This window comes from Cannabis sativa, chromosome 5 (genome assembly GCF_029168945.1).
Source record: "Cannabis sativa cultivar Pink pepper isolate KNU-18-1 chromosome 5, ASM2916894v1, whole genome shotgun sequence".
Lineage (NCBI taxonomy): Eukaryota > Viridiplantae > Streptophyta > Magnoliopsida > Rosales > Cannabaceae > Cannabis > Cannabis sativa.
In genome coordinates, this window is record NC_083605.1 from 17,906,717 (window position 1) to 17,978,805 (window position 72,089).

Below are 72,089 nucleotides of genomic sequence, written 5' to 3' on the forward strand. Positions count from 1 at the left end.
AATTTATTTTACCAGGATCTTAGATCTACTCACAAGTATGTTTATTAACACCCTAAATATGAACTTTCTAAAACGATGAAATAAAAACATTTAAAGTTTAGGAAACCTTACATTGGGTGCAGCGGAATAATATGACTCCTTCCGTTCAGATATCTAGCCCTTGATTCCTTTCTGTAGCAGAGCATTATCAATATCTGAACCTGGATCTCTTTCTCTGAATCTTCGATGCTGAAACCTCCTTCTTGCTGAAAGTCTTTCTTCACGATCTTCCTCACTATGATTGAAGTATCACTTGCTGTGTGTGGGCACTACTCTCACACTAGGATTTTCGAAATTGAAGGAACAAGAAAGAGAAAGTGGGTTCGGCCAAAGATAGGGGGAGAGAGAGGCTAAGTTTTTTCTGAATCAGAAGTGTCAGAAGAAAAGTGTAATTTTCCTAAAGCCTTCACTATCTATTTATAGCATTCCACTAGGGTTAGGTTTGAATTATTTAGCATTAAAATAATGAAAATATCAGAGGGAAAAACCCTACAAAAGTGGCCGGCCCTATACAAGTGGATTTGAGCCTCACTTTTTGCAATTTTGCAGTTTTATCTTTTCTGCATCTTATTTTCTCAAAAACGCCAATTTTCTAATTCAACCATTTAAATGCCAATTCTAACTATTTAATAACTATAAATAATTATTAAATAATATTGTCATTTATCATATTTATTAATTGAACCATACAAAGTATCATAATTAACAAATATGCCCCTATAAACTCTTTCTTTACAATTTCGCCCTTACTTAGTGAAAATTTCACAAATAGACATAGTCTAATTTGAGAATTATAATTGATTAATTAAAACCAATTACATGAGTCTTACAAGCAATATTATCTCAACTAGTGCGGGGACCATGGGTCTATATAACCGAGCTTCCAATAAGTAGATCAAGAAATTATTACAAAAATTCACTAACTTATTAATTCTTCGTTGAATCCACGCATAGAACTTAGAATTGCACTCTCAGTATATAGAATGCTCTATATGCCCCACCATATTGACACATCATTAGTTATCCATTGTTATAATCCTAATGTGATCAATGATCCTCTATATGAATGATCTACACTGTAAAGGGATTAGATTACCGTTACACCCTACAATGTATTTATTCCTTAAAACACTTGACCCCGTATAAATGATATTTCATCTTATGTGAAATGAGTACTCCACAATTTATGTTCGTTTGGTCAAGCTCGAAGGAGATCATCCTTTGCTTACTATTCGCCAGATAGAAGCTATAGATTCCATGTTTATGATAGCGCTCCCACTCAATTGCACTACCGTGTTCCCAAAATGTACATATCACCCTGACCTAAAAGTAGGCTTAACTAACAAATCAAAGAACACGAATAGCCTTTCAAGATTGAGCCTAATCATAACAGGATTAAGATCATTTGATCTAGGATCAACTAGGCGATATTGACTTGAATAGATATTAGGTAAGTTTAATAAATCTAAGTCAAAGTTCAATATCGGTCCCTTCCGATGCATAGTCCATGCATCCAACCTGAGCTTTACTTTAACCAATGCTCTAGAAAGAACATAGCACTTCTCCAAATGCAAGTAAACTCTGTTGTAGATTATCATATCAGTAAAACCCTATGTCTGATAAATCTAGGAAACTTTATTCACATAGTCATGTTTACTTTCCAATGTGTTGACGGCACAATAAACTGGATCAAGTATGTGAAAAGGGTTTCAGATGAATTTATACATTATGTACATATAATCATGAAATAAATCATGTGAACCATGCAACATTAAATGTTATTTCTGATCTATATTAATAATTAAATCTGATTATATTGAAATGAGTTTTATTTAGGGCATAAAACCCAACAATCAAGGGCTAGAGATCTGAATGGAAGGAGTCATTATATTTCGCTGCAACCAATGTAAGGTTTTCTTAAACCCTTATGTGTTTATTTCATTGTTTTAGAATTCATATTAGGATGTTAATGAAACATACATGGTAGTAAATCTAGATCTTGGTAAAATATTTCCAACAGTAATGTTACTGTGGTGCTTTAGGGTTATTCTCGTAGTCATATTGATGTTATGGTGTTCTTGTTGGGTTTTATGCCCTAAATAAAACTCATTACAATCTGATTAGTTATCAATTTAGAAGTGAATTATGATTACATGTATGTTACATGTTTATGGTTTAATACATATACTTAATATATGCACAAAATCAGTTAAATCCAGAACATATAGTTATTCACAATTACAGTATCGTCAATACAGTGGAATGTGATTGTGATTATATGACACAAAAGATTTGGTCCCTGTTCATCAGTGTTTTGGATTTACACTGATGTGATAATCAGCGATGAAGTATACTTACACTTGGTGTAAGTGTTATGTTCTTTCCAGAACATTGGCAAAGTATACTGGTTTCGAATGCATGGAGTATGCATTGGACTGGACCGATATTGAACTTGGTTAAAGATATTGTAAACTTACCGTTGTATCTTTCCAAGTCAATGTCAGAAGTTGATCTTAGATTAAGAGAATCTAAATCCTGATATGCTTAGGCTCAATCTCAGGAGTGCTATTCTTGTTCTTTGATTTATTAGTTAAAGCCTGCTTTGAGTCAGGATAATACATATATTTTGGGAACATGATAGCATAACTGAATGGGAGTGCTAAACATAAATATGGAAATCTATAGCTTCTACTGGTGTATAGAAGTAAAGTGATGATTCCTTTTGAGCTTAGTTAAATAGAAGTAAATGGATGAGCTCTTGTTTCAGTGACTATATATTAGATCACTAAAACATCATTTACAGTTAACTAAGTGTTCAAATGGGCAAAATACATTGAGGGGTGTAAACGGTAAATTGGTCCCGTCTCGATGTAAATCATCTATATAGAGGATCTCTAAATCACATTAAGATTATAACAATGGTTAAATGAGATAGCATATTGATATCGTGAAACATATGATATGCTCTATATAAGTCTGAGAGTGCAATTCCAAGTTCTAAGAGTGGATTCAACGAGGAATTAATAAGTTAAGGATTTACTTGGTAAATCGGTTCAACTTATTGGAAGCTCAGAATATAGATCCATGGTCCCCATTGTAGTTGAGACTATACTGTTTGTAAGACTCTATAATTGATTTATGATTAATCAATTATAATTCTAAAAGTTAGACTATGTCTAATTTGTGAATTCTCACAGTTTAGGGATGAAATTGTAAATAAGAGGGTTTCTAGGTTTAATTATTAATTATGAGACTTTGCATGTCTGAATTAATAATTAATTTTAAATGGCAATATTATTTAATAATCTATTTTAGTTATTAAATAATTAGTTTTGGCATTTAAATGATTAGAATTGGAAAAATGGCATTTTTGGAGAAATAGAAATAAAATTGAGGAAACTGCAAAATCCATGTGAGGCCCATTCACACCATGGCCGGCCACATCATTGCTTTTTCCCAATTATTATTTTCAATTTAATTTGTCATTTAATTGCTAATCAAAGCCTAGCCTAAATAGGAAAGTGGTGAATCACACTAAATAAGGCAGTTATTCAATTAAACAGTAAAAGAGGAAACTGTTTATTTGGAAAGTTGTGATCTTCCCTTTTCCTATTTATAGCAGCCCCCTCTCCTCTCTTTGTATGCATGTGCTAGCTTGAGAAAACTTTGCTTTGCAAAGTGTGTCACACGAAATCAAGAGAGAAAAACAAGAGAGAAATTTCGAAATCCCTAGTGAGAGAGAAGTGCCCACACACATCATTCAGTTTCTCATCATAGTTTGGAAGACTGTGAAGGATCACATCCAACTGAAAGAAATTTCGGGCTCAGATCTTGATTATACTCTGCTACAGACAGGAATCAAGGGTTAGAGATCTGAGTGGAAGGAGACATTAATTCCGCTGCAATCACTGTAAGTTATTCTTAACTTTTTATGTGTTTAGTTCATCGTTTTAGAAGTTCAATATTAGGTTGTTAAATCAACATACTTGCAAATAGATCTAAGATCCTGGATAAATATAATACCAACAACTGGTATGAGAGCCATGGTAATTGATTTCCTTGCAAGAAATTTGGACTTAAAACGATTTGTTTGTGATTTGGATGGTTTCATGATGTGTCATATTGATGTTTGATTGATGTTTGTGAATTCTGGGAAAAATAATTGATTGTCTGTATCTGGAATTATTTTTATTGGATAGTTTGGAAAATTCTAAGCACTTTACTTTTTTACAGAACTCGATTTCGATTTAATTTGAATTAGTTATGAATTTTTGAAAATCGGGAAAAACCTAGGTGGTGAGCACCTTCCCTACGCGCGCGGAAATCATGCGCAGGGGTGCTTGCGCCCAGATTTCTGGGCTGTGTCTCCCCTCCCACGCGCGCGGACAGCATGCTTCCGTACCACCTGCTATTTTCTTCGTTTTCTTCGATTTTTCATGCTATTTCATGGAATTAAATTCCGATTTTTTGTGTAGTTTTGTATGTTGATTTTTGTTTTTCAAATTTCAAATCTAATTATCAGAAATAAATTAATTTTAATTTTAAAATTAATTTTAGATATTAGTGCAATTTGATTTTGAAAATAGAAAAAAAATCATGTTTTGCTTACCCTTTTCTTATTTCCTTTAAAATTTGATTATTTTATTTTTTTTAAGGTCAGATATTAATTTTTTTTGGTAACTTGACCTTAATTAAAATAAGATCATAATAATCATGATAATTTTAAAAGAGGAAATAAGGTATTTTTGTTAACTTTTAAATTTTGTTATTTTTCAATTAAATTAAATTGTAAAATAAGAAAAGGGTATGTATTTACCATTTTTTATTTTATTATTTGATTTATTAAATAGCATGAAATTTAAAAGGAAAGTTAGCAATTTATTTTTGAAATGACATTTAGGTTACCCAAAACCTAATTTTTCAAAATGGTAGGTTTAATTTTAATTTTATTTTTCGAAATACAGATTTAAAATTAAATAAATCATACATCCAACTATCCAGATCTAACCTTGTTGCAGGAGTATGTGTTTTAGATTGTTTGTAAGTTTTTCTAAAACCTATTATTACTTGATCTAAATTGCCAGGGTTAACTTGTTGACAGATCAAATGATCTGATTTTAACCCATGGTTCAATTGATGATAGATCAAGTAGATAATTTGTAACAGGTAAATTTTACAAACTTCTTTCATCTGTGTATGACCTAGTAACATGATAGGATCCATCCAAATCTGTGTGCCTGTGTGAGCCTATATGTTTAATTTCTATTATAGATACATATAGGTTGTTGTTGCTAAATAAAATGTCATAGCCTGATAGATTTTATTTAGGCTCATTTAGTTAATGGGCCTATTCAATTAATAACAGTTGTTCATTTTAAGGTTAAATTCCTCTCTTTTGGGCCTTGTGTGAGAGTTGGGAGCCTTAGAAGTGGGTGCGACATACTGGACCCAGCCCCCCCTCACATGAACAACCCCAATTGTGAAGGCCCATTTGCTTGATTTGGATAACTGTGCTAGGTTAATTATATTAGTTTGACCTAATAAAATTGAATAGCAACATAATTAATTTCTTCGAAATTAATTTAAGAAAAACATAGTTTAATGAATTTCATTTCTAGATAAACTATTTGTATTTTTCTTGTATTTAATTAAATAAAGAATTTTAACTAACTAGATTCTTTCTGAAACTTACTTTTATTATTTCATTAAATATTCTTATTTAAGTTATGAATTAGTAATTACTAATTTTTATAATAACTTAAATTTGAATATATTTTGATAATAATATTAAGCTGAGGAATTCTAGGAATTAGTTATTGAAGATTCTTAGAAGATATTATTTTAAGTTGGTTTTAAACTTAAAAAGGGAATATCTTTAAATTAGGTAGTTACCACCTAATTTTGATATTTAATTAAATGATGTTTGGAAAATTTTAAGTTTGTAAATTATAGATTCTTTCTATAATAACTTAAATCAGATATTTTCCAGATCTTGAAAAGATACTTAGTAGAATTGAGATATTTTCTAGATAGTTATTTCCATACTAATTATTATTTCTAATCTAGGAAAATATCATTGATTGTGAAATTAATTGGTTAATAATTAATTTTGGTACAATTCAATTAAGGATATTTTTCCTTGTATTAAATTGGAAATTAATGATTAAGCCTTCTCTATACTTAATTATTTGTTTCCTGAATTTAATACATTTAATTAAATTGAAAATTAAATGTCTAAGTTGATTTTCATAATGATACTTAGATATTGTTATTTTCATGATATTTAATTAAATAAGAAAATTATTTTAAGTTGGGTATTTCCATAACAACTTAAATTTGAATAATTTTCATAATATATTCTATTTATTTTATTAATCATTTTTCAAAATAGCATTTAATTATGCAAGATGATTTTGAATTTATCTTGAAAGATAGATTGAAGTTGTAAATTAATTATTTTAATTAATTTTGAATCAACTTAAATCAATGATCTTTTCATTTAATGATTAATTTAAAATAAAGGAACTGAAATATATTATTAGAAATTGGATTAATTAGTCAAGAAAATCTAGATAGATAATATTTTTGCTTGAGGTATTTTTTCTAAGTAAAGTTTGATTTATTTTAAATGTATTTCAAAAATTGTGTATTTTTGGAAATACAATATATATATTTGTAGAAATTTTAATTTGAGTTGCAAATTAATTTAAATTAATACAACTTAAATTAAGTAATTTTCTTAATATTTGTTGGAAAATTAACACTAAGATGGAAATAATTCATTTTATTTTCTTAACCATCTAAGTTTAATTTTACAAATATTAAATTAAATTTTATTTAAATTCTATTCTAAATTTAAAATTTAATAAATATATATATAGATTTAAAATAAATAAATAATAGAAGAAAATACAATTTAAATAATGAGCTTTATTATTTTGAGATATTCGATCTCCATTGTTGGTTTTACATAGCTATTGTTTTAGTGAGTAATCCTCCCTAATGGAGGAACGTTCATTAGCAAGTTAGCGCCGTTTAATCTCGAAAGATAAGTATGTTTGTAAGTGTTTTATATTGGTATTAATCACCCTAATGGTGGGTACTGTATAAGACTTACAAACATATGAAACAATGGTAGAAGCTCATGAAATAAGAATGACCTTGACTCTCGCCTAAACGGGACAACGTCGGATTCTCTTTTCGATCGAATAAAAGGTTGCTAGAATGTTTGCTATTCTAGATGAGCTGACAACTCTATTCAATGAATGATAGCTTTGACTCTCGCCTAAACGGGACACTGATATCAGTTTGTTGAAAACCTTGGAAATTATTTAGGTTTGAATTTTTTTTGTATTTTCTCTAGTCATTCCTACTTGCTGTATGCTGATAATTTCTAAATGAGATTTTGTGATAAACCATAACTGATATCTATGTATTATCTTGTAGTATCCTGAATTGAAATGTCAAATCCCATGTTGTCACTCTTAACTGAAAATAAGCTAAATGGGTCTAACTTCCCAAAGTGGAGAGAGAACATTCATATTGCTCTCATAGGTGAAAGTGCCTCGTTTGTGTTGACTGAGCCGTCCCCTGAGCAGCCAAGTGACAATGCAACCAAAGCTGTAAAAGAGAAGTTCGAGCGTTGGCATAATGCTAACAATAAAGCTCGTTACTTCATGCTTTCCAGCATGGTTGACACCTTGAAAACAAGGTTTGCAAACACTGTCACGGCTGCAGAAATCATGACGCAGTTAACTGAGCTATTCGGTATGGCATCTATTCAGTCTCGTTTTGACGCGACTAAGAAATTCATCAACACACGGATGGAACCCCATCAGAATGTGCGTGATCACCTTCTCCAGATGGCTAGTTATTTCCAGGAAGCCCAGAATCATGGTGCTGAAATGGATCAGACTACTCAAGTGAGTCTCATCTTGAATAGCCTGACTCCAGATTTTCTGCCCTACACATCAAATTATGTCATGAATAAGAAGGAACAAGACTTTCATACTTTAGTCAATGACCTTCAGACATATGAAAATTTGATTGGAGGTCCCAAGAAAAGAGGGAATAAACCTCAGAATTCTGGAAATGGTACTAAGACAAGAAGTCCTGAAGCACTTGTTGCTTCTACTTCCAAATCCAATCATAAGAAGAAGTGGAAAAATGCCAAGAAGCGAGCTCAAGCTGCGAATGCAGCTAGGAACAAAAATGCTGGAGCTTCTGGCAATACACAAAAAGGAAAATGTTTCTACTGCAATGAGAAAGGCCATTGGAAATCCCAATGTCCTAAGTATCTCGCAAAGAAACAAGGTATTTTCTTTATAAACTGATGTGTTTTTAGTGAATTATTATCCTTTTGGATTATTAATTCTGGACTACTAACCCTGTTTATTATTCTTCTTATAGCTAAAGCTTCTTAAACTCGGGTGCTGTCTTAACGAGTTGGATTAGAAAGCTGGATTGTGGATGGAGATTGTCTACAATAAAGAAGAAGCTCTTTCATTTGAATTAATTGTTTAGTTTTTTAAACAATTTGGATTTCAAGTTTGGGATCTTAATTCCTTGTTTGGTTCTCATAAATATTGCAAACTTTTTTTTTGGTTTATAATAAAATATCTTTTTCAATTATATTGCAATTTATGAGTTGAGCTTCAGTTCTTTATTTTATCTATTACCGATTATTATATTTATTATGTTTGAATGTGTATGTGTTTTTATTATTGATGCAAATTCAAAAGGTATTTAAACTCTTTAAAGAGTTATTACTACATAAACACTAGAAGTTTTTTCTATGTTTATGAATAATTGTTAGTTCCAAAAACAATTATTTGAGAATTTTTTTAATAAAAAGATCTTTTGATCTGATAGGGGTGGAGAAAAGTTAAGAATAATATGTAGTTCAAACGATTTTTTATATCTAATGAACTCTGGATTATATTCAACTCCACAGACTCTCTATCACACTTAGAGATTTACATCCTTTAGGGGTGGACCATAATCTCTATAAACTTAGGGGTGGACTTTATTCTACAGTACCCTTTGTGACACATAATTTTAAATATGGAAATAATATAATAAATTAGCTATTTAAATCCTTGATCTTGATTATATGTTCCAGTTTAGATTTACTGTTGTAATAGTTATTGATACCATTAAAGTTCTTTGATAATGTTTCACATTACCTTGGTTGAGTGGGAGAATATTAAAATTCTTTACCCATCTTCGTTTGGTTGATAATTGTGATAGGAACTTAAGAACACCTCTGATAAAAACAAGTCTAACCATTCACATGGATAGAAATAACTTATCAGAATTATGAGAGTAAGATAGAAGAATTCTTGCATAGTCTATTCGAAAGACTGATTCAAGATGTCTATTTCTCATAACATTTTATGGTATCTTGATTTGATTGCTTAAATCTCTAGCAAGTATTTTTCACTTCAAATACTAGACTGCTATGTTGTTGACCTAATCTTAAAGAAACTTACAGTTTCAGCTTAAGATAATAAGTCACAATGAGATGTTCCCAGAAACAATAGTAAAAGGTTAAAAGTTTCTAACCAGACCTCTGCTATTGAGTGGGAGCCATCTGAGATGTAATCAAATGGGGAACATTAAGGGACAATCAAGAAAGATTTACAAAAGTGACGTATATGTTATTGAGGAACTATGCATTAGTGATCCTGATATGCACACCGACTCATTGTGAGATGGTGGTTACTCTGGGGGTGGAGGAATCATTATAGAAGAGTGTTAAAACCCATCTATAATAATTCAAGCTTCATCGGAGAAGATATAACTTTGTAAATTCAAAATTACCAAAAAGTTATTTTACTGAAGAAAATTCTACACTGCATTATCTCAATTCCAAATTTTAAAATTTGAGAGACATGTCTTCTGGTTGTTCAGATGTACTTAATGGGCAATAAGGATTTCAGTATCCCTTGATGAGTAAAGCATAAATTAGGGAGGTTTCATGTGTCTCATGAACCTGGTTCCAGATAAATGGGTGGATTCAAATATACTACACTTGATCAGAGGATCAAGACAAAAGATTGATTGTAATGCACAACTTGTTTTATGTTAGTGCAAGTGGGAGTTTGTTGGGTTTTATGCCCTAAATAAAACTCATTACAATCTGATTAGTTATCAATTTAGAAGTGAATTATGATTACATGTATGTTACATGTTTATGGTTTAATACATATACTTAATATATGCACAAAATCAGTTAAATCCAGAACATATAGTTATTCACAATTACAGTATCGTCAATACAGTGGAATGTGATTGTGATTATATGATTCAAAAGATTTGGTCCCTGTTCATCAGTGTTTTGGATTTACACTGATGTGATAATCAGCGATGAAGTATACTTACACTTGGTGTAAGTGTTATGTTCTTTCCAGAACATTGGCAAAGTATACTGGTTTCGAATGCATGGAGTATGCATTGGACTGGACCGATATTGAACTTGGTTAAAGATATTGTAAACTTACCGTTGTATCTTTCCAAGTCAATGTCAGAAGTTGATCTTAGATTAAGAGAATCTAAATCCTGATATGCTTAGGCTCAATCTCAGGAGTGCTATTCTTGTTCTTTGATTTATTAGTTAAAGCCTGCTTTGAGTCAGGATAATACATATATTTTGGGAACATGATAGCATAACTGAATGGGAGTGCTAAACATAAATATGGAAATCTATAGCTTCTACTGGTGTATAGAAGTAAAGTGATGATTCCTTTTGAGCTTAGTTAAATAGAAGTAAATGGATGAGCTCTTGTTTCAGTGACTATATATTAGATCACTAAAACATCATTTACAGGTAACTAAGTGTTCAAATGGGAAAAATACATTGAGGGGTGTAAACGGTAAATTGGTCCCGTCTCGATGTAAATCATCTATATAGAGGATCTCTAAATCACATTAAGATTATAACAATGATTATATGAGATAGTATATTGATATCGTGAAACATATGATATGCTCTATATAAGTCTGAGAGTGCAATTCCAAGTTCTAAGAGTGGATTCAACGAGGAATTAATAAGTTAAGGATTTACTTAGTAAATCGGTTCAATTTATTGGAAGCTCAGAATATAGATCCATGGTCCCCATTCTAGTTGAGACTATACTGTTTGTCAGACTCTATAATTGATTTATGATTAATCAATTATAATTTTAAAAGTTAGACTATGTCTAATTTGTGAATTCTCACAGTTTAGGGATGAAATTGTAAATAAGAGGGTTTCTAGGTTTAATTATTAATTATGAGACTTTGCATGTCTGAATTAATAATTAATTTTCAATGGCAATATTATTTAATAATCTATTTTAGTTATTAAATAATTAGTTTTGACATTTAAATGATTAGAATTGGAAAAATGGCATTTTTGGAGAGATAGAAATAAAATTGAGGAAACTGCAAAATCCATGTGAGGCCCATTCCCACCATGGCCGGCCACATCATTGCTTTTTCCCAATTAATATTTTCAATTTAATTTGCCATTTAATTGCTAATCAAAGCCTAGCCTAAATAGGAAAGTGGTGAATCACACTAAATAAGGCAGTTATTCAATTACACAGTAAAAGAGGAAACTGTTTATTTGGAAAGTTGTGATCTTCCCTTTTCCTATTTATAGCAGCCCCCTCTCCTCTCTTTGTATGCATGTGCTAGCTTGAGAAAACTTTGCTTTGCAAAGTATGTCACACGAAATCAAGAGAGAAAAACAAGAGAGAAATTTCGAAATCCCTAGTGAGAGAGAAGTGCCCACACACATCATTCAGTTTCTCATCATAGTTTGGAAGACTGTGAAGGATCACATCCAACTGAAGAACTTTCGGGCTCAGATCTTGATTATACTCTGCTACAGACAGGAATCAAGGGTTAGAGATCTGAGTGGAAGGAGACATTAATTCCGTTGCAATCACTGTAAGTTATTCTTAACTTTTATGTGTTTAGTTCATCGTTTTAGAAGTTCAATATTAGGTTGTTAAATCAACATACTTGCAAATAGATCTAAGATCATGGATAAATGTAATTCCAACAGTTCTCACATGGTAATTTATGGTGGCGTTATACTGGGTTTTATGGCTAATCAGAGGCGCACCTTAGGTCCCAGTTTTGGTGTCTTCTTGAGCGGTTGGCTGATGGGTAATCTGGCCCCTCGTTTGGGGGTGGGGATTTTAATGAGATTCTTTTCTCCTATGAGAAAAGTGGTGGTTCGGTCCGTGCTCAGAGTCTTATGAATGGTTTTTGTAATGCTTTGGCAAAATGTGGTCTTCCTGATATGGGTTATGAAGGAGCTCGTTTCACGTGGTGTAATAAGCACACGAATGGCTCTTTCTTGCAAGAACGTCTGGATCGCATGGTGTGTTCTAGTAGCTGGCATTCAATGTTTCTGAATTCTTATGTGTCGCACCTGAAGCTCTGGGGGTCGGACCATAGACCTCTCTTGACTTGTATCCTCCGTGCTTGTGAATCTAGGAGACGGCCTAAGCAAAAAGGCCGGTTTCACTTTGAAATGGCTTGAGCGAATGATCCTGGTTGGCGGGAAATTATTGCTGATCTCTGGGGGTCATCTGAGTCAACTGATATTGGTGGTGTGCAATAGAAGATTAAGGGTGTTTCGGGAGTTCATGGTATGGTTTTTAAGAGGACACGCGAGGCTATCCGCAAGAAGAAGAAGGAGTTACAGGTGCTTGAATCTAACTTAAATGATAGTAATTGGTTGTATTGCAAGAAACTGGAAAAAGAGCTTGACGTTCTGCTCTACAAAGACGAAAAGTACTGGTTCTCTCATGCTAAGAACTCTTGGTTGAAATTGGGTGACAAAAACTCAGCTTTTTTTCATCAAAGTGCTACTCATCGTAAAAAGAAAAATGTTATTGGTGGCATTTTTGATAAGAATAATGTTTGGGTTGAGTCGCCCCGTGGCATCGCTGCAGTGTTTGTGATGGAATTATTTTTACCAGGAACTTAGATCTACTCACAAGTATGTTATTTACCATCCTAAATATGAACTCTCTAAAACGATAATAAACACATATAAAGTTAAGAAAACCTTATATTGGTTGCAGCGGAATAATATGTCTCCTTCCACTCAGATCTCTAACCCTTGTACCCTTTCTGTTGCATAGTATTGTCTAGATCTGAGCCCGAATTTCCTTCTCTTGGATTTGGATCCTTCACAATCTTCCAAACGATGATTGAGGTACTGTTTGTTGTGTGTGGGCACTACTCTTTTCACTAGGGTATTCGAAATTGGAAGAGCAAGACAAGAGAAAAGGGGTTTGGCTATAGAGAGAAAAGGGAAGGCTCAACTTTTTGAAAAAGAGGCAGTTTCCTGAATTGCTAAACAATTGCTTAACTGCTTGATTTGGTGTGAGCCATCACTTTCTATTTATAGACAACTGCTAGGTTTAGGTGTTGGAAATATTTTACCAGGATCTAGATTTACTACCATGTATGTTTCATTAACATCCTAATATGAATTCTAAAACAATGAAATAAACACATATAAAGTTTAGGAAACCTTACATTGGGTGCAGCGGAATATAATGACTCCTTCCATTCAGATATCTAGCCCTTGATTCCTTTCTGTAGCAGAACATAATCAAGATCTGAACCTGGATCTCTTTCTCTCCTTCCTTGATGCTGATTCTCCTTCTTGTTGGTTAGATTCTACACAATCTTTCACACTATGATTGAGATACCACTTGATGTGTGTGGGCACTACTCTATCACTTAGGCATCGAAACAAAGAAGAATAAGAAAGAGAGAGAGAGGTGGCAGCTCAGGAATTTTCTCTGAAAGGAATGAGATGCAATTGTCATACTTTCCTGAAGCCATTACTTTTTATTTATAGAATACCACATAGGGTTAGGGTTGAATCACTTGCCATTAAAATAATGAAAACATTAAATGATAAAAGCTATGCATGTGGCCGGCCATAGCATATGGAAATGGGCCTCACTTTTTCAACTTTCCTGTTTTATCATTTCTGTATCCCATTTTCTCAAAATTGCCAGTTTTCAAATTCAACCATTTAAATGTCAATTTTAACTATTTAATAACTATAAATAGTTACTAAATAATATTGTCATTTATTATATTTATTAATTAGACTAACCAAAGTCTCTTAATTAACAAATATACCCTATAAACTCTTTCTTTATAGTTTCGCCCTTGATAAGTGATAAATTTACAAATAGACATAGTCTAATTTGAGAATTATAATTGATTAATTAAAACCAATTAACTGAGTCTTACAAGCAGTATGGTCTCAACTAGTATGGGGACCATGGGCCTATATAACCGAGCTTCCACTAAGTCGAACCGAATTTATCAAGTAAATTCCCTAACTTATTAATTCCTTATTGAATCCACACTTAGAACTTGAAATTGCACTCTCAGTCATATAGAACGCTCTATATGTTCTACGATATAGATACGGTATTAGTTATCCATTGTTATAATCCTAATTTGATCAATGACCCTCTAATAGATGATCTACATTAAATAGGCACTAAATTACCGTTACACCCTTCAATGTATTTTATCCTTAAAACACTTAGCTCCGTATAAATGATATTTCATCGAAGTGAAATGAGATCTCCACCATTTATCTCTGTTTAGCCAAGCTCGTAGGATATCATCGTTTCACTTTTAAATTCCTATAGAAGTTATAGACTCCATATTTATGTTAGCGCTTCCACTCAATTATACTATCATGTTCCCAAAATGTACGTATCACCCTGACCTCAAAGTAGGCTTAACTAACAAATCAATGAACATGTATAATACTCTTGAGAGTGAACCTAACCATATCAGGATTAAGATCATTTGATCTAGGATCAACAAGTGATATTGAATTGAATAGATATTACGGTTAATTTTAATAAATCTAATCAAAGTTCAATATCGGTCCCTTCCGATGTATACTCCATACATCCGATACTGGTAAACTTTGCCAATGCCCTGGAAAGGACATAACACTTATCCAAGGTGTAAGAATACCTATCGCTGATTATCATGCCAGTCTAAATCCAGTGAACTGACAAATCAGGGAATAAACTTTCGAAAATATATTTAAGATTATATTCCACTTTGCTGACAACACTATAATCATTAACAAATTCATATGTTCTCGACTTAAATAGAATTCATACATTATATGCATATAATCATGAAATAAATCATGTGAACCATGCAACATAAAAATGTTATTTCTGATCTTTATTATTAAGTAAATGAGATTATATTGAAATGAGTTTTATTTAGGGCATAAAACCCAACAAACTCCCTCTTGCACTAATATCAAAATGTGCATTTCAAATAATCTCAACACCTTGATATACAAATCAAGTGTAGTAGTAGTATACTCCTCGTAATAGGATCTGACAGGTTGAATTAACCACAACCTTTTCTCCACCAGTATTCTTCCTTAATCACAAAATCCTTGATATTGTGAAATTCCTCTCTATATGTCTACTCTCTTGGGATACTGGATTCTATACTTTTGGCAACTACTTTTTGTTTATTCAGGAAGTAACACTAGTAGTTAAGAAATGTTGAAACGATGCCACAAATGTATAGAACTTTCCTTAGACTGAATAAGTACCTTTCCTGTATCTTTAACATTCAGTCTCTCTCTAGTAGACTAAGAGATTTCAAATAGGTTTTTACACTTCTCCAAAATCACTACTCCACCCCTAGAGTAATTACTATCTTATAAGTAGACTTTCTAAGAGTTTTAAACACACACTTATCGACTAACATATAGTTCATCTTCTTAATCTTAAGATTTACGTGATTGTCTTCCAATGTTCCTTTCCTAGATTAATCTGATACCTACTCATTACTCCAACTCAACAGCAGGTGTCTGGTCTAAGGCATGCAAAAGCATATCTAAGACCTCTTACTGTTGATATAAGAAATTCTTTCATGGCTTTATCTTTTCTGGAATAGTTGAGACTTTTCCTTAGATAAATAAAATCTATGTCTAAGAAATTGTGAAGCTTCTATAGATTGCCATTAGAAAGAAAATGGTTCAGCATCTTACTAAAGTAAGTTGCTTGCATTAGAGTAAGTAATTACCAGGTATACCACAAGCCATAGGTTTAGATAAACTCAAACCTATAATACTAGGAACAGGAAGTTTTGTTAAGTCCATTGAATGGACTTATAAACGAAAATTTCCTTTTATGTCCTTGTAATAGAAAACTTTAGGTTATTCCATGTGAATGGATTAAACCATAGTTCTATTGGCTTTCTTCTTAGTTTCTTATTTTGACAATCCATTACTTGTTTAAACTCACAATGGATTTTAATCACTAGTGTCTTTCAAGTCATAAGAAGGTGAGTTCCTAGAAACCCTCCCACTGCGACAAGGTACCGTGAATTGTGTCTAAGAAAACTAAATGGTATTGACCTCTTCGGTTGTGTCAAAACAACAGAGGCAGTGGGATCATCTTGTAAAGAATAAGATGATAGAACACTTTTGGAATCAAGAAAAAAATATCTCATTTATTTGCTACTTTATTTTCAGACTTAGTCATTTTCTTAGAAAATTAGTATTTGTTTAAACAAAGACTTTTCTTATCTATTGACTATGGAATGTTCCACCCCTAATCACTTAGAATAGCTAACAAACATGCAAACCATGGTTAACAGTTCTAGCTTTTATTAAGATTTCGATTAGGTCATCCATGAATCTAGTAATGGTTTACACTAAGTACCCAACCATTGCATTATTCTGAAATTGTATTACCATAGAAGGACTTAGGCAACGACTAGTCACTAATCATCAATATGCAACTCGAATTTCTGGGAAGGTAAGTTTGGATATAATTCAAAAAATAACTTAATGATCATTGAACTGCATATCTACTAACTATTTCTCCACCCCTATCAGTTCGCAAGATCTTTAACCACTTACCTTAATGGTTTTTCACCATTGCTAGAAATTAATGAAATTTTTCAAACATTTCAAATTTCTTGTGCATAAGGAAAAATCTAGAGTGATCGTTTTAAGAATATAACAAAAAACTCATATCCACCTCTGAATGTACATCCGTCTAAAAATGAGATGAACTTACTTTCAGTGGATATAGGCATATTAACTCTTTGCAAAGATTGATCTTGTCAAAACCACTATCAACAAGATACAAATGCCATAGATTAAAAAAAATGTGGTTGTAGTCTTTTGATGACTTAGGTGAGTTATATTAAACAGTTCTTAGAATAGTGCAAGTAGATTCTGGTCGCACAATTCTAAACTCATATTCCTTACTAACATACAGTTTGAATCCATTGATAGAAAATGGTTATTAAACACTTGTGAAAGTGTAACTGTATAATGAGTAATTCTTTCTTGGACCACCACTACTAATTTAAGTCTAAGTCTGATTTGCCCATACTAGTAGGAGATTTTTAAGATTGAGGATTTATATCATTTTGGGACAGAATTTCGGGAATATAATCATATGCGTCATTTATTTTCTTAAGAGAAAATATAGAATGACATGAAATGATTTATACACCATTCATCCAATGATATGTTATTGAGCTAATTCGAAATGAATAAGCTAAGAGGAATTACGATAATTTCGTATTTAAATAAGAATCCAACCATGCTCCGATTAGCGAGAGTCAAAGTAATCTTATTTATACAATCTTCTTGTTTCATATTGTAAATACTAGTCTAAGGTGTCATCAATTGATGAACAGCTAGATGTTACATTTACAATATTTATCTTTCGAGATCTAACACTATTATGTTTGTCTAATGTTGACAATCCATTAGGGATTTATCTCATTAGAACAACAAACCAAGTTAGTCCAACAATGAAGATTCGGAATTAAACTACAATTTAATAACAGAAAATATAATGGTTCAATATAAATTCATACACAATTCAGAAATTATTAAACACATAGCAAGTAGGAATGACAAGTGAAAATACAAAAATATACAATCAGTGTCCCGTTTAGGCGAGAATCAGTGATACCATCCATTGAATAGAGTCGTTAGCTCATCTAAAATGATAAACATTCTAGCAACCTTTTATTCGATCAACATTGGAATCCAGCGTTGTCCCATTTAAGCTAGAGTCAAGGCTATTCTATCTTATGAGCTTCCACCATTGTTTCATACTCTTGCAAGTCTTATACAGTCGCCACCATTAAGGTGATCAATACTATATAAAAAACTTACAAGAATACTTATCTTTCGAGATTAAACGTCGCTAACTTGGTAATGAACGTTCCTCCATTAGTGTAACGCCCTAATGCTAAGGCACGCTACAGTGTTTTTTCAATTACTGTGCAATCTTTGCTAATCAAAGAAATTTCTCGAAAAACGTGTTAAATTAAAACTTTTGCTTTAAATATTAAACTTTATAATATAATATAATATTTACAAATCCCGGGATCCCGATTTCAAACTTTGTAAAATTTACTGTTTAAACTTTACATTTCAAAATACATAACTTCCAGGTCGCACAGCGACTTTCAAAATATAACTCGCAGATGTCCCGAGACCGAACACTCCAGGTCGCGCCGCTTGACATGTACAATCTCACCCGAGTTCAGGTTCATTCTTGTTCAGCCTTCGCCTTTCCTTTACCTACACATAGAAGCAGAAACTGTGAGTCAACAGACTCAGTAAGAAATGCATATAACATACCATATAATTTCCGACCTGTAAATAGGCGCCCATACACCTATTTACAGAGCTCAACCGATGAGTATGAACGTTCAAACCAGGGTACAACCACTATACCACATACACATCGTACCTCACTGTACGAGTGTTGGTAGGGTTTATCCCAATCACTGAGTAATACTGAGTGATGTACCACACACCTTAGCATTTTCCCATGCTTGTGTTGGTATCACTGTATCGTACTCGCTATCACAATAATCACTATACCAATGCACTCTATAACTTGTTCATACAAGTGTTGGTAGTGCTTAACATAATTCAAGCATGCATATATAAACACATATACACACATTCAGATAATCACATCATACATTATACACAGTTCTTACCTGTTTTCCGAATTCAAGTGTGCTGGCCGACCTGAACGGAATTCACGTGCTAGATGGATGCCCTAATCACAATAATAGCAACACAGATGAGTGACTCGCTAAATCACTTTCCGGGACTTAAACTTGAAACTAAAAGTTTCCCTATCGATAAACCTCATGGCAATACCCTAAATATCTCAAAATTGGCCAAAACTAGGGTTCTGGAAATTCCCCCAACAGGCAGACCGGTTCCCAACCGGCAATCCGGTTCTGGGTCACCAACCGGTCGACCGGTTGGTACTGGTCTCCCAGAACCGGAATTCCGGTTCTGCTGCTGGGAACCAAAAATCATCCCCCTTAATTCAAATCAAGCCCAAACCTTACCAAACTCTCCAGTATACCTATACAATGCATACACAATGATTTCCAGGCAGTAATTCACAGAACAAAGCAATAAATCCAATTATGCCATTAAAGCTCAAAGCTTTGAACTTTAAACCTAAAATTGCATAAAACTAACACTCAATCTCTAAACCAGCTACTATGGCATAAATTCAACTCAACCTAACCCTAGAATTCGAACCCAACCAACATCAAACTCTAACAGCTCCTATAACAAAATTTCACATACTCAAACCAAAGAAAAAGCTTAAAAACATGCAACTAATGGTCTAGGGTTTACCTCCACTTGAACCTAGCTTGAATCCTTAGCTGAAAACTCCAAAATTCAGCAGCAAATTCCCTTAGCCTTGCTGGTTTCGAAGAGGGAAAGGAGAAAGAAGAGAGAGTTCTTCTTATTTTGGTTTTTCTTTCTTTTTACAACAAAATGAGATAATTCCAAATTGGGAAAACTCAATTTCCTTTGGCTGAACATAAGTGGCCACGTGCCACACCTCTAGGCAGCCACCCAACCCCAAACAAAATTACTAAAATACCCTTGAGGTTAAAACCTAAGCATTTCTAAAGCTAGGGGTAAAATGGTAAATTTCCATAACCCCGCTCAATCCCGATAAAATATTTTTCCTAAAATATTTCCCACTATTAAATAGGGTTCTAAACTTACCCATGTGATCAATCTAGCCATCCATCGCATTTTCCGTTGTCGCCGAGCAAAAATTACAAAATTAACATATTTCACATATAAACTAAATAATACCCCTAGAGTATAATAAAATCTCCGGAATTGAGAAATTATAACTCTAATATTTATTTCTAAATATTGGGGTCCACAATTAAATTAATTCACAAATAATAATAAAATAATAAAAATTAGTGCTAATTGCCTTTACTAATCCACATTACTATAGCGGTCATTACAATTATCCCCCCGTTAATAGGATTTCGTCCCCGAAATCTAACCTGAATAGCTGTGGATGTTGAGTCCTCATATCCGACTCCAATTCCCAGGTGGCTTCTTCCACCTTACTGTTCCTCCAGAGCACCTTAACTAGTGTAATAGTCTTGTTGCGAAGAACTTTTTCCTTTCTATCCAAAATCTGAACAGGTTGCTCTTCATAGGATAAGTCTGGTTGTAGTTCAAGGGCTTCATAGCTCAAGACATGAGTCGGGTCTGACACGTATTTCCTTAACATAGAAATGTGAAATACGTCATGAACAGCCGATAATGCTGGTGGTAAGGCTAGCCGATACGCTGCCTGCCCGACCTTCTCGAGTATCTGAAATGGCCCAATGAACCTAGGGCTTAACTTACCCTTCTTCCCGAAGCGCCTAATACCCTTCATTGGTGAAACCCGCAGGAAAACATGTTCCCCTGCCGGAAATGTAACATCTCTGCGCTTCGGATCAGCATAACTTTTCTGCCTGCTTTGAGAAGCAAGCATCCGAGCCTTAATCTTATCAATAGCTTCATTGGTCCTTTGCACTAACTCTGGACCCAGGTACTTCCTTTCTCTTGTCTCGTCCCAATGAATAGGAGAACCACATTTTCTACCATATAACATCTCATAGGGAGCCATCCCTATTGTACTTTGGTAGCTGTTGTTGTAGGAGAATTCAATTAAAGGCAAGTACTTACTCCATGAACCCTCAAAGTGCATGACACAGGCTCGCAGTAGGTCTTCTAAAATCTGGATAGTTCTTTCTGACTGACCATCAGTCTGAGGGTGAAAGGCTGTACTAAACTTTAACTTGGTACCCATAGCCTTCTGAAGGCTCACCCAAAACTTCGATGTGAACTGTGGATCCCTATCCGACACAATAGATTTAGGGGCTCCGTGGAGACGAACTATCTCCTTCACATACAATTCAGCATACTGATCCACTGAATATGAAACTTTCACTGGTAGAAAGTGAGCCGATTTTGTGAATCTGTCCACGATGACCCATACAGAATCATACATCCCCGTAGTTCTAGGCAAACCAGTTACGAAATCCATTGCAATGTCCTCCCACTTCCATTCTGGAAGGACTAAAGGTTGCAATAACCCTGCCGGCCTCTGATGTTCAGCTTTACTCTGCTGGCAGGTTAAGCACTTGGACACATAATCTACCACATCTCTTTTCATCCCATACCACCAGAAGTAGGATTTCAAATCCTGATACATCTTGGTGGTTCCCGGATGCAACGAATAAGGCGTGGTGTGAGCTTCATCCAGTTTTTCTTTCTTAAGCTCATCAACACTAGGAACACAAACTCGAGCTTTATATAACAACATTCCACTGCTCGAGACTGAAAAGCCTCTAGGCCGACCAGCCACTACTTCGTCTCGAACTTTAACTAGCTCGGGATCTTCCAGTTGTGCCTTTCTGATTCTCTCCAACAGATCAGATTGGAGTATTAAATTATGTAATTTCCCGACCACGAACTCAATTCCTGCACTAACCATTTCTGAGGCTAGTTGAGGAGTTATCATAACCGTAGTACAAACTTGCCCGGGACCCTTTCTGCTTAAAGCATCGGCCACAACATTCGCTTTCCCGGGGTGATATAAAATTTCACAGTCGTAGTCCTTAACCAACTCCAACCACCTTCTCTGCCTCATATTCAGATCTTTTTGAGTGAAAAAGTATTTGAGACTTTTATGGTCAGTATAAATCTCACACTTTTCACCGTAAAGATAATGTCGCCATATCTTTAAAGCAAAAACCACAGCAGCGAGCTCTAAATCATGAGTTGGGTAACGCTACTCATAATCCTTCAGTTGACGAGAGGCATAGGCTATGACTCTGTCAGCTTGCATCAGAACACATCCCAGACCCTGTCTGGATGCATCACAATAAACAACGAATTTCTCTTGATCTGATGGCAAAGCTAACACCGGAGCTGTTATCAAACGTTGCTTCAACTCCTGAAAGCTTGACTCACACTTATCTGACCACACAAATCTCTGATTTTTCTTGGTCAATTCGGTTAGGGGCATAGAAAGTTTAGAAAATCCTTCGTCGAAACGTCGATAATATCCTGCTAACCCGAGAAAACTTCGAATTTCTGTCACAGACTTGGGCCTCGGCCAATTTTTCACTGATTCTACCTTGTTTGGATCGACCATAATTCCATTCTTCCCAACAATATGACTTAGAAAGGACACCTCGGACAACCAGAATTCGCACTTTTTGAACTTGGCATACAACTTGTGATCCCTAAGTCGCTGTAATACCATTCGAAGATGATGCTCGTGCTCCTCTTCTGACTGAGAGTATACAAGGATGTCATCGATAAACACTATAACGCAGTTATCGAGGAAATCCTTGAATACCCTATTCATAAGATCCATAAAGGCCGCAGGAGCATTAGTCAATCCGAATGACATTACAAGAAACTCATAGTGCCCATATCTGGTTCTAAAAGCAGTCTTCGGTATGTCCTCCTCCCGAATTCTGAGTTGATGATAACCAGACCGTAAATCAATTTTCAAAAACACTGTCTTTCCCTGAAGCTGATCGAACAGATCATCGATCCTAGGCAACGGGTACTTGTTCTTAATCGTCAGCTTGTTTAGTTCCCGATAATCAATACACATTCTGAGGGAACCATCTTTCTTTTTCACAAAAAGAACCGGAGCTCCCCAGGGCGACACACTGGGTCGAATAAACCCAATGTCAAGCATCCCCTGAAGTTGCAACTTAAGCTCCTTGAGTTCTGCTGGAGCCATCCTATATGGAGCTTTAGAAACAGGTTCAACTCCAGGTGCCAAATCAATTACAAAATCAATCTCTCGCTGTGGCGGCAATCCCGGCAACGACTCGGGAAACACATCAAGAAAATCTTTCACCACCCGGACTACCTCAGGCCCAAATGTTTCAGGTCTGCTGGAGTCAAATACCACCGCTACAAATCCTACACAACCATCGCATAGTAAATCTCTAGCCCTCATCACAAAAATAACCGGGATCCGAGACCCCTGAACTGATCCAACATAAACAAATGGATCTTCACCTTCCGGCTGAAAAGTCACCATTTTACGCCTACAATCTATACTGGCCGAATACTTGGATAGGAAATCCATTCCCAGTATAATATCAAACTCAGTTAGTTTCAATTCTATGAGATCAGTACTCAATTCCCTATCTTCGATCCTAATTGGCATAGACTAATACACCTATTAGAGATAACCAATTCCCCGCTAGGCATTAGGGTTCCAAACCCTCTTTCTAAAATATCACAAGGCCTACCCAAAAGGTCAATCACTCTTGTAGCCACATATGAACGTGTAGCTCCCGAGTCAAATAATACTGTAAATAACAAGTTGTTGACGGGAAGCTGACCTGTCACAACAGAAGGACTGGCTGCAGCATCAGCTTGGGTAATGGCAAACACACGAGCAGGAACCGGTTTCACCTCAGCTTTCGGCTCCTCTTTCTTTGCCTGGGGGCAATCTTTCTTGAAATGCCCCACCATGCCACACAGAAAGCATGTCTTCCGGTTACACTCTCCCGGATGATGTTTCTTGCACCGTGGACACTCAGGGTAGGAGTAACCCTGGCGTCCTCCTCTGCCTTGGTTCCCACGGAACCGCTTGCTTTGCCCCGAGCCACCAGAAGCTGGAACAACTTTTCTTTTCTGCTCAGTGGTGGAGTCACCACCATCCCTACCATAAACAGGAGTAGGAACAGTGGGGGTTCCACCAACACTCGGAGTCACCTGGGGCTCCTGAAGAAATTTCACTGCACCCTCGGCTCTCAAAGCCTTCTCAACCATCTCTGCATATGTGGTTGCTTCAGTAGTAGTAATCACTAGGTCATGTCGAATCTTTGAACTCAAACCCGCCAAATATTTTTCTTTCTTGCTAAAATTAGTCGGCACAATTCCCGCCGCCAACTTAGCCAACCGATCAAACTTTGTCGTATATTCAGTGACTGACATTCCCTCAGTTTGAACTAAATCAGTAAACTCTTTCCGCTTTGCACTGCGGACTGCTTCATTGTAATACTTGGAGTTAAACAACTCCTTGAATTCTTCCCAGGTCATCAGCGTGACATCTCGGGTGAGGGTTATCAATTCCCACCACACGAGAGTGTCTTCATGAAATTGGAAAGTGGCGCAGGTCACCCGATCATTTCCAACCACTCCCATAAAATTGAGAATACGCTCGATCACCGAAAGCCACTGCTCGGCCTTCATCACATCAGGACCTCCTAGAAACACTGGAGGTGCCTGTTTCTGGAATCTCTCGTACAACAGTTCCATACGGTTGCCAACAACAGGTTGTTCTGCTGGCACCGCAGGAACTGCAACGGCCTGAACTTCTTGAGGAGGCACGGCAGGAGGACCCTGCTGCCTCAATCTTTGGATCTCTTCATCTTGCTGACGGATTCTATCTTGCATTTCAGCAAATCTTTGCTCCCAGTCAGGAGGAGCTTGAGGTGGATTTACAGGGCGACCACCCAGAGCTCTGCCACGGCCACGGCCGCGACCACGAGGATTTTGAGGATTCCCCTGACCGCCTCCGGTCTCAACCATGCCACCCTGACTTCTTGTATTTCGCGGGGCGTCCATTTAATAGGACTTAGCATGCGAATCCATTAGCCAGGCAGGTTAGACAACGATCAAAATTAACACCGCTCTTAATAACTTAAAGACAACACACTTTCTTTTCTTTTTAAGGAAATATATTTAATTTAAATCTAATATGCTTCCTAACATGCTTTCACATTCACATTTATTAAAAATACTAAACAAGTACGGGCTTACTGAACCGTGAACCGAGCTTTCTCTGATGAAGATTGTACATGTCATAGCAAGCTTCGGTAGACAAACCTGGCGGCTCTGATACCAAAATTGTAACGCCCTAATGCTAAGGCACGCTACAGTGCTTTTTCAATTACTGTGCAATCTTTGCTAATCAAAGAAATTTCTCGAAAAACGTGTTAAATTAAAACTTTTGCTTTAAATATTAAACTTTATAATATAATATAATATTTACAAATCCCGGGATCCCGATTTCAAACTTTGTAAAATTTACTGTTTAAACTTTACATTTCAAAATACATAACTTCCAGGTCGCACAGCGACTTTCAAAATATAACTCCCAGATGTCCCGAGACCGAACACTCCAGGTCGCGCCGCTTGACATGTACAATCTCACCCGAGCTCAGGTTCATTCTTGTTCAGCCTTCGCCTTTCCTTTACCTACACATAGAAGCAGAAACTGTGAGTCAACAGACTCAGTAAGAAATGCATATAACATACCATATAATTTTCGACCTGTAAATAGGCGCCCATACACCTATTTACAGAGCTCAACCGATGAGTATGAACGTTCAATACCAGGGTACAACCACTATACCACATACACATCGTACCTCACTGTACGAGTGTTGGTAGGGTTTATCCCGATCACTGAGTAACACTGAGTGATGTACCACACACCTTTGCATTTTCCCATGCTTGTGTTGGTATCACTGTATCGTACTGGCTATCACAATAATCACTATACCAATGCACTCTATAACTTGTTCATACAAGTGTTGGTAGTGCTTAACATAATTCAAGCATGCATATATAAACACATATACACACATTCAGATAATCACATCATACATTATACACAGTTCTTACCTGTTTTCCGAATTCAAATGTGCTGGCCGACCTGAACGAAATTCACGTGCTAGATGGATGCCCTAATCACAATAATAGCAACACAGATGAGTGACTCGCTAAATCACTTTCCGTGACTTAAACTTGAAACTAAAAGTTTCCCTATCGATAAACCTCATGGCAATACCCTAAATATCTCAAAATTGGCCAAAACTAGGGTTCTGGAAATTCCCCCAACAGGCAGACTGGTTCCCAACCGGCAATCCGGTTCTGGGTCACCAACCGGTCGACCGGTTGGTAATGGTCTCCCAGAACCGGAATTCTGGTTCTGCTGCTGGGAACCAAAAATCATCCCCCTTAATTCAAATCAAGCCCAAACCTTACCAAACTCTCCAGTATACCTATACAATGCATACACAATGATTTCCAGGCAGTAATTCACAGAACAAAGCAATAAATCCAATTATGCCATTAAAGCTCAAAGCTTTGAACTTTAAACCTAAAATTGCATAAAACTAACACTCAATCTCTAAACCAGCTACTATGGCATAAATTCAACTCAACCTAACCCTAGAATTCGAACCCAACCAACATCAAACTCTAACAGCTCCTATAACAAAATTTCACATACTCAAACCAAAGAAAAAGCTTAAAAAACATGCAACTAATGGTCTAGGGTTTACCTCCACTTGAACCTAGCTTGAATCCTTAGCTGAAAACTCCAAAATTCAGCAGCAAATTCCCTTGGCCTTGCTGGTTTCGAAGAGGGAAAGGTGAAAGAAGAGAGAGTTCTTCTTATTTTGGTTTTTCTTTCTTTTTACAAAAATGAGATAATTCCAAATTGGGAAAACTCAATTTTCCTTTGGCTGAACATAAGTGGCCACGTGCCACACCTCTAGGCAGCCACCCAACCCCAAACAAAATTACTAAAATACCCTTGAGGTTAAAACCTAAGCATTTCTAAAGCTAGGGGTAAAATGGTCAATTTCAATAACCCCGCTCAATCCCGATAAAATATTTTCTCTAAAATATTTCCCACTATGAAATAGGGTTCTAAACTTACCCATGTGATCAATCTAGCCATCCATCGCATTTTCCGTTGTCGCCAAGCAAAAATTACAAAATTAACATATTTCACATATAAACTAAATAATACCCCTAGAGTTTAATAAAATCTCCGGAATTGAGAAATTATAACTCTAATATTTATTTTTAAATATTGGGGTCCACAATTAAATTAATTCACAAATAATAATAAAATAATAAAAATTAGTGCTAATTGCCTTTACTAATCCACATTACTAGAGCGGTCATTACAATTAGGGAGGATTATGTTGGAAATTATTTTACCAGGATCTAGATTTACTACAAAGTATGTTAGATTAACAACCTAATATGAATTCTAAAACAATGATAATAAACACATATAAAGTTTAGAAAACCGTACAGTGGGTGCAGGGGAATATTATGACTCCTTCCATTCAGATCTATAGCCCTTGATTCCTTTCTGTAGCAGAGCACAATCAAGACGTGAATCTGGATCTTCTTGTCTCCTTCTTTGATGCAGAATTTCCATAGTCTTACATACTATGATTGAGGTACCACTTGATGTGTGTGGGCACTACTCATTTACTCAAGGAATTTCAAAATTTTCTCTCTTCTTTTCTCTCTTAATTTCATGAGCTATGATCATTCAAGAGAAGAGAACAAGGGCTGCTATATATAGGGAAAAGGGAGAGCTCAACTTTTCAAATAAGCAGTTTCCTCTTTTACTGTGTAATTGATTAACTGCCTTATTTAGTGTGATCCACCACTTTCCTATTATTGCTAGGCTTTGATTAGCAATTACATGGCAATTAAAATTAAAAATAATAATTGGGAAACAAGCAAAGAGGTGGCCGGCCATGGTGTGTTATGGGCCTCACTTGGATTTTGCAGTTTCCTCAATTTTATTTCTATTTCTCCAAAAATGCCATTTTTCCAATTCTAACCATTTAAATGCCAAAAATAATTATTTAATAACTAAAATAGATTATTAAATAATATTGTCATTTAAAATAATTATTAATTAGATATACAAAGTCTCTCAATTAATAATGAAACCTAGAATCCCTTTTATTTACAATTTCATCCTTAAACTGTGAGAATTCACAAATTAGACATAGTCTAACTTTTAGAATTTTAATTGATTAATTAAAATCAATTAACTGAGTCTTACAAGCAGTATGGTCTCAACTAGTATGGGGACCATGGGTCTATACAACCGAGCTTCCAATAAGTCGAACCGAATTTACAAAGTAAATTCCCTAACTTATTAATTCCTCATTGAATCCACACTTAGAACTTGGAATTGCACACTCAGTCATGTAGAACGCTCTATACGTTCCATGATAAAGACACGTCATTAGTTATCCATTCTTATAACCCTAATGTGATTAATGATCCTCTATATAGATGATTTACACAGTAAAGGGATTAAATTACCGTAACACCCTACAATGTATTTTATGCTTAAAACACTTAACCCTGTATAAATGATATTTCAGCTAAGTGAAATGAGATCTCCACCATTTATTTTCGTTTGGTTAAGCTCGAAGGAAATCATCCTTTACTTTCTATTCGCCAGATAGAAGCTATAGATCCATATTTATGTTAGCGCTCCCACTCAATTGCACTACCGTGTTCCCAAAATGTACGTACCACCCTGACCCAAAAGTAGGCTTAACTAACAAATCAAAGAACACGGATAACACTCTTGAGATTGAACCTAACAATATTAGGATTAAGATCATTTTATCTAGGATCAACACGTGATATTGAATTGAATAAATATTACGGTAAGTTTTAATATATCTAATCAAAGTTCAATACCGGTCCCTTTCGATGTATACTCCATACATCCGATACTGGTAAACTTTACCAATCTCCTGGAAAGGACATAACACTTTTCCAAGGTGTAAGAATACGTATCGCTGATTATACCATGTCAGTCTAAATCCAGTGTTCTGACAAATCAGGGAATAAACTTTTGAACATATAATTAAGATTATATTCCACTGTGTTGACAACACTATAATCTTTAAAAAACTCATATGTTCTGGACTTAAAAAGAATTCATACATTATATACATATAATCATGAAATACATCATGTGAACCATGCAGCATAAAATGTTATTTCTGATCTTTATTAATAAGTAAATCTGATTACATTGAAATGAGTTTTATTTAGGGCATAAAACCCAACAAACTCCCACTTGAACAATAGCTATGTAAAACCAACAATGGAGATCGAATATCCTAATAATAATAAAGCTCATTATTTAAAGTGTATTTTCTTCTGTTATTTATTTTAATCAATTTATTTTAAAATATAAATTTATTTAATTAAAATTCCGATTTAGAATGAAAAATTCTAAATATAAGTGAAAATACTAAAACATACAATCAATGTCCCGTTTAGGCGAGAGTTAGTGATACCATCCATTGAATAGAGTCGTTAGCTCATCTAAAATGATAAACATTCTAGCAACCTTTTATTCGATCAAGATTGGAATCCAGCGTTGTCCCATTTAGGCTAGAGTCAAGGCTATTCTATCTTATGAGCTTCTACCATTGTTTCATACTCTTGCAAGTCTTATACAGTCGCCACCATTAGGGTGATCAATACTATATAAAAAACTTACAAGAATATTTATCTTTCGAGATTAAACGTCGCTAACTTGGTAATGAACGTTCCTCCATTAGGGAGGATTATGTTGGAAATTATTTTACCAGGATCTAGATTTACTACCAAGTATGTTGGATTAACAACCTAATATGAATTCTAAAACAATGAAAATAAACACATATAAAGTTTAGAAAACCGTACAGTGGGTGCAGCGGAATATTATGACTCCTTCCATTCAGATCTATAGCCCTTGATTTCTGTAGCAGAGCACAATCAAGACGTGAATCTGGATCTTCTTGTCTCCTTCTTTGATGCAGAATTTCCATAGTCTTACATACTATGATTGAGGTACCACTTGATGTGTGTGGGCACTACTCATTCACTCAAGGAATTTCGAAATTTTCTCTCTTCTTTTCTCTCTTAATTTCATGAGCTATGATCATTCAAGAGAAGAGAACAAGGGTTGCTATATATAGGGAAAAGGGAGAGCTCAACTTTCCAAATAAGCAGTTTCCTCTTCTACTGTGTAATTTATTAACTGCCTTATTTAGTGTGATCCACTACTTTCCTATTATTGCTAGGCTTTGATTAGCAATTACATGGCAATTAAAATTGAAAATAATAATTGGGAAACAAGCAAAGATGTGGCCGGCCATGGTGTGTTATGGGCCTTACTTGGATTTTGCAGTTTCCTCAATTTTATTTCTATTTCTCCAAAAATGCCATTTTTCTAATTCTAACAATTTAATTGCCAAAACTAATTATTTAATAACTAAAATGGATTATTAAATAATATTGTCATTTAAAATAATTATTAATTAGACATACGAAGTCTCTCAATTAATAATTAAACCTAGAAACCCTTTTATTTACAATTTCATCCTTAAACTGTGAGAATTCACAAATTAGACATAGTCTAACTTTTAGAATTTTAATTGATTAATTAAAATCAATTAACTGAGTCTTACAAGTAGTATGGTCTCAACTAGTATGGGAACCATGGGTCTATATAACTGAGCTTCCAATAAGTCGAACCGAATTTACAAAGTAAATTCCCTAACTTATTAATTCCTCATTGAATCCACACTTAGAACTTAGAATTGCACTCTCAGTCATATAGAACGCTCTATATGTCACATGATATAGACACGTCATTAGTTATCCATTGTTATAACCCTAATGTGATCAATGATCCTCTATATAGATGATTTACACTGTAAAGGGATTAAATTACCGTAACACCATACAATGTATTTTATGCTTAAAACACTTAACCCTGTATAAATGATATTTCAGCTAAGTGAAATGAGATCTCCACCATTTATTTTCGTTTGGTTAAGCTCGAAGGAAATCATCCTTTACTTTCTATTCGCCAGATAGAAGCTATAGATTCCATATTTCTGTTAGCGCTCCCACTCAATTGCACTACCGTGTTCCCTAAATGTACGTATCACCCTGACCCAAAAGTAGGCTTAACTAAAAAATCAAAGAACACGGATAACACTCTTGAGATTGAACCTAACCATATCAGGATTAAGATCATTTGATCTAGGATCAACATGTGATATTGAATTGAATAGATATTACGGTACGTTTTAATATATCTAATCAAAGTTCAATATCGGTCCCTTCCAATGTACACTCCATACATCCGATACTGGTAAACTTTGCCATTGTCCTGGAAAGGACATAACACTTTTCCAAGGTGTAAGAATACCTATCGTTGATTATACAATGTCAGTCTAAATCCAGTGATCTGACAAATCAGGGAATAAACTTTTGAACATATAATTAAGATTATATTCTACTTTGCTGACAACACTATAATCTTTAACAAACTCATGTTCTGGACTTCAAAAGAATTCATACATTATATACATATAATCATGAAATAAATCATGTGAACCATGCAGCCTAAAATGTTATTTTTGATCTTTATTAATAAGTAAATCTGATTATATTGAAATGGGTTTTATTTAGGGCATAAAACCCAACAAACTCCCTCTTGCACTAATATAAAACAAAATGTGCATTTCAAATAATCATTAACACCTTGATATAAGAATCAAGTGTAGTAGTAGTAAACTCCTCGTAATGGGATTTGACAGGTTGAATTAACAACAACCTGTTCTCCACCATTACTTTCCCTTAATCACAAAATCCTTGATATTGTGAAATTCCTCTCTATATGTCTACTCTCTTGGGATATTGAATTCTATACTTTTGGCAACTACATCTTGGTTATTCAGGAAGTAACCCTTGTAGTTAAGGCAAGTTGGAACAGTGCCACAAATGTATAGAACTGTCCTTAGACTAAATAAGTATCTTTCCTGCAACTTTTAACATTCAGTCTCCCTCTGATAGACAAAGAGATTTCAGATAGGTTCTTACACTTCTCCAAAATCACTACTCCACCCACAAAGTAATCACCATCTTATCAGCAGACTTTCTCGCACAAAGGCAAGTCTCGAGATCTGATGTGGTGTAGTCTAAGAGTTTCAAAAACCACCCTTATTGACTAACATATAGTTCCTCTTCTTAATCTTAAGATTTACTTGATTGTCTTCCTATGTTCCTCACCTGGATTAATCTGATACCTACTCATTACTCCCACTCAACAGCAGGTGTCTGGTCTAAGGCATACAAAAGCATATCTGAGACCTCTTACTGTTGATTTAAGAAATTCTTTCATGGCTTTATCTTTTCTGGAACAGTTGAAACTTTTCCTTAGATAAATAAAATCTATATCTAAGAAGTTGTGAAGCTTCTATAGATTGCCATTGGAAAGAAAATGCTTCAGCATCTTATGCTTGCATTAGAGTAAGTAATTACCAGGTATACCACAAGCCATAGGTTTAGATAAACTCAAACCTATAATACTAGGAACAGGAAATTTTGTTAAGTCCATTGAATAGACTTATTAACGAAAATTTCCTTTTATGTCCTTGTAACAAAAAACTTTAGGTTACTCCATGTGAATGGATCAAACAATATTTCTATTGGCTTTCTTCTTAGTTTCTTATCTTGACAATTTATTACTTGTTTAAACTCACAATGGATTTTAATCACTAGATCTTCCAAGTCATGAGAAGGTAAAGTTCCTTGAAACTCTCCCACTATGAAAAGGTACCGTGAATTATGTCTAAGAAAACTAAATGGTATTGACCTCTTCGGTTGTGTTAAAACAACAGAGGCAGTGGGATCATCTTGTAACGAATAAGATGATAGAACACTTATGGAATCAAGAAAAAATAATCTCCTTTATTTGCTACTTTATTTTTAGACTTAGTCATTTTCTTAGAAAAGTAGTATTTGTTTAAACAAATACTTTCTTATCTAATGACTATGGGATGCTCCACCCCTAATTACTTAAAATAGCTAACAAACTTGCAAACCAGGGTTAGCAGTTCTAGCTTTTCTTAAGATTTCGATTAGGTCATCCATGAATCTAGTAATGATTTACATTAAGTATACAACCATTGCATCATTCTGAAATTTTATTTCCAGAGAAGGATTTAGGCAACGACTAGTAACTAATCATCAATATGCAACTCGAATTTCTAGGGAGGTAAGTTTGGATATAATTCAAAATCAAATTAATGATCTTTGAACTGCATATCTACTAACTTTTTCTCCACCCCTTTCAATTCGCAAGATCTTTAACCACTTACCATTGCTAGAAATTCATGAAATTTTTCAAACATTTCAAATTTCTTTTGCATAAGGTAAAATCTAGAGTGATCGTTTTAAAAATACAACGAAAACTCATATCCACCCCTGAATGTACATCCATCTGCGAATGAGATGAACTTACTTTCAGTGGTTATAGGCATATTAACTCTTTGCAGAGAATGATCTTGTCAAAACCATTATGAACAAGATACAAATGCCATAGATTTATAAAATGTGGTTGTATCTTTTGATGACTTAGATTTAGTTACAACAAAGAGTTCTTAGAATAGTGCAAGTGGATTCTGGTCACAAAATAGTAAACTCATAAAATTTAAATCCATTGAAAGAAAATGGTTATGAAACACTTGTGAAAGTGTAACTGTATAATTAGTAATTCTTTCTTGGACCACCACTACTAATCTAACTCTATGATTTGCCTATACAAGTAGGAGATTTCTAAGATTGAGGATTTCTATCATTTTAGGATAGAATTTCGGGAATATAATCATATGTGTCATTTAATTTCTTAAAAGAAAATATAGAATGACTTTATATGATTTATAGACCATTCATCCAATGATATGTTATTAAGTTGATTCGAAATGAATAAGCTAAGAGGAATTAGGATAATTTCGTTTTAAATAAGAATCCAACGATGCTCCGATTAGCGAGAGTCAAAGTAATCTTATTTATATAATCTTCTTGTTTCATATTGTAAAATACTAGCCTAAGGTGTCATCAATTGATGAACAGCTAGATGTTGTACATATAATATTTATCTTTCGAGATCTGACACTATTATGTTAGTCTAATGGTGAAAATCCATTAGGGATTTATCTCATTAGAAAAACAAACCAAGTTAGACCAACAATGAAGATTCGAAATTAAACTACAATTTGATAACAGAAAATAACATGGTTCAATACAAATTCATACAAAATTCAGAAATTATGAAGCATATAGCAAATAGGAATGATAAGTGAAAATACTAAAACATACAATCCTAAATAATTTCTAAGGTTTTCAACAAACTGATATCAGTGTCCCGTTTAGGCGAGAGTCAAAGCTACCATCCATTGAATAGAGTTGTCAACTCATCTAAAATGATCAACATTCTAGCAACCTTTTATTCGATCAAGATTGGAATCCGCGTTGTCCCGTTTAGGCGAGAGTTAAGGCTATTTTATCTTATGAGCTTCCACCATTGTTTCATATTCTTGCAAGTCTTATACAGTCGCCACCATTAGGGTGATCAATACTATATAAAAAACTTACAAGATTACTTATCTTTCGAGATTAAACGGTGCTAACTTGATAATAACCGTTCCTCCATTAGGGAGGATTACTCACTAAAACAATAGCTATGTAAAACCAACAATGGAGATCGAATATCTTTATAATAATAAAGCTTATTATTTAATGAAGGTTGTATTTTCTTCTAATATATATTTTAATCAATTTATTATAAATATATATATTTATTTAATTAAAATTTCCTATTTAGAATGAAATATTCCAAATATAAATTTTAATTTAATATTTATAAATTATACTTAGATGGATATGAAAATAACGTGAATTATTTCTATCTCAGTAATAATTTCCATAAATATTTAGAAAATTATTCAATTTAAGTTGTTTCAAAATTAATTTAAATTAATTTACAACTCAAATTTAATTTTCTATAAATATATATTGCATTTCGAAAATGCTTTAAAATAAAATAAAAATAAATCTCGGAAAATTACTCTAATTTTATGTTGGCCCAAAATTAATGAAAATTAATTTTCAACAAAAAAGAAAATATAATTTCCCTATTGAATTAAATATCTAAGAAAAATTTCAAATATTTAAGTATCATGATTAAAAATCAACTTAAATATTAATTTTCTATTTAATTAAATACACAAGAAAAATACTTCAAGCAAACCAGATAATATCTATCTAGACTTTCATTGACTAATTTATTCAATTTCTAATTATAATATATTTTAATTCATTTATTTTAATTAATCATTAAATGGAAAAAATATTGATTTAAGTTGGTCACAAATTAAATAAATAATTTTCAACTTTAATCTATTTTTCAAATAAAATTCGAAAGTTCTACATTAAAGAAATGTAATTTTGAAATTTTGGGAAATGATTAATAAAATAAAATAAAATATATTTTGAAAATTATTCAAGCTTAAGTTTTTCTGAATTAAGATTCCAAACTTAAAATAATTTCTAATTTTTAATTAAATAACATGAAAATAACAATATTTAAGTATCATGATGTAAATCAACTTAGATATTGAAATTTTCAATTTAATTAAATGCATTAAATTCAAGAAATAAATAATTAAGTATTGAGGAAACTTAATTATTAATTCTAGTTTAATACTAGGAAAATATACTAAACTTAGATTGTACCAAAATTAATTATTAAACAATTAATTTCACAATCAATGATATTTTCCTATTTAATATTAGAAATAATAATTAGTACTAGAAATAACTATCTAAAATATATCATTAACTAAGTGTTTTTCTAAAATTAACTTTAAAATATTAATTGAAAAATAAATTTCATATATTTTAAAAGTTAATTATGTTGCTAATTCAATTTTAATTAGGTTAGACTAATATAATTAACCTAATACAATTATTTAAATAAGGCAAATGGGCCTTCACAATTGGGGTAGTTCATGTGAGGGGGAGCTGGGTTCAGTATATCGTACCCACTTCTATTGGCCCCCAACTCTCACACAAAGCCCAAAAGAGAGGAATTTAACCTTTAAATAAACAATTGTTATTCATTGAATAAGCCCAAATCTAATTGGACCTAAATAAATTTACTTATGTCAAAATTTATTTTAGCAACCTAATCCATTTACTTAGTAAAAACTTAAATGGGCTTCCTATATGCATCTAAGACCAATAGCAAACATATAGGCTCACACAGGTCAAATGATTTGGATGGGCCCTATCATGTTACTAGGTTTACACAGATGAAAGAAGTACAAAATTTACATGTTACAAATTATTTATAAGATCTATCGTCAATTGGCTATGATTAAAATCAGATCATTGGATCTGTCAACAAGTTAATCATAGCAATTCAGATCAAATAAATAATAGGTTTGTTAAAAAAAAAAAGTTTTTGAATAAATAATATAAAATAAACAAACATTGTCCATGTAACAGATGTGAAATAAGTTATTAATATAATTAAATTATTATTCTTAAACTCACCAAATAAAGGAAACTAATTTTTAAAATATCTAGGTTTATTTGAATCAAATTAAATTAAATATCTAATAAGATCAATGATTTGAAAGGAAAGAATCTTCAATATCACTTTCAGATCGTATAATTTAATAAAATAAACTAATTTTAAAATAGATTTGGTTAGATAATTATTATTTTAGGAATAAAATAATAAATGAATAATAATTACCATAATTATATGTCAAAATATCTCAAATTAAGCAATATTCAAATCTCTACAAAATATCTATGTTATTTAAATATTTAGGATATGATTTATAAATTTCCAATAAGAAAAAAAAAATGATATATATAGAAAAAATATCATTTTTAAACTTATAATTTATAAATAATTAAATATTTAACAAAATAACAAATTTTTGAATTTAAAAAACATTATGGTAAGTATATCTATAAAAATATCTACGTTAATTTCAAATTTATTAATTATTTAATTTGTCATATAAGATAATTTTAATATAATATTTTAAATAAAAAGATAAAGTTATCTTTTAATTTAAAATATCTAATCTTATAATTAAATAATAAATAAGTATTAAAGAAGTTAATAAATTTTTAAATCTGACAATAATAGGAAATATTTAAAATTGGAAACATTCCAAAATAGAAATATTTAAAAATTGGAAAAATTCCAAATTGAAAATATTTAAAATTGGAACCATTTCAATTTAGAAATATTTAAAAAAAAAGGAAAAATGAATTTTGGGAAACAATCCCATGAAAAAATTGGATTTTTGGGGAAAAAACCCACAAAATTCGCAATTTGTAGGGGTTGTCAGGATAGGCTGCATACAGCAGTAATGATTTCCAACTTCCAAAATTCATATCTTTCTCAATTTTTATCGGAATCGAGTTCCGTAAAAAATAAAATTGCTTAATTTTTCACAAGGAATCCAAATAAAATATTTTAAAAAAATGAAAAAATATTTTTCATGGAAAAAGGTACTGTACAACATATACATTCATCAAATAACACATAAACCACATGAAACCATCCAAATCAACACAAAAACATATAAATCATCGTTTTAATTCATATTACATGAAAGTAAATCATTACCATGGCTCTGGTGCCAGTTGTTGGAAATTATTTTACCAGGATCTAGATTTACTACCAAGTATGTTGGATTAACAACCTAATATGAATTCTAAAACAATGAAAATAAACACATATAAAGTTTAGAAAACCTTACAGTGGGTGCAGCGGAATATTATGACTCCTTCCATTCGAAAAATTAATGTATTTAAGAATACAATTTTCGGAAAAAAAAAAAACTTTAAAATAAAACAAAATAAATCCTGGAAAAATTATCTTAATTTTATGTTGGCCCAAAATTAATTAATAAAATTTATTTACAACAAAAATATAATTTTCCTATTTAATTAAATATTTAAGAAAAATTTCAAATATTTAAGTATCATGATGAATAATCAACTTAAATATTAATTTTCTATTTAATTAAATATCACTAGAAAAATACTTCAAGCAAAACAGATAATATCTATCTAGACTTTCATTGACTAATTAATTTATTTTCTAATTATAATATATATTTTACTTCATTTATTTTAATTAATCATTAAATGAAAAAATTATTGATTTAAGTTGGTCCAATGTTAAAATAAATAATTTTCAACTTTAATCTATTTTTCAAATAAAATTCAAAATTTCTGCATTAAAAAAATGTAATTTCGAAAATAATAAAAAGATTAATAAAATATATATAGAAAATTATTCAAATTTAAGTTATTCTGAAATTTTAAAGAAAAATTTCCAACATAAAATAATTTTCTATTTAATTAAATATCATGAAAATAACAATATTAAAGTATCATGCTGAACATCAACTTAGATATTGAAATTTTCAATTTAATTAAATGTATTAAATTCAAGAAATAAATAATTAAGTATATAGGAAACTTAATTATTAATTCTAGTTTAATACTAGGAAAATATACTAAACTTAGATTGTACCAAAATTAATTATTAAACAATTAATTTCACAATCAATGATATTTTCCTATTTTAATATTAAAAATAATAACTAGTATAGAAATAACTATCTAGAATATATATCATTAACTAGGTATCTTTTCAAAAATTTGGAAAATATCTAATTTAAGTTGTTATAGAAAGAATCTAAATAACCAACTTAAAAAATTTCCAAATTAAATTTAATTAAATATCAAAATTAAGTTGTAACTACCTAATTTAAGAATATTCCATTTTAAGTTTAACAACTTAGAAAAATATCTCTAGAATCTTCAATAACCAACTCCTAGAATTCCTCAACTAAATTTTAAATTCAAAAGATATTCAAATTTAAGTTGATAAGAAAAATTAGTTAGTAATAACTAATTTATAACTTAAATAGGAATATTTAATGAAATAATTAAAATAAGCTTCAGAAAGAATCTAGTTTGTTAAAATTCTTTATTTAATTAAATACAAGAAAAATACAATAGTTTATCTAGAAATTAATTCATTAAACTAATTGTGTTTTTCATAAATTAATTTTAAAAAAAAAATTTAAATTAATCATGTTGCTAATCAATTTTATTAGGTTAAACTAATTTAATTAACCTAGCATAGTTATCCAAATCAGATAAATGAGCCTTCACAGTTGGGGTAGTTCATGTGTGGGGGAGATGAGTTCAGTATGTCGTACCCACTTCTATGGGCCCCCAACTCTCACACAAGGCCCAAAAGAGAGCAATTTAACCTTAAAATGAACAACAATTATTAATTGAATAGGCCCAAAAACTAAATGGGCCCAAAAACTAAATGGGCCTTAATAAAATCTATCATGGTGTGACATTTTATTTAGAAACAACTTATATGCATCTAAACATAAAGTAAACATATAGGCTCACACAGGCACACAGATTTGGATGGGTCCTATCATGTTACTAGGTCATACACAGATGAAAGAAGAATGTAAAATTTACCTGTTACAAATTATTTACTTGACCTATTGACAATTGAACCATGGGTTAAAATCAGATCATTGGATCTGTCAACAAGTTAACCATGGCAATTTAGATCAAGCAATAATAGGTTTTAGAAAACTTACAAACAAGCTAAAACACATACTCCTGTAACAAGTTGAGTTTGGATATTTGGATGTAGGATTTATTTAATTTTAAATTAATTAATAATTTTTTTCAGAAAGAATATTTACATAAATAAAAAAATATTTTCGGTTTTAAAAAAATTTAAAATTAAACCTACAATTTTGAAAAATTAGGTTTCAACTAACCTAAATATCATTTCGAAAATTTGCTAACCATCTTTTGAACTTTCATGTTATTTTATAAATTAAATATTCAAAAAATAAAATGATAAATACATACCCTTTTCTGATTTTATAATTTAATTTAAGTAAAAATAACAAAATTTAAAAGTGAGCAAAAATATCTTATTTCTATTTAAAATACCATGATTATAGTAATCTTATTTTAAATCTAAATAAGGTCAAATTACTTAAAATAGAATATTTTATAAAAGGAATTTAATATCTGACCTTCGATTTAAAAATAAGATAAAATAATCAAATTTTAAAAAATAAGAAAAGAAGTAAGAAATTTTTTTTTTACCTATTTTCAAATTCAAATTACACTAATATCTAAAATTAAATTTAAAAAATCAAATTAATTTATTTCTAATAATTAGATTTGAAATATGAAAAGTAAAAATCAAAATACAAAATTACACAAAAAATCGGCAGTTAATTCCATGAAAAATCACACCATCCAGGTGCACATTCTTGGGCGCAAGGGGCTGCTTGGGCGCACAAAGGGTGCTGCCAGCAGCCAGCCGCGCGCACAAGTGTGTGTCACCACCCCGGTTTTTTTCAACTCTTTAAAAAATCATAACTAATTCAAATAAAATCGAAATTGAGTTCTGTAAAAAAGGAAATTGCTTAATTTTTTCCAAACTATCCAATAAAAATAATTCCAGAAACGAAAATTCAATGATTTTTTATAAAATTTCACAAGCATCAATCAATCATCATATAACACACAAATCAACATGAAGCCATCCAAATCAACATATATCATCGTTTTAATTAATATTTCATGAAAGTAAATCATTACCATAGCTCTGGTATCAGTTGTTGGAAATATTTTACTAGGATCTAGATTTACTACCATGTATGTTTCATTAACATCCTAATATGAATTCTAAAATAATGAAATAAACACATATAAAGTTTACGAACACTTACATTGGGTGCAGCGGAATATAATGACTCCTTCCGTTCAGATCTCTAGCCCTTGATTCCTTTCTGTAGCAGAACACAATCAAGATCTCAACTTGGATCTCTTTCTCTCCTTCCTTGATGCTGATTCTTCTTCTTGTTGGTTGGATTCTACACAATCTTCCACACTATGATTGAGATACCACTTGATGTGTGTCGGCACTACTCTATCACTTAGGGATTTCGAAACAAAGAAGAATAAGAAAGAGAGAGAGAGGTGGCGGCTCAGGAATTTTCTCTGAAAGGAATGAGATGCAATTGTCATACTTTCCTGAAGTCATTACTTTCTATATATAGAATACCACATAGGGTTACGGTTGAATTACTTGGCATTAAAATAATTAAAACATTAAATGATAAAAGCTATGCATGTGGCCGGCCATAGCATATGGAAATGGGCCTCACTTTTGCAACTTTCCTGTTTTATCGTTTCTGTATCCCATTTTCTCAAAATTGCCAGTTCTCACATTCAACCATTTAAATGTCAATTTTCACTATTTAATAACTATAAATAGTTATTAAATAATATTGTCATTTATTATATTTACTAATTAGACTAATCAAAGTCTCTTAATTAACAAATATACCCTATAAACTCTTTCTTTACAGTTTTGCTCTTAATAAGTGATAATTTCACAAATAGACATAGTCTAATTTGAGAATTATAATTGATTAATTTAAACAAATTAACTGAGTCTTACAAGCAGTGTGGTCTCAACTAGTATGGGGACCATGGGCCTATATAACCACGCTTCCAATAAGTCAAACCGAATTTACCAAGTAAATTCCGTAACTTATTAATTCCTTATTGAATCCACACTTAGAACTTGAAATTGCACTCTCAGTCATATAGAACGCTCTATATGTTCCACGATATAGATACACTATTAATTATCCATTGTTATAATCCTAATTTGATCAATGATCCTCTAATAGATGATCCACATAATATAGGAACTAAATTACTGTTACACCCTTCAATGTATTTTATCCTTAAAACACTTTGCTCCGTATAAATGATATTTCAGCGAAGTGAAATGAGATCTCAACCATTTATCTCTGTTTAGCCAAGCTCGAAGGATATCATCGTTTCACTTCTAAATTCCTATAGAAGTTATAGACTCCATATTTATGTTTGCGCTCCCACTCAATTATATTATCATGTTCCCAAAATGTACGTATCAACCTGACCCAAAAGTAGGCTTAACTAACAAATCAAAGAACATGTATAATACTCTTGAGATCGAACCTAACCATATCTGGATTAAGATCATTTGATATAGGATCAACGGGTGATATTGAATTTAATAGATATTATGGTAAATTTTAACAAATCTAATCAAAGTTTAATATCGGTCCCTTCCGATGTATACTATACATCCGATACTGGTAAACTTTGCCAATGTCCTGGAAAGGACATAGCACTTATCCAAGGTGTAAGAATACCTATCGCTGATTATCATGCCAGTCTAAATCCAGTGAACTGACAAATCAGGGAATAAACTTTCGAACATATAATTAAGATTATATTCCACTGTGCTGAAAACACTATAATCATTAACAAATTTCATATGTTCTGGACTTAAATAGAATTCATACATTATATGCATATAATCATGAAATAAATCATGTGAACCATGCAACATAAAAATGTTATTTCTGATCTTTATTATTAAGTAAATGTGATTATATTGAAATGAGTTTTATTTAGGGCACAAAACCCAACATTAGGTTAGTAATTAATTGGCATTAAAATAATGAAAATAATAATTAGAAAATGCATGCACAAGTGGCCGGCCTAGGGTGTTAATGGGCCTCACTTGGATTTTGCAGTTTTCACAATTCCTATTTCTATTTTCCCAAAAATGCCAATTTTCCAATTCTAACCATTTAAATGCCAAAACTAATTATTTAATAACTAAAATAGATTATTAAATAATATTGTCATTTAATATAATTATTAATTAGACATATAGAGTCTCTTAATTAATAAATAAACTTTGAATCTCTTTTCTTTACAATTTCACCCCTGCTTAGTGAAAATTCACAAATTAGACATAGTCTAACATTAAAATTATAATTAATTAATCATAGATCAATTATTGAGTGTTACAAGCAGTATGGTCTCAACTAGAATGGGGACCATGGATGTATATTACTGAGCTTCCAATAAGTCCAACCGAATTTACCAAATAAATTCCCTAACTTATTAATTCCTTGTTGAATGCACTCTTAGAACTTGGAATTGCACTCTCAGACTTATATAGAGCATTCTATATGTTCCACGATATAGATATGTGATCTCATTTAACCATCGTTATAATCTTAATGTGATCAAAGATCCTCTATATAGATGATTTACATCGAGAAGGGATAAAATTTAGCGTTTTCACCCCTCAATGTATTTGGCCCCTTAAAACACTTAGCTACCTGTAAATGATGTTTTAGTGATCTAAGATATAGTCACTGAAACAAGAGCTCATCCATTTACATCTATTTATCTAAGCTCGAAGGGAATCATCACTTGACTTCTATACACCAGTAAAAGCTATAAATTTCATATTTATGTTCAGCGCTCCCACTCAGTCATACTATCATGTTCCCAAAATATACGTATCACCCTGACCCAAAAGTAGGCTTAACTAATAAATCGAAGAACATGAATAGCACTCCTGTGATTGAGCCTAAGCATATCAGGATTTATATTCTTTTAATCTAAGATCAACTAGTGATATTGACTTGAAAAGATACAACGGTAAGTTTATAATATTTTAACTAAGTTCAATATCGGTCCAGTCCAATGTATACTCCATACATTTGAAACCAGTATACTTTACCAATGTCCTGGAAACAACATAACACTTACTCCAAGTGTAAGTATACTTCATCGCTGATTATCACATCAATGTAAATCCAAAACACTGATGAAACAAGGACTTAGTCTTTTGAATCATATAATCACAATCACATTCCACTGTGTTGACAATATTGTAATTTTGAATAGATATATGATCTGGACTTAACTGATTTTGTGCATATATTAAATATATATATAGATATAAACCATAAACATGAAAAATACATGTTAACATAAATCCCTTCAAATCTCTTAAATTGATGACTCATCAGATTGTAATGGGTTTTATTTAGGGCACAAAACCCAACAGTTTGAGGAATATTTCAACTCTTTGTTCATGAAGTTCTAAATATGGTGTTGGATTCGGTTCAACCTAGGGTAACTAATGAGCTCAATGATGTGTTAATGGGACCTTTTGCTGAAGCTGATGTTTGAATTGCACTGTTTCAAATGCTTCAGCTAAGAGCCCGGGTAAGGATGGTATGAATGCTGGTTTCTATCAAAACATTTGGGACATTGTTGGAACTGATGTGTGTAAGGCTTATTTGGGTTTTATTGATGGGTCGGCCTTCGCTTCTTCTATCAATGAAACCATTATTACTTTGATTCCTAAGGTCAAATCTCCTAACCTCACTAGTGAATTTCGGCCAATCAGCCTCTGTAAGGTGTTGTATAAAATTACTGTTAAGAGGATTACTAATCGATTGCGGGAGGTTCTTAGGGGTGTTATTTCAGAGGAGCAAAGTGCGTTCATATCGGGGCGCTTGATAACTGATAATGCAATGATTGGTTTTGAGTGTCTCAATGCTATTAAAAGGCACAAGAGGGGAAGGAAAGAGTTTCTAACATACAAGGTTGATATGGCTAAGGCTTATGACAAGGTCGACTGGTCTTTCCTGTGCAGTATGTTGATTAAACTCGGGTTTCACCTGTTGGGTTTTGTGCCCTAAATAAAACCCATTTCAATATAATCAGATTTACTAATTAATAAAGATCAGAAATCATTTTATGTTGCATGGTTCACATGATTTATTTCATGATTATATTTAATGTATAAATTCTATTAAGTCCAGAACATATGTATTTGCTCATGATTATAGTATAGGCATCACAGTGGAATATAATCATGATCATATGTTCAAAAGTTTAATTTCTTGATTTGTCAGTTCACTAGATTTAAACTGGCATGATAATCAGCGATAGGTATACGTACATCTTGGATAATTGTTATGTCCTTTCTAGAGCATTGGCAAAGTTTACAAGTATCGGTTGTATGGAGTATACATTGGAAGGGACCGATATTGAACTTGGATTAGATATGATAAATTTACCGTAATATCTATTCAATTCAATATCACCTAGTTGATCCTAGATCAAATGATCTTAATCCTGACATGATTAGGTTCGATCTCAAGAGTGTTATTTGTGTTCTTTGATTTGTTAGTTAAGCCTACCTTTTGGTCAGGGTGATACCTACATTTTGGGAACATGATAGTACAATTGAGTGGGAGCGCTAAACATAGATATGGAATCTATAGCTTCTATAGGAATTTAGAAGTGAAACGATGATTTTCTTCGAGCTTGGCTGAATAGATATAAATGATTGAGATCTCATTTTATTGATTATATTAATTCACTAAAATATCATTTATAGGTGGCCAAGTGTTTTAAGGATAAAATACATTGAAAGGGTGTAACGATAATTTTATCCATATGCAATGTAGATCATCTATAGAGGATCATTGATTATTGGGATTATAACAATGGATAATTAATAGTGTATCTATATCGTGGAACATATAGAGCGTTCTATGTAACTGAGAGTGCAATTCCAAGTTCTATGGTGGATGCAATGACGAATTAATAAGTTAGTGAATTTACTTGATAAATTCTAGATCTGCTCATTGAAAGCTCGGTTATACAGGCCAATGGTCCCCATACTTGTTGAGACAAACTACTTGTAAGACTCAGTTAATTGATTTTAATTAATCAATTATAATTCTAAAATTAGACTATGTCTAGTTTATGAATTTTTCATTAAGATATGGCTTGATTGTGAAGAAATAGTGTTTTGGGGTTTATTTGTTAATTAAGACACTTTATGGAGTCTAATTAATAAATATTATAAATAACAATTTTATTTGATAGTTATTTTAATTATTAAATAAATAGTTTTGGCATTTATAGGGTTGAAGTTGCAAAAAGTAGTATTTGTGAAAAATGGGTAAAATAGTTGAGAAAAATGACAAAGCCTAAACCAATGTGTGGCCCATTAAGTGGCCAGCCATAGGTTGCTTATTTTACTCTATTTTTATCAATTTTTTATTCCTAATAATTCAACCATAACCCTATTGAAGAATAGTATAAAAGGAAGTCTATGGTCTCTTCATCCAATCTAATGCCTCCAAAGCTAATAACCTAGCTTTTGATGAGACCTCTTCCTTCATCTTTCTTCTTCAATTCGAAACACTTAGTCTTTCTTCACAAATATTATTCAGCCATTAGTGATAGGGTGAGTGCCCACACACATCAAGTTGGTCCTCAATCATAGTATGTAAGACTATGAAGAATTCAATCAACAAGAAGGATAATCGGGCTCAGATCTTGGTGATACTCTGCTACAGAAAGAATACAAGGGTTAGAGATCTGAGCGGAAGGAGTCATTTAATTCCGCTACACCCAATGTAAGATTTCTCATAACTTTTATGTGTTTATTTACATTGTTTTAGAAATTCATATTAGGATGTTAAACAACATACATGGTAGTAAATCTAGATCCTGGTAAAAGAATTCCAACAACTAGCCTCAGAGCCATGGTAATGATTTACTTTCACGAAATATGAATTAAAATGATGTTTTGCGTTGATTTGGATGGTTTCATGTTGATTTATGTGCTTATTTGATGAATGTATGTGTTTGACGAAATTTTTCCATGAAATATTTTTATTTTGTTTTTGAAAATATTTTATTTGGATTCCTTGTGAAAAATTAAGCATGGTGTTATGAAGGTTTGAAAAATCGGATGCATATGGTGTCGAGCATGGTGCTCGCGTGCCCCAGATGCCTCAGACAAGGTAGCATTCCGCGCGCGTGCTTCAGACAAATCATGTCTGAAGCTCAGTTTCCTCGCACGCACGCTGCGTTCAGACAAAATGCTCGCCCATGGAGACCCTGCTCGCGTCGAGATTTCTCGTCAAGACACCCTGTTGCTCCTTTTCCTCGCGCAGAAAGGTCTGCTAGCAGCCTCTCGTGGGCTGCACCTGCAGCCTTGCTGCCGCACACCCAAAAATCAGAATTTTGTGGGATTTTTTTTCCCAATTTCCTATTTTTTGCAATTTTCAAACCCTAATTTCAAATAAAATATTATTTTAATATCTTTATACTTAAATATTATTTTTTTAAATTAATAATATTTATTTTTAATAGATTATTATTTTTTTTTTATATATTTTGATATTTAAATTTAAAAATTGATTATTTTATTTTTTAAATTATGGTTAGATTTAAAATTTGTTAATTTCCTTAATATTTATATATTGTTTAATTATAAGATTAGATATTTTAATATTGGCCATATTTTAAATTAAAAGATAACTTTATGCTTTTAATTTCAAATATTATATTAAAATTATCTTATATGATAAATTAAATAATTAATAAATTTGAAATTAACCTTGATATTTTTATAGATATTCTAAGCATAATATTTTCAAATTCAAAAATTTGTTATTTCGTTAAATATTTAATTGTTTATAAATTATAAGTTTTTAAAAAAATGATATTTACTATTTTATATCATTTCACTTATTAGAAATTTATAAATTATATTTTAAATATTTAAATAATTAAGATATTTTTGTAGAGATTTGAATAATGCTTAATTAATTTGAGAGATTTTGAAATATAATGAGAATAATTATTATTTATTTATTATTTTATTCTTAAAATAATAATTATCTAATCACATCTATTTTAAAATTGGTTTATTTTATTATTTTAATTTTATTAAATTATAAGATTTAAAATGATATTAAAGAGATTTTTTTTCAAATCATTTATCTTATTTGATATTTAATTGAATTTGATAAAATAATTCAAATAAACCTAGATATTTTAAATTATTTTTTATTTTTGAATTTTAAATTTTGATGAGATTTTTAAGCTTGGTTTTAATAACCCTAATTTTTTTTTTTTTTCAAAATTACACTTATAAATTTTATATTCTTTATTATTTTATAATTTTATTAATAAAATAAGAATATTTTAATATTAAATATATATATATAATTATATAGTTTTTCTTTTTAAAAGTATTATTTAGTTATTAAAAACTTTTTTTTAAACAAAATAGTGTAGTCTACAAAGGTACAATGTAGCCAAAGTCATTTATGAGTACAACTTTAGTGTCCCGTGGGAATAAATATTTTGTGAAACTACACCTATATTTAGTGTTTTAGAGCTTGGTTATAGATACCTAATAATGAAAGAAAAGGAAAAAGAATCACAGTAAAGTACAAAATCTATTAATAGATGTTAATACCAAACATACATAGCATATATTGTATTTAATAATACTAGTACAAAATTAAAATGGATATGAAATTATAAGTTAATATTAAAATTCTTAAAAAAAAAAATAGTCAGGTCGGATCAGATCCGATTCGAGTATCTCATCTAGCGAGGCGGGGCGGGGCGGGGGCAAATCCTTACATGATTTAGATCAGGTCGGATCATAGCCGGATCAGATCCGACCCAACCCGACCCGACCCATTTACACTCCTACAAAAAACTACTATTTCAACACAAATTTTTTGTTTGGGTAGGTTTAACACACCTAAACACAGTTTTATATTGTGGTTAGCCTTTCAAATTAGACTTAAGACCAAGGACATATTGTAGAAATTTCAAGTTGTTAATGAGGCTGTTTGCAGATTATTTTTGCAGTAGGATGAGTCAACAAAGCACCTGTTTTTCAGCTGCTCTTACTCACTGATTTGTGTGGAAAAAATAAAGGAATGGCTCACATGGAGGGCTCGGACCACAAAATTATCTCAACCGGTAAAATGGATTCACAAAGCAAAAATCAACAAGTTTAAAAAGAATGTGATGGCAGCAGCTATAGCGAATCTGGTATTCTCAATTTGGTATGCCAGGAATGATCAATTGTGGAACAATATGTAGAAAATAGTGATGTAATTGTACAAAGAGTTAAAAACAATGTCAAACATAGAATAGAGATGTTTTGGCCAAAAAAAGTTGGCCAACAAGATGCTCTTTGTAATAGATTGTAAATGTTTGTGGAATATCAATAAACTTGCTGATTTATCAAAAAAAAAGCACTAATATATTTTTTCAATTCCAACCACATCACTAAAAATTACACTTATAAATTTTAATTCTTTGTTATTTTATAATTATACTAATAAAATAAGAATATTTTAATGTTAAATATATATAATTATTTAGTTTTTCTTCTTAAAAGTATTATTTAATTATTAAAAACTTTTTTTTTAAAAAAAATAGTGTAGTCTATATTAATGGGACAATGTAGACAAAGTAGTTTATGAGTACAACTTTAGTGTCCCATTGGAATAATATTTTGTGAAACTACAGTATATTTAGTGTTTTAGAGTTGGGTTAGAGATGAATAATGAAAGAAAGGAAAAAGAATCACAGTAAAGTAAACCGTGGACAGCAAAACACATGGTCAACGTGAAGACTTAGACTATAACTTCATTATGACCGCTTGGGCAACAAGTACTTGGCCTCCAATTAACCAATGAACTGAGCTAGCTTTCTGAAACGTGGCCAACAAGGCCTTGATCACATAGTAAAAAGAAAAGTTTAACTCAAAGCAAAGCCTATATATAAACAGTTGTAAAATTATATTCCATACAAACCTACCTTATATCATTATCAGATTATCTCAGAATCTCAAAATCAATCATGGGAGATTTAATTCGTCAAAATCCAGACGGTACCTACACCCGACTGGCATCAATGCCGACCACCCCAGCCTCAGCAGATCCATCATCACTTTCTGAGGTTTTAACCAAAGATGTCACGTTTAACCCAACCAACAACACTTGGGTCCGAATATACTTGCCCAAAAAAGCTCTAGTTGATAACTCCTCCACTACAACCAATAAGCTTCCTCTTATTGTGTACTACCATGGCGGTGGCTTCTACTTCACTACCGTTGCGACAACACTTAACCACAATTTTTGCGACACAATGTCGACACAACTTGACGCCGTGGTGGTCTCCGTTGAGTACCGCATGGCCCCGGAGAATCGGCTCCCAGCTGCATACGATGACGCCATGGAGGCGTTGGATTGGATTAAATCCACGGATGAAATTTGGTTACGTGAATATGCCGACATCTCTAACTGTTTTCTTATAGGGACCAGTGCAGGGGGTAATATACTCCACCGTGTTGGAGTGCGTGCGTCAGCAGCTGTCGAAGAACTTGCACCGTTGAAGATCCGAGGGCTCATATTTCATCATCCGTTTTTTGGTGGGGTCACGAGGACTGAATCCGAGATAAGAGGTGTCAACGATCCTGTTATTCCTCAAGTCTCCACTGATCTGTGTTGGGAACTTGGATTACCAATCGGCGCCGACCGCGATCACAAGTACTCCAATCCAATGGCGGATGATCAGTGGTCTGTCAATTGTGCTCGAATTAAAAATTTGGGGTGGCGTTTGCTGGTTGCAGGGGGTGATCGTGATCCTGTGTTTGATCGCCAAATGATGTTTGTGGAGATGCTCAAGAAAGATGGGGTTAATGTTATTTCACATTTTATTCAAGGAAATCCTCATGGGGTCGAGATTACGGAACCGAGTACAGCTCCAGCGCTATTTGTTTCAATTAAAAAGTTCATAAATAATGACATGTGAGTTGTGACCACTTGTTGAGTAAAATTAAATTTCGAAAAGAAATCAAATAAATTAAATAAAAGGAAATTATGTTGTCCTATTATAAAGTGTTGTTATATATTAACTTATGTATGTAGCCTACTTTAACTTATAGAGTCTCTAATTCAAATGCGTCTTCTCACATGTTGACTAAAAAAGATTGTTTGTGACATGCACGTCAAAGTAAAAGAAATTTTTGGGAAACTTATTGTTATAATTAAGACACTGAGACTTTGACACCTCAGCAACCAACTAACCGAATTAGTAAGTTAAAGCCTAAAGGAATTGTTCATCCAAAACAGATGACTTCCCTCCTCTGAGAATGATATGTAATCTTGATTGACTAGTTTAGGGGCTTGAACTCTTTGTTCTCTATGCTGGTATTTTAGTTAATTAATAAACACAACAAGAAAAACTGGTTTTAATAAGTCCAAACAAATATTATCAAAATATACTATAATACTTTTTGATGTATTATTGTACAGCAATGATAACACAAATTTGATGCTATTTTAATAAATAGATAATTGATTTACTATGATATTTATAGTTAATTATAGGGTAAATACTATTTTGGACCCTCTGTTTTACAAAAGTTACCAATTGGACCCTGTGTTTTGTTAAATGAGAAAATGGACCCTGTATTTTCTAAAATAGTACAAATAGGACCTGTTGGAATTTATTTTACCAGGATCTTAGATCTACTCACAAGTATGTTTATTAACACCCTAAATATGAACTTTCTAAAACGATGAAATAAACACATATAAAGTTAAGGAAACCTTACATTGGGTGCAGCGGAATTAAATGACTCCTTCCGTTCAGATATCTAGCCCTTGATTCCTTTCTGTAGCAGAGCATTATCAATATCTGAACCTGGATCTCTTTCTCTGAATCCTTGATGCTAAAACTCCTTTGCTGATGATCTTTCTTCACGATCTTCCTCACTATGATTGAGGTATTGCTTGATGTGTGTGGGCACTACTCATACACTAAGGATTTTGAAATTCTAGAGGGAAGAGAAAGAAGAAGTGGCAGCTAAAGATAGGGAGAGAGAAGGCTCAGTTTTTCTGAATCAGAAGAAGTCAGAAGAAAAGTGTGATTTTCCTGAAGCCTTCACTATCTATTTATAGCATTCCACTAGGGTTAGATTTGAATTATATGGCATTAAAATAATGAAAAAATCAATTTAAAACACACACAATAGGTGGCCGGCCATGCCTTAGTGGATTGGGCCTTGGGCTTTGTAATTTTGCAATTTTAACACCTTTTGTATCTGATTTTCTCAAAAATGCCAATTTCCTAATTCAACCATTCAAATGCCAATTCTAACTATTTAATAACTATAAATAATTATTAAATAATATTGTCATTTATCATATTTATTAATTGAACCATACAAAGTATCATAATTAACAAATATGCCCCTATAAACTCTTTCTTTACAATTTCGCCCTTACTTAGTGAAAATTTCACAAATAGACATAGTCTAATTTGTGAATTATAATTGATTAATCAAAATCAATTACATGAGTCTTACAAGCAATATTATCTCAACTAGTGGGGGGACCATGGGTCTATATAACCGAGCTTCCAATAAGTAGATCAAGAATTTAGCACTAAAATTCACTAACTTATTAATTCTTCGTTGAATCCACGCATAGAACTTAGAATTGCACTCTCAGTATATAGAATGCTCTATATGTTCCACCATATAGACACATCATTAGTTATCCATTGTTATAATCCTAATGTGATCAATGATCCTCTATATGAATGATCTACACTGTAAAGGGATTAAATTACCGTTACACCCTACAATGTATTTATTCCTTAAAACACTTGACCCCGTATAAATGATATTTCAGCTTATGTGAAATGAGTACTCCACCATTTATGTTCGTTTGGTCAAGCTCGAAGGAGATCATCCTTTGCTTACTATTCGCCAGATAGAAGCTATAGATTCCATGTTTATGTTAGCGCTCCCACTCAATTGCACTACCGTGTTCCCAAAATGTACGTATCACCCTGACCAAAAAGTAGGCTTAACTAACAAATCAAAGAACACGAATAGCCTTTCAAGATTAAGCCTAATCATAAGGATTAAGAACATTTGATCTAGGATCAACTTGGCGATATTGACTTGAATAGATATTACGGTAAGTTTAATAAATCTAAGTCAAAGTTCAATATCGGTCCCTTCCGATGCATACTCCATGCATCCAACCTGAGCTTTACTTTAACCAATGCTCTAGAAGAACATAGCACTTCTCCAAATGCAAGTAAACTCTGTTGTAGATTATCATATCAGTAAAACCCTATGTCTGATAAATCTAGGAAATTTTATTCACATAGTCATGTTTACTTTCCAATGTGTTGACGGCACAATAAACAGGATCAAGTATGTGAAAAGGGTTTCAGATGAATTTATACATTATGTACATATAATCATGAAATAAATCATGTGAACCATGCAACATTAAATGTTATTACTGATCTATATTAATAAGTAAATCTTATTATATTGAAATGAGTTTTATTTAGGGCATAAAACCCAATAAACTCCCACTTGCACTAATATAAAACAAAAAGTGCGTTTCAAATAATCTTAACACCTTGATATACAAATCAAGTGTAGTAGTAGTAAACTCCTCGTAATAGGATCTGAAAGGTTGAATTAACCACAACCTTTTCTCCACCATTACTCTTCCTTTAATCACAAAATCATTGATAATGTGAAATTCCTCTCTATATGTCTACTCTCTTGGGATACTGGATTCTATATCTTTGGCAACTACTTTTGGTTAATCAGGAAATTAACACTAGTAGTTTAAGGCAATTTGGAATGGTGCCAAAGATGTATAGAACTTTCCTTAGACTGAATAAGTACCTTTCCTGCAGCTTTAACATTCAGTCCCTTTCTGGTAGACCTAGAGACTTCAGATAGGTTTTTACACTTCTCCAAAATCACTATTCCACCCCCAGAGTAATCACCATCTTATCAGAAAGATTTACTAGCACAAAGGCAAATTTCAAAATCTGATATGGTGTAGTCTAAGAGTTTTAAACACACCCTTATAGACTAACATACAGTTCCTCTTCTTAATCTTAAGATTTACTTGATTGTCTTCCAATGTTCTTCTCCTGGATTAATCTGATACCTACTCATTACTCCCACTCAACAGTAGGTGTCTGGTCTAAGGCATACAAAAGCATATCTAAGACCTCTCACTGTTGATATAAGAAATTCTTTCATGGCTTTATCTTTTCTGGAATAGTTAAGACTTTTCCTTAGATAAATAAAATCTATACCTAAGAAGTTGTGAAGCTTCTATAGATTGCCATTAGAAAGAAAATGCTTCAGCATCTTACTAAAGTAAGTTGCTTGCATTAGAGTAAGTAATTACCAGGTATACCACAAGCCATAGGTTTAGATAAACTCAAACCTATAATACTAGGAACAGGAAGTTTTGTTAAGTCCATTGAATAGACTTATAAACGAAAATTTCCTTTTATGTCCTTGTAATAGAAAACTTTAGGTTACTCCATGTGAATGGATTAAACCATAGTTCTATTGGCTTTCTTCTTAGTTTCTTATCTTGACAATCCATTACTTGTTTAAACTCACAATGGATTTTAATCACTAGTGTCTCCCAAATCATAAGAAGGTGAGTTCCTAGAAACTCTCCCACTACGACGAGGTACCATGAATTATGTCGAAGAAAACTAAATGGTATTGATCTCTTCGATTGTGACAAGACAACAGAGGCAGTGGGATCATCATATGTCAAATAAGATGATAGAACACTTTTGGAATCAAGAATTAAATATCTCCTTTATATGCTACTTGATTTTCAGACTTAGTCATTATCTTAGAAAAGTAGTATTTGTTTGAACAAACACTTTCTTATCTATTGACTATGGGATTGTCCACCCCTAATCACTTAGAATAGCTAACAAACCATGGTTAACAGTTCTAGCTTTTCTTAAGATTTTGATTAGGTCATCCATGAATCTAGTAATGATTTACATTAAGTATACAACCATTACATCATTCTGAAATTGTATTACCATAGAAGGAATTAGGCAACGACTAGTAACTAATCATCAACATGCAACTCGAAATTTCTGGGGAGGTAAGTTTGGATATAATTCAAAAATCAAATTAATGATCTTTGAACTGCATATCTACTAACTATTTCTCCACCCCTATCAGTTCGCAAGATCTTTAACCACTTACCTTAATGGTTTTAACCATTGCTAGAAATTATGAAATTTTTCAAACATTTCAAATTTCTTGCTAAAAGGTATAATCTAGAGTTATCGTTTGAAGAATACAACGAAAAACTCATATCCACCCCTGAATGTACATCCATCTGCGAATGAGATGAACTACTTTCAGTGGATATAGGCATATTAACTCTTTGCAGAGATTGATCTTGTCAAATCCATTATGAACAAGATACAAATGCCATAGATTAAAAAAAATGGTAGTGTCTATTGATGACATAGGTTTAGTTACATCAAAGAGTTCTTAGAATAGTGCAAGTGGATCCTGGTCACAGAATACCTAACTCATATTCCATACAGTTTTAATCCATTAATAGAAGATAGATATTAAACACTTGAGAAAGTGTAACTGTATTGTATTCTGGAATTAGAAATATAATAAAATTTCTGTTTGGATTCTAAAATTAAAGTCAAAGACTTAAATTTATACCAAATATTATGAGTAATTCTTTCTTCGACCACCATTACTAATACAAACTCTAAGTCAGATTTGCCCATACAAGTAGGAGATTTCTAAGAATGAGGATTTATATCAATTGGGAATAGAATTTCGGGATTATAATCATAAGCGTCATTTAATTTCTTAAGAGAAAATATAATGACATGAAATGATTTGTAGACCATTCATCCAATGATATATTATGGAGCTAATTCGAAATGAATAAGCTAAGAGGAATTAGGATAATTTCGTTTATAAATAAGAATCCAACGATGCTTCGATTAGCGAAAGACAAAGTAATCTTATTTATGCAATCTTCTTGTTTCATATCGTAAAAATACTAGTCTAAGGTGTCATCAATTGATGAACAGCTAGATGTCGCATATACAATATTTATCTTTCGAGATCTAACACTATTATGTATGTCTAATGGTGAAAATCCACTAGGGATTTATCTCATTAGATAAACAAGCCAAGTTAGACCAACAATGAAGATTCGAAATTAAACTACAACTTAATAACAGAAAATAACATGGTTCAATATAAATTCATACACAATTCAGAAATTATAAGCATATAGCAAGTAGGAATGACAAGTGAAAATACTAAAACTTATAATCCTAAATAATTTCCAAGGTTTTCAACAAACTGATATCAGTGTCTCGTTTAGGCGAGAGTCAAAGCTACCATTGATTGAATAGAGTTGTCAGCTCGTCTAAAATGTTAAACATTCTAGCAACCTTTTATTCGATCAAGATTGGAATTCAGCGTTGTCCCGTTTAGGCGAGAGTCAAGGCAATTCTATCTTATGAGCTTCCACCATTGTTTCATAATTTGCAAGTCAAGTATGGTCGCCACCATTAGGGTGATCCATACCATACAAAACACTTACAAACTACTTATCATGCGAGGTTAAACGGTGCGAAATTGCTAATGAACGTTCCTCCATTAGGGAGGATTACTCACTAAAACAAACGCGGTGTAAAACCCACAATGGAGATCGAATGTCTTAATAATAAAGCTCATTATTTAAAAGAGTTGTATTTTCTTTGATTCTCTTTATTTATTCTATTTATTTTAAATATATATTTATTTAATTAAAATTTTCAATTTAGAATGAAAAATTCTAAATATAAATTTTAATTTAATATTTATAAATTTTACTTAGATGGTTATGAAAATAACATGAATTATTTCCATCTTAGTAATAATTTCCAATAAATATTTAGAAAAATATTCAATTTAAGTTGTTACAAAATTAATTTAAATTAATTTACAACTCAAATTTTATTTTCTATAAATATATATATTGCATTTCGAAAAATTAAAGTATTTAAGAATACAATTTTCGAAAAATGCATGTTAAAATAAAAAATAAATCCTGGAAAAATTATTCTAATTTAATGTTGGCCCAAAATTAATTAATAAAATTAATTTACAACAAAAAATATAATTTTCCTATTTAATTAAATATATAAGAAAAATTTAAATATTTAAGTATGATGATGAAAATCAACTTAAATATTAATTTTCTATTTAATTAAATACACTAGAAAAATACTTCAAGCAAAAATATCATCTATCTAGATTTTCCTTTGACTAATTAATTCAATTTCTAATAATATACTTTAATTCAATTTATTTTAAATTAATCAATAAATGAAAAAATCATTGATTTAAGTTGATCCAAGAATTAATTAAAATAAATAATTAATTTACAACTTAATCTATTTTTCAAGATAAAATTCGAAATTCTAGCATTTAAGAAATGCAATTTCAAAAATTGATTAATAAAATAAAGAAAATATACTTTGAAAATTATTTAAATTTAGTTGAAAAAATAAATTTCAACTAAAAATAATTTTCTATTTAATTAAATGTCATGAAAAAGAAATATTTAAGTATGATGATAAAAATCAACTTAGATATTTAATTTTCAAATTAATTAAATGTATTAAATTCAAGAAATAAATAATTAAGTGTAGAGAAGGCTTAATTATTAATCTCTAGTTTAATACTAGGAAAAATATACTTAAAATAAATTGTACCAAAATTAATTATTTAAATAATTAATTTCACAATTTATAATATTTTCCTATTTAATATTAGAAATAATAAATAGTCTAGAAATAACTATCTAGAAAATATCTTATTTGACTAAGTATCTTTTCCACAAAATTTAAAAAAAAATATCTAATTTAAGTTGTATTAGAAAAAATCTAGAACTTAAATATTTTTCAAATTTAAATTTAATTAAATATCAAAAATTAAGTTGTAACCACTTATTTGAAAATATTCCATTTTAAGTTGATATTTGAAAAGATATTAACTTAAAAAATATCTAAAGAATCTTAATAACCAATGCCTAAAATTCCTCAACTTAATTTTGAATTTTGAAATTAAAAAGATATTCAGATTTAAGTTGGTTAGTTGTAGATTACTAAATATCAACTTAAATAAGAATATTTAATGAAAAATTTAAATTAAGTTCCAGAAAGAATCTAGATGGTTATAATTCTATATTTAATTAAATACAAGAAAATACATATAGTTTAGCTTAGAATAAAAAATTCTTTAAACTATAATTTTCTTAAATTAATTTCAAAATAAATGAAATTAATTATGTTGCTAATCAATTTTAATTAGGTTAAACTAGTGTAATTAACCTAGTACAGTTGTTCAAATCAGGCAAATGGGCCTTCACAATTGGGGTGGTTCATGTGAGGGGGTGCTGGGTTCAGTATGTCGTACCCACTTCTATGGCTCCCAACTCTCACACAAGGCCCAAAAGAGAGGAATTTAACCTTAATAAGAACAACTGTTATTAATTGAATAAGCCCAATAACTAAATGTGCCTAAATAAAATCTATCAAGAACTATGATAATTTATTTAAGCAACGTTAACCTATATGCATCTATAATAAAATTAAACACATAGGCTCACACATGCACACTTTGGATGGATCCTATCATGTTGCTAGGTCATACACAGATGAAAGAAGATTGTAAATATACCTGTTACAAATTATTAACTTGACCAAGGGAGCCATCAGATCATTAGATCTGGCAAAAAGTAACCATGGCTATTTGCAATCAAGTAATAATAGGTTTTAAAAAAAACTTACACACAAGTTTAAACCACATACTCCTGCAACAAGGTTAGCTGGATAGTTGGAAGTAGGATTTATTTAATTTTAAATAAATAATTTCGAAAAATAAATAATTAAATAATTAAAAAAAATTATTTTAATTTTCGAAAAATAAAATAAAATTTAAAAAAAATTTAATTTCGGAAATTAAAATTTAAATTTTGAAATTAAAAAAAAAAAATATTTAAAATTAAACCTACTTTTTAAAAAATTAGGTTTCAACCAACCTAAATATCATTTCAAAAATTTGCTAACTACTTTTAAAAATTAAATGTTATTTTAAAAATGAAAATTAAATAAAAATTAGAAAAGATAAATAAAATATCTTTTCAGATTTTAAATTTAATTTAAATAAATAAAATAACAAAATTTAAAAGTTAGCAAAATATCTTACATCTATTTAAAATTACATGATTATAAATATCTTATTTTAAATTTAAATAAGGTCAAAATATCTAAAAAGATTTAATTTAAAAAAAATCTTAAAAGATAAGATATAATTAAAAATATCTTAAAATATCTTAAAAGATAAGATATTTTAAAATATCTTAAAAGATTTTATAAATATCTTATAAAATCTGACCTTAAATTTAAAAAAATAAGATATAATCAAATTTAAAAATAAGATAGATATTTAAGCAAGAAGATAATACTAATTCTATTCGAATTCAAATTACACTAATATCTTGAATTAAATTAAAAAAAATATTAAATTAATTCAAAATGATAATTAGAATTGAATTAGGAATAGTAATAGTATATATGCAAAACCATACAAAAAATTAGAAGTTAATTACATGAAAAAGCATGAAAAATCGAAGAAAAACGAAAAAATCCGAAACTGTACGGACAGTTCTGCGATCGTAGGAAAATATCAGCACAACCCCCATTTTTTCAAATCTTCAAAAAATCATAACTAATTCAAATAAAATCCAAATTGAGTTCTGCAAAAGGCTAACTTGCTTAATTTTTTCCATAGTATCCAATAAAATAATTCCAGAAACGAAATCACAATTATTTTTCATGAAAATTTCACAAACATCAATCAATCATCAAATAACACTCAATACAACATGATACCATCCAAAGAACATACAAACAATCGTTTTAAAGTCCAAATTTCTTGCAAGTAAATCAATTACCATGGCTCTGAGGCCAGTTGTTTGAATTTATTTTACCAAGATCTTAGATCTACTCACAAGTATGTTTATTAACACCCTAAATATGAACTTTCTAAAACGATGAAATAAACACATATAAAGTTAAGGAAACCTTACATTGGGTGCAGCGGAATTAAATGACTCCTTCCGTTCAGATATCTAGCCCTTGATTCCTTTCTGTAGCAGAGCATTATCAATATCTGAACCTGGATCTCTTTCTCTGAATCCTTGATGCTAAAACTCCTTTGCTGATGATCTTTCTTCACGATCTTCCTCACTATGATTGAGGTATTGCTTGATGTGTGTGGGCACTACTCATACACTAAGGATTTTGAAATTCTAGAGGGAAGAGAAAGAAGAAGTGGCAGCTAAAGATAGGGAGAGAGAAGGCTCAGTTTTTCTGAATCAGAAGAAGTCAGAAGAAAAGTGTGATTTTCCTGAAGCCTTCACTATCTATTTATAGCATTCCACTAGGGTTAGATTTGAATTATATGGCATTAAAATAATGAAAAAATCAATTTAAAACACACACAATAGGTGGCCGGCCATGCCTTAGTGGATTGGGCCTTGGGCTTTGCAATTTTGCAATTTTGACACCTTTTGTATCTGATTTTCTCAAAAATGCCAATTTCCTAATTCAACCATTTAAATGCCAATTCTAACTATTTAATAACTATAAATAATTATTAAATAATGTTGTCATTTATCATATTTATTAATTGAACCATACAAAGTATCATAATTAACAAATATGCCCCTATAAACTCTTTCTTTACAATTTCGCCCTTACTTAGTGAAAATTTCACAAATAGACATAGTCTAATTTGTGAATTATAATTGATTAATCAAAATCAATTACATGAGTCTTACAAGCAATATTATCTCAAGTAGTGGGGGGACCATGGGTCTATATAACCGAGCTTCCAATAAGTAGATCAAGAATTTAGCACTAAAATTCACTAACTTATTAATTCTTCGTTGAATCCACGCATAGAACTTAGAATTGCACTCTCAGTATATAGAATGCTCTATATGTTCCACCATATAGACACATCATTAGTTATCCATTGTTATAATCCTAATGTGATCAATGATCCTCTATATGAATGATCTACACTGTAAAGGGATTAAATTACCGTTACACCCTACAATGTATTTATTCCTTAAAACACTTGACCCCGTATAAATGATATTTCAGCTTATGTGAAATGAGTACTCCACCATTTATGTTCGTTTGGTCAAGCTCGAAGGAGATCATCCTTTGCTTACTATTCGCCAGATAGAAGCTATAGATTCCATGTTTATGTTAGCGCTCCCACTCAATTGCACTACCGTGTTCCCAAAATGTACGTATCACCCTGACCTAAAAGTAGGCTTAACTAACAAATCAAAGAACACGAATAGCCTTTCAAGATTAAGCCTAATCATAACAGGATTAAGAATATTTGATCTAGGATCAACTTGGCGATATTGACTTGAATAGATATTACGGTAAGTTTAATAAATCTAAGTCAAAGTTCAATATCGGTCCCTTCCGATGCATACTCCATGCATCCAACCTGAGCTTTACTTTAACCAATGCTCTGGAAAGAACATAGCACTTCTCCAAATGCAAGTAAACTCTGTTGTAGATTATCATATCAGTAAAACCCTATGTCTGATAAATCTAGGAAACTTTATTCACATAGTCATGTTTACTTTCCAATGTGTTGACGGCACAATAAACAGGATCAAGTATGTGAAAAGGGTTTCAGATGAATTTATACATTATGTACATATAATCATGAAATAAATCATGTGAACCATGCAACATTAAATGTTATTTCTGATCTATATTAATAAGTAAATCTTATTTACAGTGTCTTAAATGTTCCAGCTCATGACAGGCAACAATAATCCACGTTCCTTCCAAATTTACATCCTATCTGACAGTAAGCTATCTAGGGGTGAGCAACGGTCGGTTTAGTCGGTTTTTTACACAAAAAAAATCCAAAATTCGGTTTTCAGTTTTTATGGTTCTAATCCGAAAACCGACCGACCATTATAAAAATATAAAAAAACCGACCGTTTTAATCCACGGTTTGGTCGGTTTAAACCGACCAAACCGAACTTCATTTTTTTTTTTAAAAAAAAATAAGTTTTAAAATTTTTTATAATTATTTGAAAACTAAAAAATTAAAGTATTGTATCAAATATCATATAGTTTAAAAATAAAACTTTCTTAGTTAAATAAATAATGTAAAATAAACTTTTTTAAATTTGTTCAAATTATTTGTGCTACTAATATGGTAATGAGTTATATTAAAAAAACTAGTATTATTTTATGAATGTGTGTATATAATATGTAAATGTATCAAATTATAATAAAATAAAATAATGAATAATTGAGACTTTAAATAAAAAAGATATAAGTAAACTTATATTAATAAAATTGTATATTAAATATGTACAAAAATAATATATATTACATATAATATATTGTTAGGTTTTATGCCCTAAATAAAACTTCATTTCAATGTAATCTATTTTATTCAACATCAATAAAGAAACAGAAGTATTTTTCATTCATTTGTGTATGTTTTGGTTCACTTTATCAATTGCTTGTCTATTTGATTTATAAATTCATCTTAAACCCTTTTCACATACTTGATCATGTTTATTGTGCTGTCATCACATTGGAAAGTAAACATGACTATGTGAATAAAGTTTCCTAGATTTATCAGACACAGGGTTTTACTGATATGATAATCTACAACAAGAGTTTACTTGTATTTGGAGAAATACTATGTTCTCTCCAGAACATTGGTTAAAGTAAAGCTCAAATTGGATGCGTGGAGTATGCATCGGAAGGGACCGATATTGAACTTTGACTTAGATTTAATTAAACTTACCGTAGAATCTATTCAAGTCAATATCGCCAAGTTGATCCTAGATCAAATGATCTTAATCCTGTTATGATTAGGCTCAATCTTGAAAGGCTATTCGTGTTCTTTGATTTGTTAGTTAAGCCTACTTTTAGGTCAGGGTGATACGCACATTTTGGGAACACTGTAGTGCAATTGAGTGGGAGCGCTAGCATAAACATGGAATCTATAGCTTCTATCTGGCGAATAGTAAGCAAAGGATGATCTCCTTCGAGCTTGACCAAACGAAAATAAATGGTGGAGATCTCATTTCACATAAGCTGAAATATCATTTATACGGGGTCAATTGTTTTAAGGATAAAATACATAGTAGGGTGTTACGGTAATCTAATCCCTTTACTGTGTAGATCATTCATATAGAGGATCATTGATCAAATTAGGATTATAACAATGGATAACTAATGATGTGTCTATATGGTGGAACATATAAAGCATTCTATATACTGAGAGTGCAATTCTAAGTTCTATGTGTGGATTCAACGAAGAATTAATAAGTTTGTGAATTTTAGTGCTAAATTCTTGATCTACTTATTGGAAGCTCGGTTATATAGACCCATGGTCCCCCCACTAGTTGAGATAATATTGTTTGTAAGACTCATGTAATTGGTTTTGATTAATCAATTATAATTCACAAATTAGACAATGTCTATTTGTGAAATTTTCACTAAGTAAGGGCGAAATTGTAAAGAAAGAGTTAATAGGGGCATATTTGTTAATTATGATACTTTGTATGGTTCAATTAATAAATATGATAAATGACAATATTATTTAATAATTATTTATAATTATTAAATAGTTAGAATTGGCATTTAAATGGTTGAATTAGGAAATTGGCATTTTTGAGAAAATCAGATACAAAAGGTGTTAAAATTGCAAAATTGCAAAAAGCAAGGCCCAGTCCACTAAGCCATGGCCGGCCACCTTTGTAGGCTTTTTAAGTTGATATTTTCATTATTTTAATTACAAATAATTCAAACCTAAACCTAGTGGAATGCTATAAATAGATAGTGAAGGCTTCAGGAAAATTACACTTCACATCAGAAAAACCTGAGCCTCCTCTCTCTTCTCTAGCCGCCACTCTCTCTCTCTCTTCTTCCTTCATATTTCGAACCTACCTTAGTGATTAGAGTAGTGCCCACACACAGCAAGGAATACCTCAATCATAGTGAGGAAGATCGTGAAGAAAGATCGTCAGCAAAGGAGATTCAGCATCAAGGATTCAGAGAAAGAGATCCAGGTTCAGATCTTGATAATACTCTGCTACAGAAAGGATACAAGGGTTAGAGATCTGAACGGAAGGAGTCATTTAATTCCGCTGCACCCAATGTAAGGTTTCTTAAACTTTATGTGTTTAATTTATCGTTTTAGAGAGTTCTTATTTAGGATGTTAATAAACATACTTGTGAGTAGATTTAAGATCCTGGTAAAATAATTTCCAACAACTGGTATCAGAGCCATGGTAATTGATTTACTTGCAAGAAATTTGGACTTTAAAACGATTGTTTGTTTGTTTTTGGATGGTATCATGTTGTATTGAGTGTTATTTGATGATTGATTGATGTTTGTGAATTTTCGTAAAAAATAATTGCGATTCTGTTTCTGGAATTATTTCTATTGGATAGTTTGGAAAAAATTAAGCAAGTTACTTTTTTACAGAACTCAATTTCGATTTAATTTGAATTAGTTATGATTTTTTGAAGATTCGAAAAAAATCGGGGCTGTGCTGAAATTTTCTTGCGATCGCGAAAACTGTCCGTACAGCTCACAATTTTTTCGTTTTTCTTCGTTTTTTCATGCTTTTTCATGGAATTAACTTCCGATTTTTTGTGTAGTTCTGTATTTATACTATTACTATTCCTAATTCAATTCTAATTATCATTTTGAATTAATTTAATATTTTTTAAATTTAATTCAAGATATTAGTGTAATTTGAATTTGAATATAATTAGTATCTATCTTTTTGCTTAAAAATATATCTTATTTTAAAATTTGATTATATCTTATCTTATTTTAAATTTAAAATAAGATAATTATAATCATGTAATTTTTAATGATATAAGATATTTTGATAATTTTTTAAATTTTGTTATTTTATTTATTTAAATTACATTTAAAATTTGAAAAAGATATTTATTTATCTTTTCTAATTTTTTATTTAATTTTTATTTATAAAATAACATTTAAAATTTAAAAGTTGTTAGCAATTTTTTTTTTTGAAATGATATTTAGGTTGGTTGAAACCTAATTTTTCAAAATTGTAGGTTTAATTTTAAATTTAAATATTTAATTAAATTTCGAATTTTTTTTTTAAAATTTTTTTTAAAAATTTTTTCGAATTTTTTTTTATTTTATTTAATTAATTTTCGAAATTAATTATTTAATTTAAAATTAAATAAATCCTACATCCAACTATCCAACTAACCTTGTTGCAGGAGTATGTGTTTTAGCTTGTGTGTAAGTTTTCAAAACCTATTATTACTTGATTGCAAATAGCCATGGTTACTTTTTGCCAGATCTAATGATCTGATGGCTCCCTTGGTCAAGACAATAATTTGTAACAGGTATATTTACAATCTTCTTTCATCTGTGTATGACCTAGCAACATGATAGGACCCATCCAAAGTGTGCCTGTGTGAGCCTATGTGTTTAATTTTATTATAGATGCATATAGGTTGTTGTTGCTAAAATAAATTATCATAGTTCTTGATAGAATTTATTTAGGCCCATTTAGTTTTTGGGCCTATTCAATTAATAACAGTTGTTCTTAATAAGGTTAAATTCCTCTCTTTTGGGCCTTGTGTGAGAGTTGGGAGCCATAGAAGTGGGTACGACATACTGAACCCAGCACCCCCTCACATGAACCACCCCAATTGTGAAGGCCCATTTGCCTGATTTGAATGACTGTACTAGGTTAATTACACTAGTTTAACCTAATTAAAAATTGATTAGCAACATAATTAATTTCATTTATTTTGAAATTAATTTAGAAAATCATAGTTTAAAGAATTTTATATTCTAAGCTAAACTATATGTATTTTCTTGTATTTAATTAAATATAGAATTATAACCATCTAGATTCTTTCTGAAGCTTAATTTAAATTTTTCATTAAATATTCCTATTTAAGTTGATATTTAGTTATCTACAACTAACCAACTTAAATCTGAATATCTTTTGAATTTAAAATTTCAAAATTAAGTTGAGGAATTTTAGGCATTGGTTATTAAGATTCTTTAGATATTTTTTAAGTTAATATCTTTTCGAATATTAACTTAAAATGGAATATCTTCAAATTAAGTGGTTATAACTTAATTTTAAATTTAATTAAATCTGATTTGAAAGATATTTAAGTTGGTTTTTTAGATTCTTCTAAAACAACTTAAACAAGATATTTTCAAATTTGATCCATTTAATATTCAAATTTATTTTTTGAATTTAATTAATAATTGAAAATTAATTAAAGTTAATTTTTTTTATCAACTTTGATTTGTAATTTTTTATTATTATATTATGGAACTTGTTCGATATTTATTTGAATTTATTTTTCAAATTTAAATAATAATTGAAAATTAATTAAAGTTGATTTTTTTTTAAACCAACTTTAGTTTGTAATTTTTCATTATTATAATATCGAATTAAAATGATTATACAAAATACATATAATATTTTTAAATAATGAGCTTTTAATCAAAAGACATTCGATCTCCATTGTGGGTTTTACACCGCGTTTGTTTTAGTGAGTAATCCTCCCTAATGGAGGAACGTTCATTAGCAATTTCGCACCGTTTAACCTCGCATGATAAGTAGTTTGTAAGTATTTTGTATGGTAAAGATCACCCTAATGGTGGCGACCATACTTGACTTGCAAGTTATGAAACAATGGTGGAAGCTCATAAGATAGAATTGCCTTGACTCTCGCCTAAACGGGACAACGCTGAATTCCAATCTTGATCGAATAAAAGGTTGCTAGAATGGTTATCATTTTAGATGAGCTGACAACTCTATTCAATGGATGATGCTTTGACTCTCGCCTAAACGGGACACTGTATCAGTTTGTTGAAATACCTTGGAAAAAAAACTATGTTAGATTTAGTATTTCTATAACATATGTCATTACTTGTTATTTTCAAAATTGTGTATGAATTTATGAGCCAAAACCTTACTTCGGTTTTATTGATGTGTTGTAGTGTCATTATGAATAACCCGCACCCCGATCCTCTCTTAGTTACTATCTTAGCAAAAGAACTCTATAGTGTGAAAATGCATCCTGGTAGTTGCATTAACTCGCACCTGTTGATGATGAATCTGAAGTTCCAAAAGGCAAATCTACTAGGAATTGATTTATCAAGAGAATAATGGGTCCAACTCATCCTTAATAGTCTTCCTCCGGAGTATAATGAATTTGTTATCTCTTACATGATCAACAATTCTAACTCCTCCGACATGGACAAGCTCGAAGCAGAATTACGAGCCCATGAATGGATTTTGATTGCAATGGGTCCCTCTGGGTTTGCAATCAATAATCGAAGGAAAAGGACTAGGTATGAAGGATCTAGCAAAACTGCTTCTTCAAGTACAATTATCAGACATAATCTTCTATGTTCGAATTGTAATGGAAAGGGTCATCATGAAGAACGATGTCCCAGGATTCTAAACAATTCAAACGAAGGTAATGCTTTTGTCTTTGAATCATGTGTTTTAGAGAACGACAAATCCATCTGGATTGTTGATTCTGGGTCTACTAACCATGTATGTTCTTCACTGCAGTTGCTTGAAACTTGGGAAAATCTGCTTCCAGGAGAGTTAAAGCTTAAAGTTGGCAATGGCGAATTAGTATCGGTCAAAGCTAGAGGAAAAGCCCACATCAAGTTTCAACAAAGATTTTTAATTTTAGAAAATGTTTTATTTATTCCAAACTTTAGTAGAAACTTGATTAGTGTCTCATGTTTGCAAACACAATCTTATATATTGAATTTTTCGAGTACAAATTGTTCAATTTCTCGTAATGGATTTCAAATATGTGTTGCTAATATGGAACAAGGGCTTTATGTTTTAAGACCGAGTACTCAAATCTCACTAAATAGTGAACTTTTCAGTGTAGCTAGACCTAGAAACCTAAAAAGAAAAGAGATTGATAATGATGATCAAACTTATCTATGGCATTTACGTTTAGGTGATATAGGCTTTGATAGACTCAATAGGCTCACCAAAGACGGTCCATTGAAAAATGTTGTCTTAGGTGAACTGCCAGTATGCGAGTCCTGCCTAGAAGGAAAAATGACTAAACGTTCTTTCTCTGCAAAGGGAGAGCGTGGCAAAATCCCTCTAGGGTTAGTGCATTCCGATGTCTACGGACCTTTGAATGTCAAAGCCCGAGGTGGTTATGAGTATTTTGTCACTTTCATTGACGATTTCTCTAGATATAGTTTTCTTTACCTAATGCAAAAGAAATCTGAAACGTTTGAAAAGTTTCAGGAGTTTCATGCTTTGGCCCAAAACCAATTAGGTAAATCATTAAAGATCTTGCAAACTGATAAGGGTGGAGAATATATGGATATGCAGTTCAAAGATCATTTAATTGAACTTGGAATTGAATCCCAATACACTGCCCCAGCCACTCCACAACAAAATGGAGTTGCAGAAAGAAGAAATCGCACTCTTTTGGAAATGGTTAGGTCTATACTGAGGTATGCAACTCTGTCTACGTCCTTCTGGGGATATGCTATACAGATGGGAAATGACATTCTAAATGTTGTTCCATCTAAAGCAGTCCCTAAGACACCCGTCGAACTTTGGAATGGTCGAACACCTAGTTTACACCATTACAAAATTTGGGGGTGCCCTGCTCATGTCTTAAGAAAGAAAGAAGGCAAACTTGAATCACGTACCGAAGTATGCATGTTTGTCGGAAATTCTAAAGAGACTAGGGGTGGACTATTTTACAGTCACAAGGATAATAAAGTGTTTGTTTCTACAAATGCTACTTTCCTTGAAGAGAACTATATTAAAGACTACAAACCGAAAAGTAAAGTTGTTCTAGAGGAATTGCTAACAGATATAAGTCCTTCCAATGTTCCGTCCTCTTCCACTCGTGAAGAAGACAATCCCACTCCCTCAGTTGAACAAACTGAGAAATCTACTACTAAAGTTTCTGTTCAGAAGACAACCGTACCTCGTCGTAGTGGGAGGGTTTCAACAAAACCTGCTCGTTATGGCTTGGATGGTGAAATCAATATGGTCGTAGGTGACGGTATTGATGACGATCCATTAACCTATAAACAGGCAATGGCTAGTCCGCAACGGAAACGATGGTCAGCCGACATGGATTCAGAAATGGATTCCATGAAAAAGAACAAAGTCTGGGAATATGTAGACGCACCTGACGACTATCATCTGATAGGATGCAAGTGGGTTTACAAGAAGAAAAGAGGAGTTGGAGGCGAAGTCGAAACTTTTAAAGCTAGACTTGTAGCCAAGGGTTATACCCAAAGAGAAGGCGTGGACTATGAGGAAACTTTTAGTCCTGTTGCCATGCTCAAATCCATCCGAATTCTTCTCTCCATAGCTGCTGCTTTCGATTATGAAATCTGGCAAATGGATGTCAAGACTGCCTTCCTTAATGGGGTACTTGAAGAAACCATCTATATGGAGCAACCAGAAGGTTATGTTCTTCCCGGCGTAAAAGAAAGTTTGCAAGTTAAACAGGTCTATCTATGGACTTAAGCAAGCTTCTCGCTCATGGAACAAAAGGTTTGATGAAATCATCAAGACCTACGGCTTTCTTCAGAATGAAGATGAACCTTGTGTTTACCAACTCAAGGAAGACCAAATAGTAGTATTCCTGGTCCTTTATGTTGATGACATTTTGATCATTGGAAACAATATCAAGAAAATGACTCACATCAAGGAATGGCTCAACACTCAATTCGATATGAAAGATTTGGGTGAAGCAGCCTATGTTCTTGGTATTCAGATTATCAGAAACCGGAAGAACAGATCTCTTGCTCTTTCTCAAACTACCTACATAGACAAAGTGTTAGAGAGATTCTCCATGAACAACACCAATGGGGCAAACATGCCTTCTAGATATGGTATTCGTCTATCTAAGGAACAGTCTCCGACTGATCCTCAAGAGATAGAGGACATGGCGAAAATTCCCTATGCCTCTGCAGTTGGAAGTCTAATGTATGCAATGTTATGCACTAGACCTGACATCTGTTATGCTGTTGGAATCGTGAGCAGTATCGCCTAATCCAGGACAAGAACATTGGAATGCAGTTAAGTATATTTTGAAATACTTAAAGAGTACAAGGAATCTTGTGTTAGTCTACAAGGGTGGTGCTTTAAATCCCATAGGCTACACTGATTCAGATTTCCAGGCAAGTCTTGAAGACAGGAAATCTACATCTGGAATGGTGTTTACTCTTGGGGGTGGAGCAGTGGTTTGGAGAAGTGCTAAACAAACCGCGATATCGGACTCAACTATGGAAGCTGAATACATAGCAGCAGCCGAAGCTGCTAAAGAACTTGTCTGGCTAAGAAAGTTCTTCACCAGCATAGGTGTTGTTCCTGGAATGGAAAAGCCTCTGGTACTACTCTGTGATAACAATGGAGAAATAGCAAACAGTAAAGAACCTCGAAGCCACAAGAGAAGCAAACACATTGAAAGGAAGTATCACATTATCAGAGAATACGTGGCAAGATGGGATGTACTAGTTGAGAAAGTTGACACAGAGGACAACCTAGCTGATCCATTTACCAAAGTCCTGGCTGTGACAGCTTTTGAAAAGCACCGTCAGAATTTAAGATTAATTGATATGTACTAATTAGTTTTATATTAGTGCAAGTGGGAGTTTGTTAGGTTTTATGCCCTAAATAAAACTCCATTTCAATGTAATCTATTTTATGTTGGAAATTATTTTACCAGGATCTAGATTTACTAACAAGTATGTTGGATTAACAACCTAATATGAATTCTAAAACAATGAAAATAAACACATATAAAGTTAGAAAACCTTACAGTGGGTGCAGCGGAATAATATGACTCCTTCCGTTCAGATCTCTAGCCCTTGATTCCTTTTTGTAGCAGAGCATCACCAAGATCTGAACCTGGATCTTCTTTTCTCCTTCTTTGATGCAGAAATTCCATAGTCTTCCATACTATGGTTGAGATACCACTTGATGTGTGTGGGCACTACTCATCTCACAAGGATTTCGAAATTTCTCTCTATTTTTCTCTCTTAATTTTGTGGCTTTTCATCCATACAAGAGAAGAGAGCAAGGTTCCTTTATATAGGGAAAAGGGAGAGCACAACTTTCCAAACAAAACAGTTTCCTTAATTACTGTGTAATCAATTAACTGCCTTATTTAGTGTGATCCACCACTTTCCTATTATAGCTAGGCTTTGATTAGCAATTACATGGCAATTAAAAAATAAAAATAATAATTGGAAAACACAAAGGAGTGCTCGGCCATAGAGGGAATATGGGCCTCACTTGGATTTTGCAGTTTCCTCAATTTTATTTCAATTTCTCCAAAAATGCCATTTTTCAAATTCTAATCATTTAAATGCCAAAACTAATTATTTAATAACTAAAATAGATTATTAAATAATATTGTCATTTAAAATAATTATTAATTAGACATACAAAGTCTCTTAATTAAAAATTAAACCTAAAAACCCTTTTCTTTACGATTTCATCCTTAAACTGTGAGAATTCATAACGTAGACATAGTCTAACTTTCAGAATTATAATTGATTAATTAAAATCAATTAACTGAGTCTTACAAGCAGTATGGTCTCAACTAGTATGGGGACCATTGGTCTATATAACCGAGCTTCCAATAAGTCGAACCGAATTTACCAAGTAAATTCCCTAACTTATTAATTCCTCATTGAATCCACACTTAGAACTTGGAATTGCACTCTCACTCATATAGAAACGCTCTATATGTTCCACGATATAGACACGTCATTAGTTATCCATTGTTATAACCCTAATGTGATCAATGATCCTCTATATAGATGATTTACACTGTAAAGGATTAAATTACCGTAACACCCTACAATGTATTTTATCCTTAAAACACTTAACCCTGTATAAATGATATTTCACCTAAGTGAAATGAGATCTCCACCATTTATCTTCGTTTGGTTAAGCTCGAAGGAAATCATCCTTTACTTCTATTTGCCAAATAGAAGCTATAAATTCCATATTTATGTTAGCGCTCCCCCACTCAATTGCATTACCGTGTTCCCAAAATGTACGTATTACCCTGATACAAAACTAGGCTTAACTAACAAATCAAAGAGCACGAATAACACTCTTGAGATTGAGCCTAACCATATCAGGATTTCGATCATGTGATCTAGGATCAACAGGTGATATTGAATTGAATAGAT

General features: G+C 31.9%; 2 protein-coding genes across 2 annotated transcripts; both read left to right on the top strand.

The window, feature by feature from the left end:
- The first annotated feature begins 12,286 nt into the window (after positions 1-12,286).
- LOC133038189 (uncharacterized) lies at positions 12,287-44,757 on the top strand. The gene is made up of 3 exons (XM_061116273.1): positions 12,287-12,412; positions 12,656-12,974; positions 44,267-44,757. The coding sequence occupies exons 1-3, from the start codon at positions 12,287-12,289 to the stop codon at positions 44,755-44,757; spliced, it is 936 nt and encodes a 311-aa protein (XP_060972256.1).
- A 4,996-nt stretch (positions 44,758-49,753) lies between these two features.
- LOC115717728 (probable carboxylesterase 120) lies at positions 49,754-50,707 on the top strand. The gene has a single exon (XM_030646708.2). The coding sequence runs from the start codon at positions 49,754-49,756 to the stop codon at positions 50,705-50,707; it is 954 nt and encodes a 317-aa protein (XP_030502568.2).
- The last annotated feature ends 21,382 nt before the right edge of the window (positions 50,708-72,089 follow it).

Coding starts and splice junctions, on each gene's coding strand:
- LOC133038189 (XM_061116273.1), top strand. CDS start 12,287: ATGAATGGTTTTTGTAATGCTTTGGCAAAATGTGGTCTTCCTGATATG. Junction 12,413..12,655: donor AAGAACGTCTGGATCGCATG/GTGTGTTCTAGT, acceptor GGTGTGCAATAG/AAGATTAAGGGTGTTTCGGG. Junction 12,975..44,266: donor TGTTTGGGTTGAGTCGCCCC/GTGGCATCGCTG, acceptor CAAATGCTTCAG/CTAAGAGCCCGGGTAAGGAT.
- LOC115717728 (XM_030646708.2), top strand. CDS start 49,754: ATGGGAGATTTAATTCGTCAAAATCCAGACGGTACCTACACCCGACTG.